Source organism: Macaca fascicularis, chromosome 9 (genome assembly GCF_037993035.2).
Source record: "Macaca fascicularis isolate 582-1 chromosome 9, T2T-MFA8v1.1".
Lineage (NCBI taxonomy): Eukaryota > Metazoa > Chordata > Mammalia > Primates > Cercopithecidae > Macaca > Macaca fascicularis.
In genome coordinates this window covers 96,888,012-96,960,100 of record NC_088383.1, presented here as the reverse complement: position 1 = coordinate 96,960,100, position 72,089 = coordinate 96,888,012, and the positions used below count along the sequence as shown (strand labels likewise).

General features: G+C 41.4%; 1 long non-coding RNA gene across 1 annotated transcript; it reads right to left on the bottom strand.

Annotated features, from left to right (window-relative positions):
- Positions 1-51,497: 51,497 nt before the first annotated feature.
- LOC123566934 (uncharacterized) lies at positions 51,498-55,515 on the bottom strand. Its single transcript, XR_006689654.2, has 4 exons — positions 55,397-55,515; positions 52,989-53,189; positions 51,944-52,147; positions 51,498-51,854 (listed from the first exon to the last, which is right to left on the bottom strand). It is a non-coding gene; the product is annotated as an uncharacterized lncRNA (long non-coding RNA).
- Positions 55,516-72,089: the final 16,574 nt, after the last annotated feature.

Sequence of the window (72,089 nt, the reverse complement as noted above, 5' to 3'; positions counted from 1 at the left end):
TCGTAACCCTTGCAGACTCAATTTAAATTTGAGCTGCAATGTGCAGGGTTTTGTCTGTTCCTTGTGTTTTTGTTTTGTTTTCCTTTGTTATGTCACTCCTTCAGTGCTATCAGGTTGCCTTTGTATTTCTTTTTCAGAGAGTTCTGGGGGCTGTTTCCAGTGAACAGGTAATGAAATGAAAGTGCCATTTGTATTCCACAGCCATTGTCAGCTGGGTTTGAATTTAGGGTGGCAATCACAGGGAAGATCTGCAGCCACATGCCATCTTGTAAAACCTAAAAGGGGACTCTGAATCTGATCAAGTTATTCTTAAAAGTCTTTGGTGATCTCCAGTCTGTTAGGACAAAGACTAAAGTCTTTCTTGAGGCCTTCAATGCCCTTCAGGACGGGGCTTTAACTATCTCCCCATTTTTCTTGGCCCATCACACTCTAGTCACCCTACCTTCTGCCACTTTTGTGAATTTGCCCTATTGTCTTCCTAGACTAGACCCCTCTCCCAGCTCTTCACTGCCCAATCCCTTCAGGCCTCAATGGAAATATCATTTTCTTAAGGAAGACTGACTGAGCCTCCAACTGGATTCCTGGACCATATGGTCTCATGGAGACCTATACTTTTCTTTACCAATATTGTATTGCTATTAATTTGTTATTTGTCTTTTTCCATTTATTGTCTACCACTTCTAGACATTAATTTCATAAGGGCAGTGACCTCTTCATCCTTTCTCATGGCTGAAGCAGCTGCTGAAGTTTAGTGGGGCTGGGCATAGAAACTTGCTTTATAAATATTTGCTGAAAGAATAAGTGGAGTCATGAGTGGGTAGATGCTGTTTTAGGCTAGTGGCACCCAGCTTGGATCTCTGCAAGGTCCCTTTGGAGAATAGAGCCATTCTGAGAGACAGAAGAGCCATAACCAGCAATGCCATAAATAGTAGAAGGCAAATAATGTGCATTGACAGAGGGAAGGCCTTCTCACCACATTGACAGGGTTTGTCTGTTCTGAGGCAATGCCATTGACAAAGGACATACATAAACTACCACTGGTGGAGCAGGAATAGGCCTTCTGCAATCTCATGCCATCAGCAGCCCTCACTGAGGGTCTAGCCTTGCCCTGTCCAAACAGGACAGCCACTAGCCACATGTGAGCCTTTGAAATGTGACCAGTGCCCCCCCACCAAGGAACTGATTTTTAAGTGTTATTTCATTTCATAATTTAAATTTACAACCTGATACTCTATTCAGTTGGAAAAAATGTAAATATGTCTGGAACAACGTGGATATGTGAATCTACTTTTTCAGTTGTAAACTTTGGGAAGTTTAAACCAGGATTAACTATCTGTCTTTCTGTTGTCCAGGCTGGAGTACAGTGGCACAACCTTAGCTCTCTGCAACCTCTGCCTCCTGAGTTCAAGAGATTCCCAAGCCTCAGTCTCCCTAGTAGCTAGGATGATGGGTGTGCACCACCATGCCCGGCTAATATTTTGTATTTTTAATAGAGATAGGGTTTTGTCATTTTGGCCAGGCTGGCCTTGGACTCCTGACCTTGTGATCTGCCCGCCTTGGCCTCCCAAAGTGCTGGGATTGCAGGCGTGAGCCACAGCACCCAGTCAGGACTAACTATTTCTTAAGGAAAATTTAGCATCCCATTTGAAACGTGCTGCGAATGTAAGTATGCCAAATTTCAAAGGCAAGACCGAAAAAAGGCAAAATATCTCAACAATTTTTATATTTATACACATTAAAAATATTTTAGAAATATGAGGTTAAATAAGCACATTCTTAAAAATAATTTTATCTGATTATTTTTATTTTTTTAATGTGGCTGCTAGGAATTTTTAAATTGTTTCTGTTGCCATATTGTATTTCTATTGGACAGAGCTTCTTTAGAGAAAGAGAGATGAGAAAACATTTCTTTCAAACCAGAGCCCCAAAGTTTTAAACAGATATCAGAGTGGCCCATATTTAGAAGGAGGGGACAATTAAACAGAGAATCTTCCTTCATTACATGAAAAAAATTTATTATATTAAAACCTGAAGTGGTTAGACACTGGAGTAATACCAGGAATTGTGAAAAAGAAGCACAGTTTCTCTTCTTCCACAGACAGCTGTTATGTTCCCCTCCATAGTATTTTCAACCATGAGGGAGTTGTAGATTACAGACACAGCTTCCTTTAGACTGACTTGCCTGGCAGATCAACTAAACCGGTAATGAAATGGTGATAGTGACTATAAATTACTGTGTTCTTCTGAAGTACCTTTCCTCTATAGATCTTGCAAGCTTTCACAAATGCTAATTAAATATTTCACAATATCCTACAAGGTCAAAAACTCACCTCCGTTTGAGTGGTGAGAAAGCAGAGACTACGGTGATTTGCCTAAGGCTACAGAGCAAAGCAGTCAAGACTAAGCGGGGAGGGTGCACAGTCACTCAGCTGGGCTGCTAATCCAGATGGCTTCTCTTAAGGTGCCAGCCAGGCAATCACAAAATTATTCTTTCTTTCCAGAGTGCCAGCACCCACTAACCTGTAAATAGCACCTTGTTCCGGGGGAGTGATATTCTTTAGTAAGTGACCATAAACTGATTTTACCAAGTCCTTCAATGGAGAGATGGTGGTTGAAAAGCAAAGCTGAGGCTGGTAAACTTTTACCATTTCTTTGTAGACTGTATGATTTGGGGCCTTGCTGCCCAAAATGTGGTCAGCAGCGTTGACATCACCTGAGATCTCATTACAAATGCAGAATCTCAGGCCTCACTCCAGATGTGCTGGATGAGAATGGCCATTTTCACAAGCTCCCCAGGATATGTGTGCCTGTTAAAGTTTGAGAAGCACTGATCGGAGGACTTGGGTTATAATCCCAACTTCTTCTATAAGTGATTAAAGAAAATTCACTTACACTCTCCTTTGAACATCTGTATGCTGCTCAATTTCTCTCTCTCTCTCTCTCTCTCTCTCTCTCTCACACACACACACACACACACACACACACACACACACTTTATTTTTCAATTTCTGTAGACTTGCTTCTTTGTAAGGCTCTCAATTCTTCCTCCCCAGTGACACAAGCTTGCAAGTGGGTATAGCTCACCATGGTGCCTATTTATCTTCAACTTTATGCAACCTTAGCACTCTTTTACTCAGAAACCTTTTGACTGGGAGGGCAGGGCAAACTCAAATCCCTACAGAGACCAGGAAGGCAACATGGATGAGTGCAGAAAGCTATGTTTGTTTCAGAAAGAGATCAGTGTATATTCTTTCAGCAGACACATTTAGTTTGTTTCTTGTAAGCCACTAGAAGAGTCATTACTTTCACAAAGTAATATGCTTATTCCCATTTTTCATAAAATATGGCCTATCTTCAGTTTTCCCAGTTTGGATAGAGAAAAAGATATGAGAAATATTTTCTATTTCCCTTAACTATAAAAGTCAACTAACAGCACTAGCACAGCCACCACTGGGCTTCACACGGGGAGTGGTAGAAGCTGTGCAGATGGAGAGTGCATGCTGGTGTGAAGGGGGCAATGGATCTCAGCTCCAGTCATTGTCTTCATGAGGGAATTTGGGACCATTTTACCAGATCCTCCCATTTCTTCAAGAGAAGCCGGAAATCTGGATTTCTATGTGAAATCTCCCACTTTTTTATGTTGGCAACTAATTTTCTTTAAACACTGTGCTAAACAAAACATACCTGCAGGCCAAAAATCTACACCCTCTGGGCTGTGATTTCAATGTCTCTTAAAGTCTCAAGAGAGAGCATCTTACTGTTTCAGTTTAGGGTAGATATCTACCCATGGTCCCATCGAATGGGGTCTGGATATGGAATCACCTAGAAGAAGCATAGTCTATGCCCATTCTTTCAGTAGGAACTGTGGGCAGGAACCATTTCCAAAGAAGCAGGCATGAGTTGGTGACTATACCAATATATATGTTATATTGATAAACAAACAGGAGATTGTGGGGGACCACACATTTTTTAAAAAATAGGCTTATTTTAGGACAAATTCACCCTTGTTAGTGTGCAGTTCTATGAGTTTTGATATACATATGCAGTCATGTAACCACTCCCACAATTAAGATACAGAACAATTCCATCACCCCCAAATTTTCCGTATGCCTCTTTATAGCTATCCCCTGACCCTAACCTCTGGCAATCACTAATACATTCTCTTTTTCTATAGGGTTGCTTTTTTCCAGAATGTCATATACATGGAATCACACAGTTTATAGCCTTTTGAGTCTGGCTTATTTTACTCAGCATAATGCCTTTGAGCTTTAACCACGTTATTTCATGTATCAGTAGTTCATTCTTATGTACTGCTAAGTAATTGTATAGATGCACCACAGTTTGTTTATCCATTCACCAATTGAAGCCATAATCAACTTCCAGGTGGAAGTTTGTGTGTGAACACAGTTTTAGTTTATTTGGGTTTACTACCCAGGAGTGAGATTCTGGGTCTTATGGTAAGCATATACTTTACTAAGAAATTGTAAAATTATTTCCCAAAGTGGCTGAACCATTTGACATTTCCAACAGCAACATTTGAAGTTCCCATGGCTCTGTATCCTCTCCAGCACTTACATGCTCAGCATTTTGGTTTGGTTTGGTTTCACTGTTTCTGAGCTCTTCCGATAGATGTGGAGTACACACCCATTTTAGATGAATTGTGCCAAATGTGTAGACCATCCTCTAAATCTAAGGTCTCAGTAAAAACAATTAAACACGATTTCTGATATAATGTCTTATCCTTGCACACCCTGACCCATCCATCTTCAGCACATTCACATGTGTAATAAGGTAAGTGATTTTTAATTCCACCAGGTTTAAAGCCCTCTGACGTGACTTATTGCCATTTTGCTACTGAGCCTTGAGAGATTACGGTAAGTGCCAAGAAAAAAAAAAATGACTTTGAACTGCTCTTTCACCAGTTAAAAATAACACTGAAACCAAATGTAAACATAAAAGAAGTGGTCAGATTCGGGTTCCATACTAACAGTGTTTGGTCAGGCTGGAGCTGAGGCACAGCAGCAGAGAATGCCTTTCACTTATCACTGTTTCCTAACCTCCGTACCTGGACTAGGCTTGACTGGATTTACAAGAGACCTTTTGAAAAGATGCAGAGAAGGCAAGCAGCACACATTTCCTGGTAATACATTTTAAAGGTTGCTAAAACATTCCAGAGATTTTCACTCAACATTCCTCTGGCCAACACATCTGCAATCTGCCAATCCTTAAAAATAGGTGTTCTTGCATTTTAATCTCACAAACATCTTTGAAAATGCATTTCTTCTCTGCCCCTGTGTTGGACAAATCCAGCTTTTTCCATTTTCTAAAACCACAGAAATATAATGCTGCTTAATTCATACAAGACTGAGCTAACTGGAGTTAAAATAAAATTTCTGAGAGTTTGTTTGGCTCACTCTTCCCTACCAGATGATTCCATTCTTGAAACGGTCCTGTGATTATATTCTGTCATTACAGAGGTGTCCAGAAAAAAAAATAAGGAGCTCAGTTCTGAAATTATATAAAAGCAAAATTATTACTCTTATTTTATTACTCTAAAAATAAGAGCTGTGACAGATCGTGTCATTGACCATGGTTCTTTTCCCCTGACACACACGTCCCCACCGCCCACCCACTGTGTCCATATGCCTTTTGCCATATGACTTTGCAGCTCTCCCCTCTGAAGGGGCAGCCATGTGATTTGCTTTGGCCAATGAAATGAGGCGGTAGTGGTGGTATCCTAGTTCTGAGCCTAGGTCTCAAGAAGTCTTATGTGTTTCTGCTTATCCTGTTATACCTCTTCCCTCACATGAGACAAACATCCCCCAAGTAGCCTACTGGTCCCAGGACAAGGAGAGAGACATGGAGCAGAGCTCATCCAGCTGCTGCAGCCCCAGCTGACCCAGAGACCGACACTGAGAAGCCGAGCTGCCCAGTCAAGTCCAACCTGGATGTGTGGAACCCCAGCCAACCTGATGCGTGAGCAGTAAGTGTCTTTTTTAGCCACTGAAATTTGGACTGGTTTGCTTAGAAGCAAAAACTAACTGATATAAGCACATCCCTGAATTGTTGGCTCTATATATACACATATATACACACACACATATATATACGTATGTATATATATATACGTATGTATATATATGTGTGTGTGTATATATGTGTATCTCAGTTACTTAGTATTTTAGAACTTTGCATGCTTTCTATATGGTCACTTCCAAAGGCAAAAGGTGCTTTAAAAAATTGTAAAAGGAGAAACTTAGGAGAGATCCCAGGGTCTGTTGGAAGAAAATCTCTCCTAGTTCCATGCTGCCTCATTCTACAAGCAAGCCAACTCTTCATCCCCATCACCCCGATGGATGGGGCTGGAGCTGAAGCTGCTATCATGCCATAGACTGTTCTATGTACAACTCTTCCTCTTGCATCACTCCTCTTTCTATAGCAGTGGTCCTCAACCAGATCAATTTAGCGTATTGATAATATCAGAAGCATATTGATAATACCCAGAAACATGTTTGGTTGTCACAACTGGGTCAGAGAGAGGATATTACTGGTATCTACTAGGTAGAAGTCAAGGATGCTGCTAAACCCTACAATGCACAAGACAGTACCCAACAACAAAGAAAAAATCTGGCCCAAAATGTCAATATTGCCAAGGTTGAGAGACCCTATCCTTTGATTTAAGTTGAAATTTTTTATTGATTCTTCCCCCTTATAAGAGTGTGTAAGTTTGAGGAATTGGATGACAAGATCTTATTAAATACAGAAAAAAAAGAAATCCTTTTTTAAAAAATCCAGACCAAATTTTCTGTATGTAATGTGCAACATATATGAACATATATCATTCAAAGTATAAATGACTTTTTCACAAATATCTCAAATATGAAAAAGTTGAAGAAAACCTTTGGATATCTCTATATATCTAGAAGCAATTACTGGTACCTCAAATCAGCTGTCAAGAAAATACTTCATTTTAAACATTTTTGAATAAATAAACAAATATGCAGAGGCATCCATTGCTGATGAGCCTCCACTCCACCCAACCCCCACCCCAAGGGCATTAGAGATTTATAATGCAGCAGTTGCAACGATCTGGGGCATGAGGCCGTTTTGAATGAAATTGCTGTGTTATGACAATATCCTTTGGTGTTTCAGTAACTAAACCCTCTTAATGACATCCTAGGGAGATCAGCTTAATATTGAATTCTAGCCTCAATGTTTTGGATTTGTGCCAAGAAAAATAACCTGATCCCCAGAATCGCTGAGAATTGATGGGGGTCCTCAGGCTGGTGAGTCAACTGTGGTTGAAATATAGGTGTGGAATAGTACATATGCGGCTGTTTCTGATGAAAGACTGTATTTGGATAAGCTGTCTAAAATAATGGAACTGGCAAAGCTGGAAGGGACTCCTGAGATTCAGTGAGGGAGGGTTTTTAATGTATGATGGGTTCTGTGAAGGCATTTTTAAAGATACAGAGAATTTTAAAATAGAATTCAACAAAAGAGGGGACCTAGGATGACCTGCTCAAGATTTGAGAGGATGAGGAGAAAAATAAGTCTGCTGGAACAGCATTTCAAATCCTAGACAAAGGATAAGGTTACAGAGGAGAAGCCATAAAGCTAGAATTGGGCTGAAGGGCCCAGAAAGGAAACAAGTGAGATCAGAGAATTACCAAGATCAGGGGCCAGGAGACCTGTGGTTGGTAAAACAGGCCATGGTATGGTCATTCCTCAGACATATTCCGTGGAGAGGACATCAAAACAAGTAGTCAAGATTCCATTGGTTTGAAGAATTAAGGTGATGGAGTAACCTAACTTAAAATTGAGGCTGAGACCTGGGGTAATATTTTTTAAGAGCCTGATCATTATTAACTTGTGCCAGGGTAAAATAAATGCTGTATTGCTAAACTGACTCTACTAAGGAACAAAACTATTTCATCGAGAAACTGGCAACACATTAAATTGATGGTAGCATTATGCTCTGGTGGTAAATTTTAATCTATGTTCCACGAAACCATAAAATTCAGTAGGGACCCACACCAGAAGGAAAGAACAAGAGAGGCCAAATGTGTGGGTATCTGAGCTTGCCGCCCCCACTTCAACCAGGAAAAGCTCTACTTTATCTGCTTTAAACATTGGAGCTCTGCCTAACTTTTCATCTGAAAAAATAGATTCTGCTGCTGAAAAAAGTTTGAAAAACAATGCACTAAAAGGCAGTGGTCCCTGGTTGGGGAGCAATATTGCTAGAGAAATGGAAAAAAAAAAAAAAAAAAAAAAAATCAGTCCATGACCCCAGGGCTGAGTCTTTTAGAGACAATGGAACTTTTTCTGAGCAAAGTGACAGTGTGAAAAGTTGGCCTGTGTGTTGGAGGGCTCCTCCCTGATTTTGTTCATGTTTGGGGACCCATATAATGTATTATTTTAACTGGGAAATTTTTGAGAATAAAGGGAGTTTTATAAATATGTACTCTTTAGAACAAGAGGCATAAATTACGACTGCCCTGGGCAAATTAAAATGTTTGGTTGCCCTAATTAAAGTGGGTACTTGGCCATATTCACATGGGCCTCCGTGGGAAGGATTGATCCATTTCTAGCTTCACCACCAGTGTAGGTTGCTGTTACAGTGACTAAAGATAAGAAAATTAACTTAACAATTGGATTTGTCATATATGACACGGTCTAGTTTGCTCACTAAATGGGAGAAACGAGAGAAACCTCCTTAAGGTTTCTATCGGTGTCATGATTTTACATTATAGGTCCTCTGTGCCCCTGAAGTTGAAAGCAGAGAAAGGGGTTATTGGGAGCATTTAGTCCATGCTCCGTTGCTCATGGGTAGTGACCAGCATAGATTTAGATTTAGTTACACTGTCAACCCTTCTCCAAGTTCATCGAAGACTGCTCGGACTTGTGGATCCATACATTTACACCCTTCCTCTTCCCCACTGTTGGCCACCCCTGCATCCCCAACCCCAGAACAGTCCATATTCTGTTTAGGCGATAGTTAACACGTCTAACCACTTCACCAAAAAACCAACAAGAGGAAACCACCAGTGAAAGAGAAAGTCAGCTTATTACAAGTTCTGGCCAGCACACACCTTGTGTTTGTTCACTGAGTTTGCCAGAAAGTTCCCTTCTGACAGCCTAATTTACAACTTTCCTTGAGCTGCCAAATCATCACCCAGTAGACTTCTCCTATTACTTCTACTCTGTTACCCATCGATGGCCTTCTTGTGGAGCATTAAACAAAACACTCAGACCAAGCGGAAGTGTGACCCACACCAGGTACAAATAACCTACCTGTCACTCACCAGCCACCCTTGGCAATTGACAACAATAATGTGGGCAGCTGAGTGATTATAGCAGGGAAGTTGGAAGAAGGAATTTGTAAGTTTCAATCTAAATGTTTGGCATGCTTTATCACCAGAAACCCTAGCTCCGAAATGTCAGGAACAAACTATAAAAAGAGTGTGGATTAAAGGCTCTGAGTTACATATCAAAGGTCTTCTCATTGTCAAAAAATATTTTCTTTACTGAGCATTCACCGTGCCTTGCCCTGAAATGATTCCTAGACATCTCCCTGAGGGATATACAAAGAGAGGAGGAATAATAAAAACCAACAAGCCACAAGCATCAGAACAGGCTCCAGTGCAAATATCATTGCCAACAACACGAAATATGGTGGCCATCTGCCTGTGGTACATTTAGGATTGGTCTTTACTTCCTGTATTTTCTAAATTTTCTACTATAAACACATATGCCTTTTATAATTAGAAAAATATAAATGTTGATTTTAAAAGATTGTGGAATCAGGATTCAAATGCAAGTCTGTCTGATAGCCAAGTTCATGTTCTTTCTACTCCTCACTGCTTCTTACCCATGTCCATCAATGATAGTCATTTTATTTTTAATAAAATAACAAACAATAAATAGAGCTGAATGTGTGCCAGGTACCTTTCTAAGCATTTGAAGTGTATTAACTTGTTTCAGCCTCACATCATGTGAAGACCGATTATATTCTTATTCTACTGATGAGAAAACCAAGGCACAGAAAGGTTAGGTAACTTGCTGAAGGCGGCAAAGCTGGTCAGCAGCAACACTGGGATTCTTCCCCAGCCAGTCTGGCTCCGGGGTCTGTGCTCTTAGTTGCTCTGTTAAGCTGCCTCAACCCTCTCCTACTTAAGATAGATCTTCTCTGGCCCTCATATCCTTTTGCAACCTGGCCAGGCCCCCGTTGCATGCGTTAGTATAAAAGCAGGACAGGCAAGACCAAGGAGCCTTTTTAATCAGAGATGACACAGCTGGATTACCAGTATAATCGGCTATAGCCTCAAAGCCTCATGATGAAAAGGTCCAGATGAAATCAACTCTAGTCAGTATCCACGATGATGAGGAATTAAAAGATGTGAAGGCTCCTGCTGCCTAAAAAAATAACCATGGCATCATTTTTCTCATTTCATCCAGCACAAATTTAAATTACATTCCTTGAAAATGTTTTTGCCTTCTTGATTTGTCCCTGGTTTTCCGTTTTTGTTCAATTTTACCTTCTCAGTCAACTCTTCCCCATCACACACATGCCATGAACATCCGCCTATGAAGGGACTTGTCCCGCTCCCCACCACACACATGCCAGAGACAGTCCCTTTCCTATGAAAACACTTGTCCCCCTCCCCCATCACACATATGTCATGGGCATCCCCCTCCATAGAGAGACTTGCCCCCCTCCCCATCACACATATGCCATGGACTGCTTCTCAACCCATGAAGGGGACTTGTCCCCCTTCCCCCATCACACAGATGCCATGAACAGTCCCCCACTATGAAAAAACCTGTCCTCCTTCCCCCATCACACACATGTTGTGGACATCCCTCCCTATGAGGTAACTTGTCCCCCTCCCTCATCACAAACATGCTGTTAACATCCCTTCTTATCAATGGGTTTGTTGACACCGAGCCAGAATCTTGACTTCCCTGAACCTCAGGTTTTTATCTGTGAATTCAGGGGTTTTAATTGAGGATTTCCAATAATGATGACATCTGGCATTTATATAGGAATTTGTGGTTTGTAAGCTCCTTCCTGCTCATTATCTCATTTTACCTTTCCAGTGACTCTGGACAATGAACATTGGTGGAAATTGATTATCCCCAATTTCCAGGTGAGAACACCAAGGTTCCTCTCTAACAGACAGGAAAATCCAAATCTACTGATTATAATCCCATATCTTCTTCCTCTTTGCCTCAAAACATCTCTAAGGGCCCTTTCAAGCTCACAGTCTGCGCTTCTGGGCCTGCCTCCCACATCCCTGTCCCCATTTAGGCAGCACTCGTTGTAAAGTTTAAGCTACCTGCTGCAGCATCCTGGTCCCCAGAGACATTCGGGAGGCTCAGTTGGTACCTGAGGACTGCAGTGATGAAAGTTCTCCCTTTAATTTTCATCCTCATGAATTTGAAACATTAGAGCCAGCCATTGAGACCACAAACAGATGTCAAATTTGGCCTGGATTTTCTGGGAGCAGCATCTGGTTGGCCTTTCCCCAGCCAACACTTCCCTCGGCAGCTTGTTGTCACGGTGGCTACAAGGGGAAGGTGGGGGGCACTGTGGGGAGCTGCAGGACTATCTGGATCCTGGACTGGCTCACCCTCTGGCTTTCATTTGTCTCTTTATGTATATATGGTATGTTATTTACCTATAGCCTGTGCCACACATTGTTAACCTTCCTTCCAGAAGTCCCTGCCTAGATAACAAGTGTCATTGGCTAAAGAAGAAAAGAAGAACTGGCATGACTTAAAATACATGAAAGCTGGGTAACTGTAAACTTGCATAACTTGCACAGAGCTTGTGCCAAAGTTGTGCACCCTAAGTAGGGTGAAAATACACTATTAACCTGAGTGTCCTAATTTACATATGTGGTCTAGGTGTGATTTTAATAGCAATCCCTTTCACTCTCAAAAGTTTCCAAGTTTGGACAATAAATTATATGGATACCTTCTGTATGATGTGAGATCAAAGATTACCAAATTATGGAATCTCTAAATGGAGAGGCAGGCTAAAGACCGCTATGTGCAGACTCCTACCCAGTGCTTGGAAACCTCTTGTTTTTTGTTTGTTTGTTTGTTTTTTGAGATGGAGTCTGGCTCTGTCGCCCAGGCTGGAGTGCAGTGGCGTGATCTCAATTCACTGCAAGCTCCGCCTCCCAGGTTCACGCCATTCTCCTGCCTCGGCCTCCCGAGTAGCTGGGACCATAGGCGCCCGCCACCTCGCCCGGCTAATTTTTTGTATTTTTAGGAGAGATGGGGTTTCACCGTGTTCGCCAGGATGGTCTCAATCTCCTGACCTTGTGATCCACCCGCCTCGGCCTCCCAAAGTGCTGGGATTATAAGCGTGAGCCACCGCGCCCGGCCTGGAAACCTCTTGTAAACATCACGACAGAATTTGAGCTCTACTAGAAGTACATTTGGACTCAATTTTATAAAAATTTCAAGTCACTTCATCTGTGTCTGTTTGTCTTTATAGCTCACGGCATTGCAAGACACCGTAAACATTAATGGAGAGCGGGATGCCAGAATAAGCTGATCACAAATAATGCAGGAATATTTAGCAGCAAGGAGAAAGGAACTCACATTTCTCAGTACCCACTATGTGCCATACTTCGTGATAAGATGATTTCCCTCCAATATATCCTCATTGTCAGCAATGTCGGGAAACAGGAATCATTTCCCCTTCTACAGGTGACAAAACTGAAGCAAGAAACATATAGGCTAACATCAGCCGAGCTGAGATTTAAACTCCATTCTTTTTGACCCTGAAACTGATGAATGCTGCTCCTAGAGGTTGAGTATCCCTTATCTGAAATTCTTGGAACCGGAAGATTTTTGGATTTTGGAATATTTGCATATACATAATGAGATATCTTGGAGATGGGACACAAGTCTAAATACAAAATTATGTTATTGTATATACACCTTACACACAAATAGCCTGAAAGTAATTTTATACAATATTTTAAATAATTTTGTGCATAAAACAAAGCTGTGACTATGTCTTGACTGTAAGATATCTTGCCTGCAATCCGTCATATGAGGTCAGGTGCAGAATTTTCCATCTGTGGTGTCATGTTGGTGCTCAAAAATTTTTGGATTTTGGAGCAATTCAGACTTGGGCTTTCGGATGAGGGATGCTCAACCTGTCTTAGAACCTGTGGCCTCCCATCATGCCTCCCTTCCCCATTCCTTTTCTCCACTGGGGTCTGAGGTGGGAAAGCAAAAGGAGTTGCAGGTAGCCCTCACTTTTCATACCAGGCAATCTCTCCCCACAATCTGTCTCATTTCTGAAGAACAGGGAAGCAGAGCACTCCACTGAAGAAATTCTGTTAAAATCTATCTCCAACATATAAGCATCCGTCTTTGTCCCAGTCTGGGTCTAGCATGAAATGATACCGAAGGATGAACCAAGTGCTTAAACAATTTCAGTAGAGGAGAAAGGGAACTTGGAGCAGCTCTGTCGCCCTGGAGTGACACTGCCATGCTGCATTTCCTGTCTGTAATATCTCTTCAGAGCAATTGTTTTCTTCTGTGAGGACACTTCAGAGATTCACAGAAACAGATGCTCTTGTGACTGACCATAGCAAGTATCAAAAGTCCTGGGTAGAATTATGAAGCATTTCTCATGCACTGCATATTGGGAAGTGCTTCACAGCTGTGTGACAGATGTGAGTGGACAGAGCGGCAAGGGAACTGCCCCAAAGGAGGTGGCAGAGGAAGCAACAAGCCAGGGATTGGCTGGCCGGTCCCAGCACAGCAACTGCAGCGGCAGCTTGCTAAGTTTCACAGGTGAAACCAAAGGCTGGGGGGAATGGAAAACAAATATCACTCCATTAAATTAAAGTCTGAGGAAAACATGATGAGGAAAGTCAAGAGTGAATCAAAACCTTGAAGAGCCACTAACTTTGACTTGACATGTGTGTGTGCAAGTTCACGTGTGCATGTGTGTCTGCATGTCCAAGCTTTACACTGATTCAAGAAATAATTATAGACGGCCTGCCATAGGATGGTGAGCAAAACGGTCTTGGCCCCTGTCCTGATGGACCATGCAGTATCACAGACTCTATGTGTTCTATTTCTAGGCCTTGTATCTTGAGGATATTTGCCAGTGGAATGATAATGGCTCTGTGACCTTGTTTAAGTCCCACCAGGGTCTCAGGCAGGGTTTTCCAAAGTGCAGTCCTTGTACTATTATGTGGTGAAGATGCTTAATTGTCTTGTAATTATCACATCAAACCCAGTATTTTCAAGGATTTTATAGCTTAAGACAAAGCTTGGTATAGGCAAGGTGAATCAATTCAAAAAATACATACTAAGAAAATAATAGTGGAGGTGGTACAAAGAAACAGCAAAGGCAGTGAGATGGCTTCACTGGTATTTGTGAATCACCGAGATATTGCATGTAGAAATAAAAATCAATATGGTCCATAGAAACACAAGGGTTCTACTTACCCCTCAGTGAGCACTTGCTCTCTCACTCACCCCAGCAATGACATATGAAGCAAAGCACTGCTCTGACTGCATATGCTCTTGCGGACAACTTGGCCAGCATTCAGAAGGCACTGAGTGTGCTCTGGGAACTTCAGAAGGCACTACCGTTCCATGGAGAACTTCACAAAGAGTGAGACCTAGTCCCTGGCCTAAAGAGAGTATAATTTAGTAGGAAAGAAAAGACAAGCACACAAATAACTGTAAAATGGGATAAGCCCCATAGTGGAGGTACAAAGTCCCATAGAAGAGGTCCAATGGAGAGATAAGGCACGCCTGCCGGGTAAGGTCAAGAAAAACTTCATGGAGATTTGAGATGGCATCTGAGATAAGCCAGGAAAGATGGGTAGAATTTCAACAACCAAAAAAGTGGGGAGAGGGATGGGAGGCATTCCAGAGGAGGAGAAATGCTTGAGCAATGGTACAGAGACCAGGAAGTTATATGAGGGCAGAAAGTCCCTGCTGTCTATTTAGCTGAGATATAGAATGTAAGTCAGTTAGATGATTAGGTGGGGTTATAATATAACTAGCCTTAAACAGTGGACTGAGAATTTTCCACTTAATTTAATGCAAATGGCAGGGGAGGGGGAAGGCCATGGAGAGCTGAAAACAGGACTGGAGATGCGCTAGAGGGAAGCAACCCTGGAAATGGGTGAAGTAAGGGTTACTGTCACCCCAGTTCTGGTTCTTGTTATTCCTTTGGAGAAGCATAATAGAAGTGTGAATTTAGGGGAACCAAATGATGACTTTGCAGAGGAAATCTCTAGGACTTGTGGCTGGATTAAAAGCAGGGAGATGGATAGGGAAGATCCAAGGATAGCTAGATAACTAGAACCCTCCTGTCCCTCTGACTCATGTGTGCTAAAACTGTAGAGTGAAGCAAACACTTGTAAGTGACGTGATGTAAATCCCTTAGGGGCCTATGCCCACCTCAAGAGAAGAATGTGTGGTCAGGAAAAACGACCAGGGGAAGTGAAAACAACACAAGACCAAGAGTATAACCCGTATTTTATTCACACATGCAAATTTAGGCACAGCAAAAAGCAAAACGAAGTATACCAAATGTCAAGGGTTAATTATTAATCATTTCTATATTAAATTATGAGTTTTTCAGTAAGACACTTTTTGATAAGACACTTGAATTACGTTCATAACCATCAAAATAAAGAAAATAGACAGATTTTCTTTGGTCGGGGGAGAATATTAAGTATTGTGGAAGCCTGAAAAATGGTCCCCAAAAACTATCTGGTCCTAATCCCTAGAATGTGTGAGTGTTATCTTACTTGGATAAAGGGTTGTTGCAGGTGTGCTTAAGATAAGGATCTTGAGTTGGGAAGATTGTCCTGAATTATTCAGGTGGGTTGTAAATGCCATAACAGGCAACCTTTTTACATGGATATTTGACACAGAGTGGAGGAGACACCCATAAGAGAAGGCAATGTGTAGACATAGCATTGAGAGACTTGAAGATACTGGCCTTCAAATGGCACAGCCACAAGCAAAGGAATGCCAGCAGCCACGAGGAAAAAAGCAAAGAATGGATTCTCACCTAAAGTCTCCAGAGGGACTGTAGAGTATCCTGCCAACACCTTGATTTTGACTCTGTGAAATTGATATCAGGCTTCTGGCCTTCAGAACTGTGAGAGAAGAAATTTCTGTTGTTTTAAACCATCGAGTTTGTGGTAATGTGTTGTAGCAGCCACAGGAAACTCATATTCTAAACTAGCAAGTATCAAATGAGAATTTCTAGTGTGCAGCTAAGATACCACCGCAGAAGCAGCTGGATAATATCAGATGAGCTGAAAACTTCTCTTACCCCATTTTCTTATCCATAAAACGAGCAAATCATACCTGTCTTGCAGAGTTAATTTTAAGGTTATACACGTAAATAAACTTTGAAAGTGACAAGTATTACAAAAATGCAGGGAATTATCCTACAAGTCTGGATATCCCCACCACCCAAGGCACATGAATGATGCACAATAAAATATATAATTGGTTAGAAACAGAATAAAGATGTTGAAAGTGCTTCAAAGCTCAAAATATAGGGTATGAGGAATGAAGGAAGTTCAGTTCGGTAATAAAATATTTATTCAGCATCAGTAATAAGTCAGGCACTCTGCCAGAACCCAAAGGTATAAAGAGGAACAAATGATAATTCCTGCCCTGTGGATGGCTTATAGTCTAGGGTAGCATTTTTAAAGTGTGTTCACACACCACTAAGCTCTCAAATTTCTATTTAAAGATGCCAAAGGACACAAGATCAAGTGCTGTATTCTATATCTACCCTCTCCATTTCCTACCCCCTCCCACACCCACACTTTCTGTAGACTCACAATGTTAATCTAAGACATTGAGTCCTGTTGTTAATAAGCTGACTTGCCCTTAATTATCCCAGGCTTTTCCAAATTTCCTTGGCATTCACTAACCATTTAACCTTGGGGAAAAGAATGGAATAACATTCTTGCCTGCCTGTTGTAGCTGTCATCATATTTAAATGTAATAAAACATGGAAAGTGTTTAATAATTATGGTGCTCTAGGCAAAATAGCAGTCCTTCAAAAATGCCCATGCCCTAATCTCCAGAACCTGTGAATATGTTACCTGACATTGTAAAGCAACCTTGCAGGTGTGATTAAAGTTACAAGCTCTGAGAAGGGAAAATTACTCTGGATTATCTGGGTGGGCCCAGCTTAATCATAGGAATTCTTAAAAGTGGAGAATGTTTTCCAGCTAAGATCAGAGAAAGAGACTTGACAAAGGAAGAAGGGTCATCGAGATGTGATATTGCTAGCTTTAGAGATGAAAGAAGAGGACCTCAGCCAAGCAATGTGGGCAGCCTCTGAACACAATACAAGGCAAGAACACAGGCTCTCTCCTTTAGCCTCTAGAAGGAGCACAGCCATAAGGCATTCTTAAACTGTGTTGCCTACCTTACCTACCTCATCCACTTACTAGTTGTATGACTAATGGCATGAGGAAGTCACTAAAACTCTCCGAGCCTTCCTGGCCTCCACTTAAATGGGAGTGGTACCCACAGAGGGTCAGAAGACTCAATCAAATCTCAAATTCATTATCTCTTGCTTCTCATGCACAAGCCAGTGTCAGCAGAAGGCATCAGTGCTTCTGCAAAAATAACTAATTCAACATTACTTTATCAGATCACAACCTTTCTTTGCTAAAACCTTCCAGAGGCTCCCTGTCTCACTCACAGAACAACCTCATGGACTTCCTCTGTTCTCAGGGTTCTCATGACACAATCTGACCCCATTTCCTCTGACTGTAGGTCCTTCCTCTCTCCCTCTTGCTGATGGTGCTCCAGCCATACTAGCCACCTTGCTGTTCCTGAGGCACACCAGGCAACTTCCAGCCTCAGGACATTTGCACGTGCTGTTTTCTTTGCTTAGAGCCCTCTTCCCCCATAACCACATAGCTTGCTCCCTCAACTCCTTTCGATCTTCATTCAGCTATTACCTTCTTCCTAAGGCCTTCCCTAACAACCCTATTAAAATTGCAATACCCATCAACCAAACATTCCCCATCCTCCCTTCACTTCAATTTCCTCCATAGTAATTTCATCTTCTCACATGCTGCATATTTAACTTTTTTGTTTCTTTCTTTGCTCCATTGGAATGTAAGCTCCATGAGGGCTTTTCATGAAGGACATACAAGTAGATGCTTGATAAATATTTGTTGGATAAATAAATCAGTGCATATACCAATCTAAAGTCACAAAATCAATATGAGCATCTCCTTCCACTGAAGACATATCCTTTCAGTTATCGATGAAAAATGAAGTTGAAAAAACAATAATCAGCCTGTCATTGAACAATGAAGCTGCAGCTAAGATTAAATTCTTGACTGACTTTGCTGAGCCCAACCAATTCAAAGGAAGAATAGAAACGTGGTCAAGGGACCCAAGACCCAGCTCTTGTCCCCTAGACCGAGAGAACACAGAGAGGACCAGCCTTCTGATGTCTTGTCCTTCCTGGTTTTGACCAGCCTATAAAAACCATAAGAACAGTTTGTCTCAGTATTTCAGTACTTCCGCTTCCAGGCCCAGGAAAGAGCAGGAAGTGCAGGGGCGTGTGAAAATCAAGAAAAAAGAAGAATTAAACCCACTACACATGAAGGGCTCAAAGACTTCCTCTGTAGCCTGTCACAGCACACAGGTTTCAATGTGCTTTCACTGAGAGCCTGAGGAGACTGTGCTGTCCCCAGAACTTTGCACCATGCCCTATACTCTCAATAAGCACGTGTTGCCTAAAAAAAAAAAATTAAATTTTAAGAGTTTCATTTTCTCTATTTGTATAAAGTGATTATAAAACCTACCTCACGGAGCTGTGTGATGATCACATATGAAATCGAATATATTAAGTGCTTATGCAGTGTCTGGCACATGATCGGCATTAATTTCATGTGAACTGCCATTTTGGTGGCAGTGGTGGCGAGCTGATGGTGGAGGAGGCTTAGTTAGCTCTGGGTAGATTGTAACACATCCCTATCCTTAATGATTTGTTCAACCTGCAATTTCGGACTGAGCCTGGGCCCGGTGAGTTGAATCTTAGAGTGATCCATTTCTCTTGGAAAAGTCCTGTTCAGTTTGAGCAAGAAACTCTGGAAAGGGGAAGAATGTATTTTAATCCCAACTACCAGGGTGACAGGCAGCAGAACTGAAACAGCATGACTAAGCACAAATCATCTCCTTTCATTACATGGGAGACTGAGGTCTTTCCTCTCTACTGCCAGGGACTGGAGAAAGGAAAGATGTCCAGTTTAATTGCATCTGATAAACCGATGGTAAAGTCCAAGGGCAGACAACTGGAACATTTCCCCAGCCTTTTTCCTGTTAGGTTCTCAAAGCTAGAAAAAAATGCTGAATGTCTTTTCCCTAACTACATATCGTCATATGAAGCCCAGCTAAGTTTCCCTTGAAGTTCACTAGCCCATTTCCTCTGTAAGTCTACAGGGCCACCTGCCAATGTGCAGGGATTAAATGAAGAAATAAAGACCTAAGGCCTTTCTAGAAGCTAAAAAGCCTAGGACTCTCTAAACACTTCGGAGTTGCAGTTCAGAATCCCTTTGGTTAAGAGGTATGGATCACATAGTTTCAAGCTGAGCCATGCTTTTCGGAATACTCTGCTTTTTCTCATCTTTTTCCACTATAGTAATACTATAAATGAGATCTCTTCCAGAAATAAAGGCAAAAGGCCCCAAGCTCAATGCTAAAGATGTTTGTGAAAGAGTTCTGCAAGAATAGGATATTTGCAGTCTCATCTGCAATAATCATTTCAGAAGTGGCTGCTGATACAGGTAGGTTTGCAGTCAGCAATTGTGGTGGAAATGGGGAATGTCTGTTCAAAGAAACAGAATGTGCAATGACTCAAATGATTTCAAGTAACTGTCACTATTACATGATGTTAGTCATTTATGCTAGTTTTTTCTTATTTATAGATGCCTAGCTTTAAATTAACCTCCCTGATATATGGAAGCAATTTGGTCAGTAATAAGTTCCTTTGTTTTGAGTTTTTTTTTTTTTTTTTCTTTTTTAGGACTATGTGGTGGAGGAGACTCCTGACTTTCACTTCTCTAAATAACCAACAACTCCTCACTGTCCTTGTGTAAAGTTATCATGGCCGTGGGGAAGGAGAGACACTTCAAGGACAGCTCAGAGCAAAGTACCAGTTTAAAATCTTCTCACGAGAAGAGCAGCATCCTTCACTCATTCGTCCTTTCACTGAGGGTGTACTACCTGTACTCACTGTGCTAGATATTGGGAATACAGGGTTGAATGAGACATGGGCAGGCTTCCTGAGAGGTAACACTCGACTGCATCTCAAAGGATAACTAAATACCTGCCAATCACGATGGGCAGCAGGATACATATATAGGCTCAGCATCATTTTGGGTGTTGCTTTATCTTAAAAAGCTGCCTGAACCACTTAAAGGGATCCACTGTCACCTTCAAAAGGGTACACCGATATACATCTTCCTGAGGTCTTTCTAAGCCACTTCTGGAGCTAGATAGATGTTTCTCAGATGTCTCCGAAACAAGGCTTCCAGGCAGCTACATCTGAGGCCATTGGTGCTGCAATATGACTGAAAGGAAAGAGGGTGTGTACTTCAACAGCCTTGCTGTAAGCAAGGTGGCTTCATCCCCTCCCCCACCTGAAATTGAGAAACACAGAAGTGACCACAGTCCTAGGCCACTGTGTGCAAAAATGGGAAATGTCACTCATCAGGTCCTCTCCCATGTTTAACCAGAATCATCACCCTATAGATTCGGGAACTGAGTGACTTGACCATTTTGCACGTAAGCCATATGCAATTGGTCCAAAGGAGACCAGTGAGCAACAATTCAATTTAGAGTTCACTGAACCCTCTGGTTTGGGAAGGAAATTGCTAGTAATCAATTGCAGCAAGCATACAGGCTCAGGGCCAGGAAGAGAAAAATCACTTTAATGGGCAAAGCAGATGTTGCTAAATTCATTGCAAAAGTGAGATGGGCACAGAGCCAGGCCTTGCATGAGAGATGCTGATCTGTTCTCCTGAATGAACAAAACAGAGACACTTCAAAAAGTGGGGTTTCTATGAAAGAAGCCAGAGATCTGTGTCCCTGTTAGAGTGAATAAAAGAAAATGCACCCAGGTGTTCAGGTCCCCCGTACCACCACAGGACTTAAAGTTGTTAACATCTTATAAGGATTTTTATACAAATCCAGAATACTAGCTAAAAACTACCTGGGGAGTCTTCATTCGGTTCTAAGGAGACTATGTGGTAGAGTGGAGAGAACATGGGCTTTGGCATCAGATCAGTTTCTTCCATCAATTAGTTGGTTCCACCACCAAGAAGTTGTAAGACTTGGGCAAAGTTCTTAACCCCTCTCAGTCTCGGTTTCCTCCCCTGTGAAATGGGCCTAATGTCATTTACCATATTAGAGCAGTTGTGAGGACTAGTGATACTGTCTGTAAAGTACGGTAGAGAAATGCACTTAAGCAATAACATGTTTTCAGAACCATGAAAAGACTGGTGACACTAGGATGTGGGGAGAATTGGTTAATGACAGGGCAGGGCGGGGTGGGGTGGGGAGAATTTCTGGCCCAATATTGACTAGCTTTGGCACGTGCTCTTGGTGAAGGATTACTTGACAGGCCACATGTTTCTTTGCATGTTTAGGTTGATAAGACCTCTCTCAAGAATATAAGAGCTCAGCAAGTGCAGGAGCACAGCCCAAGGAAGGTCACCGCGTGTACCTAGAACATTTTCATGAAGTAGCTTCGAACGCAAGCCTCCTAAAAATCAGTTGATTCTGATTCCCCAAATCTGAAATGTTCTTTACTTACCGAATTCCCACTCATCCTTCAAGGTCCAACTGGAGTCCCTCCTCTGAGAATCATCCCAAATTCCTCTAGAGCTCACCATCTCTACCTACTCACATATTGCCCAGTTTATATCAGCTGCCTTCAATCCTTCCTGGAACAAGACATTAAGCCCATTCATTAAAAACTTTAAATGCTACTTGCTCAATTCTTTGGCCTGTCATAATAAATTGTCATACATTGATCATCCCCTGATTCATGTGGCTCTACCCCCAAATACTTAGCAACTTCCTAGAGTTTAGATATTGAACTTGCACTAATTAAAATCTCTAACTCAGAAGGCAGAGAGAGCTGAGGGCTCTGATACTTGACTAGTTGTGTGAGCTTGAGCCAAGTTTCATAGACTTCTTAAGCCTTAGTTCTCTCATCTGTATACTGGAGATAATAATAGCGCCTTCCTCCTAGCATTGTTTGAGACTTTCGTGAGCTCAGTCCTACAAAGTGCTACATTGTTAGCTGAGTACTACATTGTTAGCTGAGTAGTAGCAGTCACTTTCCTGGAAGCTTCTTCACCCAGAGGGGCTAGCCCATGCCTGCGCACAAAGAATGTCAAATTACATTCATACCCCATGCGATTTCCAAGCCACAGACCATTTTCACAGTGGCCATTCTCCAGAAAGCTAAGTCCTGCTGAAAGTATGTTTCCAAGTTGCCATCACCTTTAGAATATTTCTGATAAGCAAGCAAAACTGCCTGTGGACTTTGGCAGTGAATTTCTGGGGGCTGGTAAGAGGAGGATGTTTACCAGAGCACAAAGGCCAGGTCATAAGCAGAGAATATTTTGGCCCAGACAGATCCCAGAGAAGGCATTTTTGCCAAGCACAGACTCCATTCTCAGGTCCTGAAGTCAGCATTAGAAACTAAACAAACCTTCCCGGGTTCACATTTGTTTACTTTTGGCCAAATGCAACTTCCTGTTTGAAAGGAAAAGGGCAGTAAAGCTTTCTATAGCCTTCTTGGACATAAAGGCTCTACTTGAAACAATTGATTTGCTAAGGATAAATGAATCAAACGTACACAATGGGGATCTCCCTTCCCCTCAAAATGTCCACGTTTCACCGGGGAAAGCGCTCAAAAAAACCAAAACAAATATTTTTTCAACTGCTGGCCCATGAGGATTGTTTAGGCCATTTCTTCTCCTGAGAGCAAGAAAAACAGACATCAGGAGAGAGCTGCGTTACATGTGCTGTGTCAGAGAAGTCACTGCGACACACTTGGGGGTTGCGATTTCAGTTACACAGAAAGTCACAAAGTTGAAGTTCCCACAGCCACTCAAACCACATTCCCCAGCACGAACACAGAACAACCAGCTCTTTCATTACGTGACTACGTCCCAAGCCATGTTCTTCAGGGTCCTGAAATTCCCTCGGATGGCCACGCACCCTGCACCTAGGCTTGAAAACTGACTACCAACCCCATATGAATCCACCATAAGCTTTTTACAAGGATTCAAAATAACTTACTCTGTGTGAGGAGATGGGGGATGGGGAGGGGAGGTCTGTAATTTTAGAGCATCTAGCAAAGTTAGCATAAAATATGGACTTTAACTTGGGTTTATATATAAAATGAAGGTGCTGTCTACAACTCTTGAATCCTTTTGTCATAAAATATTAAATATGTAAAGGACCTTAAAAATCTTCTGGTCAACCTCCCCCTATACACAAATACATAAATAATATAGATGAGGAGTAAAGAGGTCTGGAGACATTTCCTCCTTAGACTGTAAACGTCTTGCTTCTTAGGGCAAGAACTATTTTGCTTATGTTCTTATTCTTTAACACAGTAGCACGAACACAATAAAGACTCAGGAAGAAAGTGACGAATGAAGAAGTTAATGAGCTGCCCTGGTCTGCAAAGTCAGGTTCAGCACACAGGACTCTCTCAGTGCTGTGTGCTCTGCCCAGTCCTATCCGTTGTGTAGCCACTAGATTGTAATCTACTTGAGGACTGAAGATGTCATTTATTTGTTTTTTTGGCCATCATACCCTGTGCATTGAACTTTGCAAGTATTCAATAAAAGCATGTTGAATGAGTAAAGAAATTAATGAATAATTGAGTAGATGAAAACATATGAAAACATACAGTGAAGATAACTAAATATCTTTCTTGAATAATTTCAATATTACTTTGTCCCAAAGGGGAAATTCTTCCAGTTTCTAGGATGCTGGATTTAAGGAGAAGTAGATTTTTTAATATTCCATATATTCCTTTGACCCTTCCCTATTGGTGTCCCACTGGACAATTATAAAACGAGAAAGGGGCCGGGCATGGTGGCTCACACCTGTAATCCCAGTACTTTGGGAGGTCAAGATGGGCAGCTCACCTGAGGCCAGGAGTTCGAGATCAGCCTGGCCAACATGGTGAAACCCCGTTTCTACTGAAAATAAAAAAAATTAGTCTGGCGTGGTGGCACACACCTGTAGTCCCAGCTACTCAGGAGGCTGAGGCAGGAGAATAGCTTGAACCCGGGAGGCAGAGGTTACAGTGAGCTGAGATCTCGCCATTGCACTCCAGCCTGGACAACCGAGTGAGACTCCATCTTAAAAATAAATAAAACGAGAAAAGTAATTATAACAGGAAACATCGCCTCCTCCCTCACAGTGCAGCCAGTTCTCTTCAAGCTCATTACCTACTTCAACTTTAATGAAAATGAATTCATCTTGGCCCACGAGGCCTTGACATCTTGTTCCAACCTAACTGTCCATCTGTGGCCACCCGACCATGTGAACATTTCCCAGTTTCTAGACTTAAAGAGATCTTTCATGACTTTACGTTCATGGGCATGTTTCGACCTCCATCTAGAATACACTTCACCATCACCATGATTACCATGACTGCTACCATCACCACAGCCATCTGACCACTGATGCCATCCCCCTTTTCACCACTCCCACCCACCTCCGCCATCACTGTCATCACCACCACCACCACCACCATCTCCCATCATCGCCACCCACATCATTCAAAGCCAGCATCACCACCACCACCATCACTGCCCTCCATCACCTTCACCACCAATTACTGCCACCTTGCCACCACTCCCTTAAACTTAAAAACTCCTTCTTCCTCTCTTAAGAGCCAGCATTTTCAAATGGAACTTCCTAAATCCCTCCAGAATTTGGTGCCCAGCCCTTCTCTGAGCTCCAACAGTTACTTGTTCTCCACTACCTGATTGCATCCAGCATATTGCATTGTAGCTTATTCAATGGCGTGTCCTTTCTAGCAGTCCATATGCTCTGCTGGACCCCGAACCCTTGCTTGAAAGGAAATATTTGCAGAGAGTCTGACCACAGATCTCAGAGCAATGAGGGTCAAAAGAAAGGGAGTGGACGAGGACTCCACAGAGAACAGGCTGTGGTGCTTCTCCCCAGGATATGGCTACAAGGTTTCAAGAGTTACTGACATTGCCCCTAAACAAAGCTGTGGTATGAACTACTTTTGTAGCCTGCCTCTTCTATCTTTCTAGATTTCTCACTTTCATTTGAATTGTCATTAAACAAAATTACATACCACCTATTCAGTACGAAGATTACAGGCATGCTGGGGAGGAAAACAGCCAGACCGCTCTCATGCAGGACTAGAATTGGGTGGGTGGGGCTGTACAGGAAGGGTGTTTGAGGGTTGGGGAAGGTTCCCAGAGGAAGTGAGGTCTAGGCTGAGGTCTGACAGCTGGGTGAGGACTAACCAGGTAAGGAGAGAGGAGAAGAGGTGCTCCATGACGAAGACACAGGTCTTTCTGTTTTGCAAACAAGCCAAGCTTGTTCTCATCCAGCCCCTTACAGTTTCCATTCCCTCTGCCTGGAGCCTTCTGCTCCCAGATCTTTTTTTTTTTTTTTTTTTTTTTGAGACAGAGTCACGCTCTGTTGCCCAGGCTGGGGTACAGTGGCCGGATCTCAGCTCACTGCAAGCTCCGCCTCCCGGGTTTACGCCATTCTCCTGCCTCAGCCTCCCAAGTAGCTGGGACTACAAGCGCCCGCCACCTCGCCCGGCTAGTTTTTTGTATTTTTTTTTTTTTTTTAGTAGAGACGGGGTTTCACCGTGTTAGCCAGGATGGTCTCGATCTCCTGACCTCGTGATCCGCCCTTCTCGGCCTCCCAAAGTGCTGGGATTACAGGCTTGAGCCACCGCGCCGGGCCTGCTCCCAGATCTTTACATGGACAACTTTTCTTCACTCAAGTCTCAGCTCAGATGTCGCCTAGGCAGAGAAACCTTTCATTTCCCACTGTCTAGCCCTGTGCTTCTCAAACATTAGCATGCAAAGAAATGACAAGGGGATCCTGTTACAATGCTGATTCTGAGCCAGCAGGTCTGGGCCGTCTTCTGAGATTCTGTATTTTTAACAAACTCATTGCTCATATGATGTTGTTGACTCAAAGATCATGCTTTGGGTAGCTCTAGCTGAAAATCGTCATGTCTGATTTTCTTCATAGTTCTTATCACTACATGAAATTACCTTGTTCATTATTTTTTTCTAGTTATTGTTCTCATATATACACAAACCACCCCTAGAATATGAGTTCCATGAAATCAGGTATATGTTTTGCCTTTTACACCATCGTATCCTCAGGACTTGCTTATAGTAATTGCATACCAAATATGAATGAATGTGTGAATAAGTGAATGATTTGGAGTTTGGCCTTCTAGCCCAGGGCTTCACTTCCCTCCCACAACCTAGGCCTCCATCATAGGACATCAGCACTTTGTGCCAAAGACCACTGCAGGAAATCTCGAGAATAAGCCTATGCCATAACTGTGGGTCAGCATGTATTCTTGGTTTTATTGTTCCTTCCTCTTTATTTCACCTCAGCAGCCATCATGAGCTCATCCCAGCCCTGGGAACATGCCATCCTTTCCTGCTCAACGTCTAATATAAGCCCTTAGTGTTTCTGGTGAAAGCTACTCTCTGCACCTGAACCCTGACACCATGAAATTTTTGGATTCTGCACCATCTCTTCTTTCATCTTCCTGATTTTTCCTAGGCCCTATTACCTATAGCCAACTTAAGCTCTCAAAATTCTTAAAAACCCTTCTCTCTAGTCAGATAATGTATCTCATTCTACTGCTCAAGGAGCCTTTCAACCTAGGATTGAGCATACTTTCCAATTTTTTCATTTTCCAAACTAGCTTTCTGTTTCTAAACACCCTCTTTTTTCTCCCTGCCCCCAGCAGGCACAGATTACCACTGCCAAGCATTAGTGAGCATCGCCTCAAGGTGAAGTACTGTGCCTGGTTTGGGGAACTACAAAGGACAGACATGACCCCAGTCCCTGGAGACCTGAAATCTCAACAAGAGGGAAAGCAGCCTACACACAAGAAGAGAAGTAATATCCAGTGCAGGATGTAAAAAGTGTCCAATGGGTGCTGCACAACGTGAGTGTGCCATGCAAAAACGAGGTGGGTCCAGGAAACCCACTGTCTTGACATCACTTTCCCCTCCTGGTAATCCCCACAGGCTATTCCTTCTTCTTTTACAGCGACTCTTCCTCTCCTCACCTCTAAATGCTGACATGTTCAGGGTTTAGCCATGGAGCTTTTGCTCTTCCATCTATGCACTCTCCTGCTCTGGGAAATCTCAGCCATTTATATGACTTTAAATACCATCTCTATGCTGACAACTGCCAGATTTCCATCTTTATTCCAGACTCTTCTCTGAAAGACAAGGTCACAAAACCAACTGTTTGGTTAACATTACAATGTGGATGTCTAACAGACATCTCAAGCTTAAACTATCCAAAATGGAAGTCTTGGGTTTCATCTTCTCTCTCTCTCTCTCTCTCTCTCTCTCTCTCTCTCTCTCTCTCTCACACACACACACACACACACACACAGAGAGACACAAACATATACATACTGACACACACAACCTCCATTTAAAATCTGTTCCTCACCCAGTCTTCTATTTGAACAGTTGTTTGAAGAAAGGGGGAAAAAATAGAATTATCCTATCTTGCTGCTCCCACATCCAATCTGAATCAGTTGGAAATAAGTGTGGTGATATATAAACTAAATTTAACTTGCAATGATTTAACCAAATAAGAGTTTTTTTTTTTTTTTTCCACAAGGGAATTCCAAAAGAAGGCAGTCCAGGGTGAGATGGGGGCTCTGGATCAAAGATCATGCTCACTCTTTAATCTTTCTGTTTCCTTCATGGTGACTTTCTCCTCAGGCTTTTTGTCTCTTGTCCTCAAAGTAGCTACTCCAAACGGCATCTGCAATTCAAGCAAGAAGAAGAGGAAGAGCAAAGGGAAAAAATTTGTTTGGCAGTTAAATCCACTTCCTTTTAAAGAGCTTTTCCAGAATCCCCTATGCAGCAATTCCCTCTTACATCTCATTGGTCAGAACTACATCACATGATTACCCTTAGTTGCAAGGGAAGCTGGAAAATACAGAATTTTCTTTTCAGTTAGGCACACTCTTACCCCAAACAACACTTACATTATAAATGTTACATCATTTATATTCTATAACATTATATTAATAAGGAAGAAGGGGAGAATGGACATTAGGAAATCAATCTGCAATGTCAACCGCAAAATCCATCAGCAAATCCTGCTATTGTCCTCCAAAAACTATCACGAATTCATCTCTTCCTCTCCATCCACACTGCCAACAGTACCATGATGCCTCCTGCCAAGTTACTGCAATAGACTTTTAACTTGCTTCTTCAACTGCCAACCTCCAACCCTTTTCCACCTGAAAGTCAGGTGGAGACTGATATTTAAAGGCTATCTTAGATCATGTAATTCTTCTGTTAAAATTTCTATTACTTGCCACTTCATGAAAATAAAATCCAAGCATTTATCATAACCCGTAGGCCCTGTATGATGTCATCCCTGCCTACTTCTCTAGTTTTCTTTCATCACACTCTTATTCATTCATTCATGCATTCATTCACTCAAACATATTTACTGAGTGCCACTACATTCAAAGCACTGTTTTAGACACTGAGGATAAAGTAGTAAATAAATTAGACAAAAATACCTTCCTTCCTGAAGTTTGCACTCTAGCAGAGGGAGACAAATAATATACAAAATGTATCAGTGAAACATTTAGCACATTGGGTGGTCATTAGTCATCCACTCTGCTCCAGCCTCGCTGAGCTTCCTTCAGTTCCTCCAACTCTTCTAGCTGAGGACCTCCTCTGCCTAAAAAACTCTTCCCTCATCATTCCCACAGTCCTCCCCTTATATACTTCAAGTGTCAGCTCAAAGGGCACTTCTCCTGAGAGGCCTTCTCTGACCACCCATCCTGAAATAGGGCCTCTTTCATCACACTTACCACATTTTGCAATTGGATGGATAGATGGATGTGTGAACTCATATGTTTACTTGCTTACTATCAGGCTCTCACTGAAGATTCACCTGCATAATTGAAGAGATCATGACTATTCTATTCACCATTCTTATCCAAGGGTATAGAACAGTCAGTGCCTAGCAGATGGAGGCCCTTAATAAATATTTGTTGATGGATTAATAAATCAGTGAATGAGTGAAATGGGTGGCAATGGGCCTCTGAAAGGCAATATCAGTACTTCAAGAGCAGAGATTGTGGGGAAAGGCTTTCTTAGACAGATGGAACTATATGGGAAAAGCTGAAAGGCAGGAATTAGCACCAGTTGGCTTGGTGTGGTTGACAGTCAATTAGCCATTTTTGACTAGAGTCTTAAGAGATGATATTAGAAGGGTAGACTAGGGACAGATGAGGGGAGGTCTCTAATGCTGGGCCTTACTTTGGGCAGTATCAAAAATAAACAAATAAAGAGCAAACATGCCATCACAGAACAACATCATAACTCTTTGGAGCAGCCTCCAGACCCAACCCAAAGTCATCACAACAAGCACTCAGAGAAATCACTTTGGGAGGCTGAGGCTGGATGAGCATTTGAGGCCAGGAGTAAGAGATCAGCCTGGGCAACATAGGGTGACCCCATCCCTAAAACATATAATAAAATAAAATATTAGCTGGGTGAGGTGGTGTGCACCTGTAGTCCTAGCTACTCGGTAGACTAAGGTGGGAGGATTGCTGGAGCCCAGGAGTTGGAGGATGCCGTGAGCTCTGATTACACCACTACTCTCCAACCTGGAGGACAGAGCAAGACTCTATCTCTTAAAAAAAATTAATTAATTAAAAATTAAAAGTTATCTCTTCTGATTATAGAAGCAATACATATTTATCATAGAAAATTTTAAAAGCACAAAAAAATAATTAAAAAATTAAGTATTAGTACTATGAACATGAATACAGGCTTTTGTCCAAAAGGGAGCATCCTTCTTCAGGACTCAGCATAGCACATGGAAGGGGTGGCAACACCAGTGACTGCAGAGCTGGGGCAACCAAAACAGATGAATTGCTAACCCTCACTCCAATGAGTCCCTGGTGTGTGACATTGGAAAGTCACTTTATTCCTCTACCCTCAGTTTCCTCATCAGTCAAACATGGATTTTTCTGATCTGTGATTTTTAAAGTGTTCCTTGGGGCTTTGTGATGCCCTTTCAGAACAGGTAAGGGAAAGGGCTCGAACTGTCCTGCCTGTCCTCCCGCCAGCATAGATCCACATTACCTGTTTTCCATGTTGGGTTTTGGCAGAAGTTTGGTAGTATATTGGACTTTTGTTGTTGTTGTTGTTGTTGCTTTCATTTGTTTTGTTTTAAACTACACACCAGGAGACATGAGGTTGCAATTCATTTTTCCAAATATTCAATAAAGTTACTTCCAACTCTAACTTTTGATGATCATTCTAATTCCCTTCTGATAGAAATTAATATAGTCGTGAACTAGGTGGAACTATAAACTCCTTTTCCTATGGGCCTACAGGAACTTTCCTAAAGATTCTAAAAGTATCAAGTCATTCTAAATGGAACAACTTACACCAGCTCATCTATGGCTGTGGACCTTGAACAAGTTGCTTAACCTCCCCTTGCTTCAATCTCCTCATCTGTAAAATGGGGATCATATAACCTACTCTATTGGATGCAGGGAAAATGAAATTGTATGTCACACAAAAAAGTGCCTAGCACACAACAAGGAATAGAGCCGTAGCTTACATTTCCCGACTTCTTACTGTGAGCCAGGATCTGAGCTTCATGTTTGATGTGCATTCCTTCATCCTATCTACACACAAGCCTCTGCAAGAGGCCCTTTTTTTTTAATCACTGTCTATTATTTCCCCATTTTACAGATGAGAAACTGAGGCTTAATGACATTAGATAACTTTTTTCCGTTTCACCCAGAGCTTGGGTTTGAACCCAGGTAATCAGATTCATGAGGCTGTGCTATAAAATGAATGACAGTAAAAACCATAATACTAACTGTAACTCACCTATTTTGAGGGTTTGCTCTACAGGAGAAACTGTTATAAAAGCTTTGTTTCATTTAGTCCTCACATGGATCCAATGGAGCGAGCCCTGATTTTACTGATTAGAAAACTGAGACCCAGAGACACTAAATGCTATAATATCTCCACTGCCTTTTAAGTTGACTGCTTAGAACTGACTCCAACTCCTCAGGTAGCTTCTCTACTGAACATTAGGAGCCTATGCAACTAATTGTCTAACTGATCCTTCTGAAAAGATAGAATAAAAAGCATCCTCTAAAATGAAAACTCCCAGGGAAGGGGTGCATTAACTCAGAATTTACAACAGCAAAAGGTAATCATCAAAGACTCCTTTCCTTCCCACTCCCACAAATCCAATCAATTATGGGTCCTGCAGTCTCACCTCCTAAATATTTCTCCACTCATTCTTTTCACTCATTCCTACCTTGGCTGCTCTGGTTTGTGCCATTCTTTCTGTCAAAAGCCTCTTGCCTGCTCTCGCTGCTCCAATCTTGACCTCCAACCACCTTGCACCCTCACTCTATACTGTAATTTCCCCACTAAAATCCTTTTAGTGGCCCCCCAATGTCCTGCAGAATAAAGCCCAAGCTCCACATGCCCACATTTGTCTCCAGCCTCATTTCCTAGTGTAAAATGCATATTCCAACATCAGGAAACCATTCATAGGTCCTCTCACCACATGGTCGCTTCCCACCTTTATATATTTAGTATATGTTCTCTTTGCATAGAAATCCTTTCCCACCTTTCCACATGTAGCTAACTCTTTGCTCTTCCTTCCTCGAATAGCCAGGTTAATCCATGTACCCTCCTCCAGGCTCCTAATGAGCCCTGCACTCTCAGCACATTGAGTTAAATGTATCTCCTAACAGGACTGTCTACCCCACGGCACAGCACATTTCCTGAGAGCAGGGACAACCGGGGTTTTATTCTTCTCTGTATCCATGAAGTCTGTATGTACGGTATGCAGCATGTAGTAAGCACTCAATAAGTATTTGTTAAAGAATCAAATCAGGCCAGGCATGGTGGCTCATGCCTTTAATCCCAGCACTTTGGGAGGCCAAGGTAGGAGGATCCCTTGAGCCCAGGAGTTTGGGACTAGCCTGGGCAGCATAGGGAGACCCCATCTCTAGAAAAAATTTCAAAAATTAGCCAAGTGTGGTGGCATGCACCTGTAATCCTAGCTGCTTGGGAGGCTGAGGTGAGAGGATCTCTTGAGTCTGAGAGGTCAGGGTTGCAGTGAGCCGTGATCACACCACTGCACTCCAGCCTGGGCAACAGAGTGAGACCCTGTCTCAAAAAATAAAAATTAAAAAAGAATCACACCAAAGTCAAGGAATTGAAGATTGTAGTGGACAGTACGTAAATTCTTAGCATGTTTTTAGCTATAGTTGACATTCAGTGAACTCTCCCAAGTTTGAATAATTGGATTAAGCAGCTACCATAAACCATTTGCTATTCTGAGCCTTTACCTCATATCTTCACAGTAGTCCCACGAATTACATGCTGCTACTATTTCCATTTTACAGTTGTGAAAATTGAGAGAGATTAAACAACTTTTTCAGGGCCACAGATCTAGCAAGTAGAAGGGCTGTAGTTTGAATCTGACTCCAGGGTCAAGTTCTTAGCTAATTACCAGAAGACTGAAATGTCAGCCAACAAGTGTATATCATAAGCTCAAGGCAAGAGCTGCCAGTAGTACACACCTGGGGGCAAAAGTATGGAGATAACATCTGTTAGGAAGAAAGCCGAGAGAGACGTGTACTCTATGTCAAATGGCAGGGCGTGGCTGGTGTCAAGAAGAGACAATCCTAAGCCATACACATTGATATGTAGCTCTGATCCTCCAAAATGAGGGATTGCTGCTATGCCCAGGTCCACTTACCCACTGTTTAGCAGTTAAAGACTAAAGCCTGAGTCAAACAGATCTAGGTTTAAATTCCAATTCCATTCATTGCAAATTATTGATCTTCTCCAAAACTCAATATCCTCATCTGTAAACTGGAGATACTTAACCAGTTTTGAGGATTAAATGAAATAATCCAATATATCTAGTGATATATTATTTCATTATATTAAATCTAGTGATATATCATTATATTATATCTAGTGATACAAGTGCCTGACACATAGAAGGCACTGAAGACAGCTACTTTATTACTATGATGTTGACTGTTATCATATAAGCACCGAATCAGAAATCATTCCAGGAAGGGGGAAGTCACACAGTATACATAGGTGCTGGGAATCCATCCCTCCATTTGGGGAATAGGGACACGGTCTGAGAAGACATTCTGAGAGCTGTGTATAGTCAGAGCCTGCTGATGGTGCGTGCTTTATAAGTGGGGTGGGAGTAGCCCAGCAGTATGAGTGGTGTGGACTGAGAAAGAGGCCCTGGAAGCTTCTGGTTTCATACTTTTTTATTTCATTTTAATAACTAAGGAATCAGAAATAAAAGGATGGATCAGAAAAACAGAAGTGTTTCCAAAATATCCATCTTTGCCAGTCTTTGCTCAGAGCAACACTGAAGAATAATTTTCTGCTTGGTCCTAGTGAAACGTGATATTTGCATCTTCTGAAGTCTTATCACTGGTCCTTGCAAAGACTAGATAAACCTGATCTTTGCAAAGACTGTTCCTGCCATCAAAGCATGACGAGTGGTGGACTGGGGTGCTATTTAAAAGCCTTATTCATAAAGACTACTCAAGAGCCTCTAAAAATAATCTTGTGATTTAACAAGGCCAGGATTCAAATAAGTTAAATGGGTTGGAATAAGTTAAACAACCGACAGGAAAAGGCTAAAGATTTCCCAGTTGTCAACCTCTAGTGGTGTTGAGAGGAGTCTCGTGACCTACCTCTTCCATATCTAATCACCTAACACAGGGGGTCTCTCCCTCTCCCATAGCAATCCCTCCCTTCTTTTTACCCACCCACCCCCATGCTGTTCACATCCAAGAACACCACGTTGTGCAAATACAGGCATGGATGATAGACAATTTAGTCCCCAAGGATGACTAAACTTGCCTCATTCCCTTCTTTACCAGATTTTTATGAGAAAATCACTTTCGATGTTCCAAAGGATGCCACATTAAAGCATGCTGAGGAGTATTGGTACACCTCCTTGACTCAACTGTAATAATAAAAATAGTTCATTTTTTTTTTAGTGTTCGCTGTGTTCTAGGATCTCTGTTGAAAGCTTTTTTCCTTCCAAGTTTTTTATTGTGGTAAAATACATATAACATAAAATTTACCATTTTAGCCATTTTTAAGTGAACAGTTCAATGGTGTTAAGTGTATTCACAATGTTATATAACCATCACCACCACCCGTCTTCATAACTCTTTATACCTTCTAAAACTGAAACTCTTAATCTTTTAAGAGCTTTTTACATAGATTATTCTATTGAACCCTCAAGATATCTTTGTGATTGGTACAATTATTAATCTCATTTTTTAAACCAAGGAAACAGAACCTGAGAGATAATAACTAACTCATCTGAAATCGCACAGCCAGTAGGAGAAGAAAGTAGTTTTAAACCTACGTGTAATAAAGTTTGCACTTGTACTCTTAATTTAAACCTTTCTACAGTAAACCAATGCAATCTCTTTACTGGCTGCCCGAGAACCAGAGCAGCCAAGGGACTCTGACTTCAGGTTATGTGACTGTAACTGAAATGTCCTCCATCTCTTTGAGATAGATTCTGAAGACAAACTCTTCTCAACTCTTTCTTTTACAAAACCTGCACTTACAGCTGAAAATGTGGAGAGGAACAAGAGTAGAACACCTCAAAGGCTGCCCTGGCATAGGGGAGGCCACACTGCCCTGCCGCTGGTCTCAAGGCTGTCTCGCCATTCATCTATTCAGTCTATTCCGTCTATGCGTTCCTGACAACGCTTAAATCCAAAGCTGCCTCTAGTAGTCCTGTGATGTGTCAAGATGAGAAGTCACCAAACATACGGTCCTTTCCTGGCACCATTGTTTGTATTTGGTTTGAGGGCTTCAGCCTGAGCATGGCAACACCCTTTTAGAAATGTATGGTGCCAGGTCAGATGGCCAGGCTCTGCATGCCATGTAGCTGTGAGTACTACCAGTAACATTTAGAGCTCTGAATAATGAAAAAAAGCGCTGGTCAGATGCACTCTCCGTAATCTCATGTGTCATTTTCTAGAATAAAACAGCAGGTTCTTCTTAGTACATCGTTATCACGTGCCTTGGCACATGACCTCATTTAATCCCCACACCTACTCTACGAGGGCCATACAGACAAGAAAACTGAGGTCTAGAGAAGTTAAGCCACTTGCTCAGTGTCTCACAACTAGTGTCAGGAATTTAATTCAGGTTATCTGATACTCTTACTGTTGACAGTTATTCTGTTCTCCATAATAAAATGAGGTAACCAACACGGCCCAATGCAGTCATTTTCATCAAAGACCCAGAGGGCTCTCAGATTAATACTTTCTTCTAAACCATTCCAGGTATGAATTTTCCCTGCTTGCTGTGATCCAGCTTTCACTTTTTTTTTTTTTCTTTGAGACAGAGTCTCGCCCTGTCACCCAGGCTGGAGTGCAGTGGCTCAGTCTCGGCTCACTGCAACCTCCACCTCTTGGGTTCAAGCGATTCTCCTGCCTCAGCCTCCTGAGTAGCTGGGATTATAAGTGCACGCCAGCACACCTGGCTAATTTTTGTATTTTTAGTAGAGACAGGTTTTCACCATGTTGGTCAAGCAGGTCTCAAACTCCTGACCTCGTGATCTACCCACTTTGGCTTCCCAAAGTGCTGGGATTACAGGAGTGAGCCATTGTGCCTGGCCGCTTTTACATTTTTAAAGTAGCTCTTTGCTGGAGGAAGACCTCGCAAACACTATCAAATAATGGCAGTGGTAGATGTCCATGATCAGCTGGTGGAAACTTTCTTTAGTGAGTCCTCTCATTTTGAACAGTGGTGTCCTGAGTTACTCCCAGAAAGAGTGATCCTATCCAAAACTGGATATGTAATATTGAAATGGACAGAATATAGAAGCTAACTTAAATACTTTAATGTTTCCATGAGAGAATTCTTCCCCAGTATGTATCTGGAAACGTATCTTTTTCAGAATCAAAACTCCCAAGAAAAGTCAATTAAGAAATCAGGAAAACAGGAAAAAGTATTATAATTCTACTACAAGAATTAAAGCTTCACAGTCAACACAAAGACATGTATTTGAAGGAATCCACTAACATTGGAGCAAGATGAAAGCCTGTAGCTGAAGGCTAAGGTTGACATTTCCAGGAACTGGTACAGCACACACGGGAGGAAAGTCACCCTAACCTAACCAACCTCGCCTGCAGCTGTGGCCATGTTGTAAGGATGTCTTTGTGATTGTGTTTGTTGACAATGGTGAGTCATTTTGGGGAAAAAGTATGATATTAATAAATTTATATGCATATATACTTTTAAAAAATCCTATGAGTGGTGTTCCAAAGAATAAAAATTTTTGCCAACAAAATAAGCCCTTAAACTGGTGATTTCAATTTCAAGTGCTACCGAATAATGTTTGCTGGCATTTTCAAGCATTTGAATATTTACTATAGGCTAAAGTTCTTTGTAACTACACGATGAGCATCTCAAATCCGAAAATCCAAATTCTGAAATGCTCCAAAATCTGAAACTACTTAAGCATCTATGTGACACTCAAAGAAAATGCTCACTGGAGCATTTTGGCTTTCAGATTTTTGGATTTGAGATGCTCAGCCAGTAAGCATAATGCAAACATTCCAAAATCTGAAAAAAATCAAAATCCAAAACACTTCTGGTCCCAAGCATTTCAAATAAGGGATACTCAACATGTAGTACTAAAATTAATGTTTCTAACTTATTAAATACATTTTTCTTAGATGTCCATCATAATAAGAAATGAATACAAAGAATGTTGAAATATTTTAAGAATAACTTAGGATTTGAGGAATTCCTAAGAATTCCCAGAAGTTTTGATTTCTCATACCCTCAAAGATTAATACCTGTTGAAAATCTGGAAACACCAGAATTCTTAAATAAGATGGTAATAATGAAATGCATCCATTTGCACACTCAAGAGACCATTCCTTTTAGCTTTCCCAAGCAACAGCAGTAGTCCCTACCCAAGTCATCCCTCTAGCTGATTGCTAACATGTCATTGCTGATGTAATCTCTCAAGCAAGAAACATAGGATCAGTTATGAATTCCAGAGGGCTTACTGCAGTGCATGGAAGGCTGCTTTTGATGAAGTGATGTCATACTATCAATATCATCTATCTATAGGTTATTAGAAGTTCAAGGACCAATAAAAGCAAGATAAAACCAAATTTAAAGCCAAAAGGAAAAAGGAACCAAGCTCTGTTTTCCAGAGATAACATGTAGACTTTAGACAAACTTTTCCACCCAAATTTGTGCATCAAAGGTCAGGAGAAAAGCCTCTCCCAGTAAATTAGACAAAGAAAAAACCAGAACCTACCACACTATGTAAAATCAGAGGAGACAGGGACCTCAAAGAACATCCCCCACACAGTGAACACAGAAGGCTTCCTGAGAAATATGCAAAACTCCAGTAAGTACAGGACAAAAGAGAAGCTGCCAAAATAAGAACCTCCCTCATTTTTGTACCTCCTGCCCCTGGTTTATGGCAGACATTGAGCTGGAGAACACCTCGTCATAGCCCTCTCTTTTATATGGGAAGTGTTACTCCTTTAAGAAAGGATGACTCCCTTTATGTTTTCTATATAAACTTTACTTATGCATCTTTTATACCTTTTCCCTCACTGAACTTGAGCAACCCATTCACTTGCTTTGTAACTGTCTATAGAGGAGGAAAAAAAAGAAAAGAACAGAAAAAGGAAAAGGAAAAGGAAAGGGGAAGAGAAAGGGAAAGGGAAAGAGAAAGAAAAGAGAGGAGAGGAGAGGAAACGAGAGGAGAGGAGAGAGAAAGAAGGAAGGAATTGGGGGGAAAAAAAGTTGTTTGAGATCAACAGTTTACCAAGAAAACTTCACTAATTGTGGGAGAAAATTGTCTATGCATGGACATTTTATGAATTTCTCCATTTACAAATGCACCCTACTCACAAAGCTAACTACTTTAAAGTTCTTCATGCAGCTACTACCAAAGATAGACCTTTAAAAACAGTCAATTACCTTTGTAGAAGGACCCATGCCAACCTTTTCTCAGCCCATTCAGCATGAGTGTGTGTGCTGCCAAAATGTGGTCTTGTGTAGTTTTCTTTTCATTTCATTAACAAACCCAAGCTTTTCTTCAGAAAAGATGTGCTGATGGCACTTTTTAAAGAAACAAACAGTAGCCTTCACAAGACACTCCCCAATTGCAGTAGCAAGCAAGGACTCAATTAGGCCCCACACTCATGTCCCACCAGAGTGGCCAGGACGCATGGTCCAGGCAGAAGAATTTCATGTTTATTTTGTGGAAAATGGGAAATCCTTGGAAGATTGGCATAACATTCCCAAGGAAGTATTTTTGGAAAATAGATTTGTCTTGAATGGAATAATATAGTCATCCATCAGCCAGTCGTTGGCCCATTACCAAAAGTACCTGCCTACATCCACTTCTATAAAAACATAATTTCAACTTTTACTTTAGATTCATTCAGAAGGTACATGGACAGGTTTGTTACATGGGTACACTGCATGATGTTGAGGTTTGGGGTACAGATGATCCTGTCACCCAGTTAGTGAGCATAGTGTACAATAGTTTTGAATCCTTGTCCTCCTTCCTCTAGTAGTCCCCAGTGCCTATTGCTGCCATCTTTATGTTCATGAGTACCCAATGTTCAGCTCCTATGTATAAGTGAGAACATGTGGTATTATTACTAACTACTTTTATGTTTTTAGTCAATTTTTGCGTATGAGGGTAGAGGCTGCAATATACTATTGTATACATTGTGGAGAAGTAGGAAACTCAATGGAAGCCAAATATATAATGGACAGAAGGATGCATGGACAAGTCACTGGCACTCTCTGAACCTCAGTTTCCACACCTGTAAAATGGGGGTAATATACCTACCACATGAGAATGAGTATAAAATGCTCAGCACAGTGCCTATCATATAAACAATAACCTCAAATGTTAACTAACATTATTGTCATCATTATCGTCACTACCTACTACCACCACCATGTCGTGGCCATCGTCAGCATCCTAGCAGCAGCAGCAACATAGCGCTACCAGAGCAAGCCTTCCCGTCGTCTCTTGAAATCCCGCTCCCCAGGCAGATCCTTACTGTTCATCACAGAATTTCTCAACATGTTCTTCTCCAGTATAGAGGAGATCTAACCAAGGGAAGGGGCTAAGAAACGGTGTGTCGAAAAAGTCTTAAATATTGAAGAAGGCTGAGGGTATTGAGGAGGGAAACAAATTACTTCAAACACAATGACAATTCCCAGGAAATGTAAATTGGTTGGACACCCTTTATGTTATTCAAGCATTCCTTATAGATATTAATTCACCTCATCTCATTTGGACCCCTTTGCAAATGGCGGCTGCCAACAAATATCCCTGGTTAAATACAACTTAAGAGAATTGCTCAGAAATGGGCATGTTCCGTGCTCCTGCCAGGACAAAGTTAAGATCATTTGTTCCCCACTCAATTCATCTTTGACCCCCAAACACATTCTTCAAGAGCAATCTTCCTCTTTAGAAGTTCCTCTCTTGGGTTTTAGAGAACTTTTTGGCTTGAACTCTTTCTAAAATTAAAGCCAACTGCTGTTAGCTCTCAGATGCAGTGATATTTCACTCTGGCCAGGGCTGACTATCACAGACGCATCCCAAACCACATAAGTTCTTATTGTTTAAACTGTCTTAAGCAGCTGTTAAAACATACCCTAAGATATCAAAGCCACTCTAATTAACTTCCTGCTTCTTTGGGACTTCAAAGTCTTTCAAAAAGTTTTAAATAGGGTTTTTATAGAGAATTTGACCTAATATTTGAAGAAAATTTTGCAAGCTTGCCCAAGAGACTCCAACTTCTCCTTCCTTCTTCCACTCCCATTCCCTCCTCACCCCCCAGAATCTTAGCGTTCTAAGACTAGCTGTGAGAATTGAGGAGAAATTGTAAAATCCGCCATACCAAAAAGGTAAATCTCTTTACTCACATCCATGCTACTTCTCAGGGTGGTCACTGACATCCCTTGTAAACGGCCCTCCCTGTGACACCCCTTCTCAACTTGGCAACCCTTTGCCCATCCCTCAAACCAAATATTCTCTGTGAAGTGCCCCTAGCTCGCTCAGCGTGAGGGCAGTGCTCTCTTTTCCAGCGCCCACACAATCCCCACATCTCTGCTTGGCTTTTATCACAATGAATTGGAATGTGTCCATTTACGTGTCTGTCTCCCTGTCTAGACTATGAGGTCCATAGGGCAGGAACTGTTTTGTATTAAGCTTTGTGCTCCCACAGCCTAGCACAGGGCTCTGCAAACCCATGAACAGGACTCAATAGATGTCTGATAAATGACTGAGTCCCAACTCATTCTGGGGGAGTTTGGGTTGTATTTTAACGTATCCATTCCTTATTAGTCTTTGACCTCAGTCCCCAGGTTTTCCATAAACATCATCTTAAAGGCATTATACCAAGGGAATCGCTGCTCTGAGAAACAGTGTCATAAAAATTAGCTAAAACTTGGAAATAAGGCAAAAGTGGTGAGTGACACACCTTTCCAAGTCCTCCAAAGAATTTTCTAGGAGAATATACTTAGTTCATATCATTGCTTCCCAGTGACTAAAGGTCTCTGACTTAGTGAAGTTATCTATTATCTTGTACATTTTTGTCCAGTAGAAACACTGACCATTTCTGTCTGCTGCAACATATAACCTCAAAGATTTGTGGCTTGTTGGGCATTAACCAGTTTATATCTAACCCAGCAATCTTATCCTAACAATTTTTTTTATTAAATTGCCTATAAATATCCTTACTTCTTAGTATTTGAACAGGGTACACCATCTTACTGGTTCCCTCATTAATTAATGAATTAAATAAAATTTTTGGTGGCACAGGCTTGTAGTCCTAGCTACTTGGGAGGCTGAGATGGGAGGATCACTGGAGCCCAGGAAGTCAAGGCTGCAGTGAGCCATGATCACACCATTGCACTCCAGTCCAGGTGACAGAAAGAGGCTCTGGATCAAAAAAAAAATTTTTTTAAGTGCTTCTTTTGCATTTACCTAAATCAGATTTTACCTTTTTAATAATTTTTTTAATAAAAGTCATAATCCACAGTGACAGTACAAAACCAAAAGGTCAACAGGGTAGGTCCCATGGAGTAGCAGAGAGGCCTGGGCTGGGTGTGCAGGAAGCTGGCTCTGCTAGGAACTCTCTATAACCTCAAGGACCTCCCTTGTGCTTATCTGTCACAGAAGGACAATATCACTGTATCCCTCACAGGGTTACTGAGATAATCAAATGGATCAATTTACTTAAAGAGCTTTGGAAGAGACTAAAGTACCAGTCCTGGTGGGGCATGGTGGCTCATGTCTTCAATCCCAGCACCTTGGGAGGCCGAGGTGGGTGGATCACTTGAGACCAGGAGTTCAAGACCAGCCTGGCCAACACGGCGAAACCCTGTCTCTACTAAAAATACAAAAATTAGCCTGGCATAGTGGTGCGTACTTGTAATTCCAGCTACTCGAGAGGCTGGGGCACAAGAATTGCTGGAACCTGGAAGGCAGAGGTGGCCATGAGCCGAGATTACACCACTACACTCCAGCCTGGGTGACAGAGCAAGACTCTGTTTCAAAATAAATAAATAAATAAAGTACCAGCCCACCGTGAAGCTCTTATAAAGGAAGGCCAGCTTTTCCCCTAGAAAACAATGGTGAGAAGGACAATACATGGAAGGAGACCAGAATGAACACAGATAGGAAGGAGCCGCTGCCATCCCACCCCACCCCTCGAGCCCCAGGTTGAACCACTGTCAGCTCCTGCCTGGACATCGGCAAGAGCCTTCTAAAGCATCCATTCTTGCCTCCATCCCTATCCAGTCTCCAAACAGCAGCAAGTGTTCTTTCCAAACTGTAGGAAGATCATGTCAAGCCTCTGCTTCAAGCCCTCCAGAGGCCCTCCAACATTCTTAGGATAACGTTCACACATCCCTCTTGGTCCACAGGGCACTGTGCAATCCAGCCCCATGGCTACTTCTCCAAACTCATCTCAGGGATTTCTCATCTTCACTCTGTGCTCCGGCTTCACCCGTGCTGTTAGACTCCTCAGGCAGGCGTAGCTCTCTCACCTCAGGGCCTTTGCACTTGTTGTTTCTTCTGTCGTCCCCATCCCGCTTTCTTCATATTACTGGCTTCTTTTGATGTTACCTTAAATTTCACACACACACCCCAGAAAGAACATTCTTGCCCACCCTTGCCAGAAGTATATCTACCACGATTCTCTCTCTGGCTCTGTTCTTGGTACTCTCCAGCATGGGAAGATATTTATATATGGTCTGTCTTCCCCATCAGCAAGACTGCCTTGTAGTTGCCCTAGTGCCTGGCACATAGGAGGCGCCTGATACATATTTGTTGAATGCATGAGGATAAAGGCACAAGATATCCAGCTGCCTCCAAGTAGCGGAGGTCATGCAGGATGGACACATTTCTGAACCCCTGCAGTGCAAGTTCCTGAATCCCAAGTACATATTTCAAAAGACTGTAACCAAGAAGAAAACTCTCAGGCTCGCAAGGCGTCAGTTCAGTGCTGCTTTCAAGAACAGGGCTCCTCAGAAACGCTCTGCCTAAGGAACAGCAAGTAACAACAGGTCTCACCAGCACTTCATTTCGTAACTCCAAAGATATCGAATCACTTCATGAGAAGGGAACAGCCCTTCCTACCAAGAATGAAACATTACCCAGAAACACGACAGCATCTGTACCCAAGGGCTAGGCTTGAAGCAGATGAAAACAACAACCAACTGGAATTCACGGATGTTTCAACAGCACACTGGGGAGAGAAAATCCCAGGCTGCCTCACAGGATTCTGCTCGAGGTTTGCTTCAGGGCATCCAATTACACAGCTCCCTCTCCACAAGCCTTAATCACAAGCCTTAATCAGCTCCCTTTCCAGGGGCTTAGGGCTTTACAGTGTCTGTGATCACTCTTGCCAGCCACTCCAGTGGCTGCAGCATGAGGCCCGTACCTTCAGGATGCTCCCATAATGCCCTGGGCGGTGCCGGCTCACCTCCGTGAAAAGATACCTTCAACAAGCAATGCTGCCTAAGAGGTGCTGGTTAATAGGGTGCTTGTCTCCATTCACATTTTTCATATCAAGGATATCAAACAGCAGCAAAAGAGGTCATGGTAGCAAAAAGCTATTTCTGGGAAAAGCGTCTGATGGGGGAAGGGCCCAAAAAGATTTCATTCACTATGTGACTGGCCCCGTTGAGTTATCTGGAAATCAGAGGCTGCTGGAAACCTGCCCCTGGAAGTCCTTCCCCACAAAGGCTTGTGGCCAACGGGAATGCTAAGGCAGGGATGCCAACAGGGCTTTCTTGCTTTGGGGGAAATATTAGGTTGTAGCCCAAGATAAGTTCATTCTCAGCAGCTGGGCAGAGAATACTTATCTTCAAGTGTTTACCTTTTTCAGATGCAATAGAGTTTTTTTTCTGCACCCTTCAACCTGCCACCCGCAATCAAAGGCCAGGCTGTGGCCTTCACAGCCAGGACCTCCCCACCTGTGCAACCTCTGCCCAGACACCCAAGTCCTATCTCAGGATTCCAAGTTGAAGAGTTTCTCCTATCACTTCCAACCCCTTGCCTCCGTGAAGAAGTTCTTCCCCGAAACGCAGCAAACTCTTCTTGAAACTCAGACAACGACACGAACGAGCTTGTCGCCATGCTTTGTTTAACTTTTTTTTTCTCAGAAATATTCTTGTGGCCAAAAATAGAACATTTTCCGTTCCGGGGAACAAACAGCATCCATGGGAATTAAAGTAGTGCCTCATGCCTCTCCAGAAAATTCCTGCACGCACACTCATGCACACATAAGCTGCTTGCAAGTTCCAAAAAGTCGCTTTCTGTAGGTACAGCGCTGAACAGGAGCCAAAAGTCCTCTGTTTATTTTCTATCCAAGAAAATTGCCAGATAAAAAACACAAGGGCACCTCAGGGAGGCTTTATAGGAAAAATCTAACTTAATCTGGTGTAATGATTTTGAAAATGGCCCCATTGTCCACCCCTCCTCCTCTCACCACTATCCTAGAATTTGTCTCAATACTCACTCCTCTAAAATTCCAAAACGTCATGGCCTTTATTCTGGCAAGCTACTGTTGGATGGTTAGCCGTGAGGTTTCTCTAAACTTACGCCTTCGATGGAATCAGAAATGACACATTTAGGAAAAAATTCTCAATCTTAAATACTGAACTAGGTAAAATGAAGCCTTGTGTAAAATGTCAGAAAAATAGTAATCCAGAAATTAGGCTACTAGCACAAGATGCGGCAGTATTTTATACACTCTTACGTGTCCTACAAATTTATTATTGTCAGCATTTCCATAATCCTCTTTAATGAGACTTACATGGCTACGATGACATTTCTTATTTTTACGTTGGACTATGCAGCCCATTGACTATCCGCCACCTCTCCAAAACAGGGATTGTATTAGCTATGAGGTCTGCAGGGGCTATGTGGTTTTTGTTTTGTTTTGTTTCTTTGTTGTTGTTGTTGTTGTTGTTTTGGAAAAGGAGTCTTGCGCTGTCATCCAGGCTGGAGTGCAGTGGCACAACCTTGGCTCACTATAACCTCCGCCTCTAGGATTCAAGCAATTCTTTTGCCTCAGCCTCCCAAGTAGCTAGGATTACAGGCGCATGTCACCATACCCAGCTAATTTTTTGTATTTTTAGTAGAGACGGGGTTTCACCATGCTGGCCAGGCTGGTCCTGAACTCCTGACCTTGTGATCCGCCTGCCTCAGCCTCCCAAAGTGCTGGGATTACAGGCGTGAGCCACTGTGCCAAGCTGGGGCTATGTTTTTATATGCAGTTGGTAAGAATTTAGAAATGAGGATAAGCAAAAGGAAAGGTCCTTTAAAATAACTGGATCTATTGCTGACACCAGAAGTAGGAAGAACTAATAAGCCAATGTAGGGACAGTGAAGGAAAGACCAAGAAATGGGACAAAGCATAAGAATAGGGGAGGAAAACAGGAAGTAAGAGACAGCTAAGAATCTGAACATCAAACACTAATTGATGGGTGAGTGGAGGTGAACCAAAGTAAACTGACTGACCCAAGAGGGGCTGTGGGAAAACAAGTATGGCAAGAGAGTGGGGACAGGAAGGCCAAAGGGAGAAGGAGGCATATAGTCTAGTAGTTAGAGAACAGTTATTTACCAGTTGGGTTACGTTGGCCAGTTCACCATTCTGAAGCTCAATTACTTGGTATATTAAGTGGAGATACTAGAATCTCATGCAGGAGCATGTGGATTAAATGAGTTAATACAGAAGATGCTTAGAACAGTGGATGGTTTAGAGTAAACATTCAGCAAAGGTTAGCTATTATTACCAAAAGACAAACATATTCCATATTTCCATCAGAGAACATTTGCTTATGAGCTAGACCTTCAGTTATACTGTCCTTGAATTCTTCTAACACATATGGAAGCACAAAAATTATGAGGGAGCTGCGAACCCAACTGCAGGTGAAAGAGATTACAGGATAGTGGTCCAGATGCTGACAAGTACTTGCAACAATTAGCCCCCAGAGATTGAACGAAAGGGAATTCGTAGCCGAGAATTTATCACAACCACTGTTCCCATTTTCAACTTTGATACTTCATTAGTCAACAAACATCATGCAAGCAACTCTTGAAGCCTGCACACATTTGGTCTCGCCCCAGCTTATCTTTCTGGAATCAGCTTGAGCCCCTTCCACCAACCTCACCATTTTGTAGCTGCACCAGGGTAATTATTCAACAGACATTTCTTGTTCTTATGATCCTGCCCTCCTGCATTTGCTCAAGTTGTTTGCTCAAACTGGAATTTCCTTTCCTATTTCTGTAGTCTAGCAAGATATTAGTCATCCATGCAGGCCAAATGTTATGTTGGTTTTTGTGCCCTCCCTTTTCTTCTCCCCCATTGTTCAGCAGGATGAATCCTCCTCACCTCAGTTCTCTTGGCGTACAAGTGGTAAATATTAATACATACACCTCATTGTGGATTGAACTGTGTTGCTCAAAGATGATATTGTGAAGTCCTGACCCTTTGTGTGTTACCTTATTTGGAAACAGAATCTTACAGATTACAGAAGTAATCAAGTTAAAATGAAGTCATTAGGGTGGTCCCTAATCTGACTAGTGTCCTGATAAAATAATAAAACTTGGAGGCCAGGTGCAGTGGCTCGGGCTCACACCTGTAACTCCAGCACTTTGGGAGGCCGAGGAGGGTGAATCACTTGAAGTCAGGAGTTCAAGACCACCCTGGCCAACATGGCAAAACCCCGTCTCTACTAAAAATAAAAAATTAGTCAGATGTGGTGGCACACACCTGTAATCCCAGCACTTTGGGAGGCCCCGTGGCTGGCAGATCACTTGAGGTCAGGAGTTTGAGACCAGCCTGACCAGCATGGTGAAACCCTATTCTACTAAAGATACAAAAATTAGCTGGGCATGGTGGCACACGCCTGTAGCTGCTCTAGAGGCTGAGGCAGGAGAATCGTTTGAACCAGGGGAGCAGAGGCTGCAGTGAGCCAAGATTGTGCCACTGCACTCCAGCCTGGGCGACAGAGCAAGACTCCATCTCAAAAAAAAAAAAAAGAAAGAAAGAAAGAAAAAGAAAATTTGGACACAGAGACACATGTACAAAGGAACGACACATGGAGAACTCCAGGGGTAGGTAGAGGATTAGAGTGATGCATCTACAAAGTCAAGGAGCCACCAGAAGCTGGAAGAGAGGCATGGGCCCGACTCACCCTCACAGCACCCAGAAGGACCCAACTCTGACATCGCCTCGATTTCGGACATCTAGCCTCCAGAGCTGTGAGAGAATACATTTCTATTATTTAGAGCCGCCCAGTTGTGACACTTTGTTAGGACAGCCCTAGGAGACTAATCTGCACCTCAACCACAGCACATGCTTGGTCTCCATGGGAGATCCCTGAGGTCAGGAACCGAAGAGCATTTGTCTCCAGATTCTCAGACCTCTGACATCATCTGGCAGGTAAAAGGCTCTCTAAACTCTAAATTCTTATTAAGTAACTCTCTAGGAGTCCACAGTCTAGACCAGGGGTCAGTAAACTCCTGGCTTGTGGGCCAGATCTAGCCCACTGCCTGTTTCAGTAAATAAAGTTTTATTGGAATACAGCCACGCTCATTCGTTTGTTTTGTCTATGGCTGATTTCACACTAAAACAGCAGAGTTGAGTAGTTGCAACAGAGACCATATGGCCTGTAAAACTTAAAATATTTACTCTCTGGCCCTTTACCAAAAAATTTTACTGACCCCTGGTCTAGAAGGAAAGAAACATAAATGAAGCATAGCAATAGACTAAAATCAGTTCTATAATATAACACAGATAGGTGCAGAGAAAAGAATTATGGGTTGAATCAGTATTTATAGAGAAGATGACATTTTTAAAGTGAGAGTCTAGTTGGAAAAGTCAAAATACATCATTTATTCCCTCTATTGTGTCCTCTGAACTAACAACCTTTACACTAATGGTTGCAGAGTGGTTGAGGGCTGGAGTTATAGAGCTGGTTTGGGGGAAAACAATGATGGGTTCATTCTCTACCTATTGAGTTGGACTGGCCAGTGGCATACCCAAGACGAGATGTCCACTCACTAAACATTGCTGAGAAGTCTAGGTCAGAGGCACAGATTTGGGGCTTAACACAATACAGATGAAGCCCTCACAGGAAGAGAGAAACTTACCCAGCAAGAGTAGGAGGTGAGAAGACAGTTGCACAGGAAATTCAGGGAACTTCAGAACTTAGCAGCAGCAAAGGAAGAGGAAAAGCCCCTGAGGGGCCTTTTTACAGAGAGGAGAGACAGGAAAAAAGAGGGAACGCTGTCCCTCGGGCCCAGGAAAAGAAGGTCCAGTAATGTCCAGAGACCAGGAGAATGAATCCAATATATTTAACAACCAAGAGGCCAATGGCCTGATGTCAGTCATTTCAGCTGCTCATCACTGGCACAAGTTACTCCTCAAACTGAACCATAGGAAAAGGGAACTTCAGTTATCATGAATAGTAAACAATAGAGACTAAGAGAAAGAAAAACAAAAATCAAGAAAGGAGATGGAGAAAAGCACAGAAATTGAAGATTACAGGGCTGAAATTAACACCTCATCCATGAAATCTATGTTATGCTTGTTCTCTATCCATTTCCTACTTTATCTAAACTCAACAGAGCTAACTGAAAAAACAAAGAAAATTCTTCCATTTGAGACAGCGTGGATGAATCCAGAGGACATGATGCTGAGTAAAGTAAGCCAGACACAGAAAGACAAACACTGCATGATCTCACGTACATATGATTCTAAACAAATCAAACTCATAGAAACGGAGTGTAGAAAGGTGGTCAGGGGATGCAGGATACAATACAGGGAGGAGATTTTGGTCAAGGAGTACAACATTTCAGTCATAAAAGAAGTTCTGTAGATCTAATATACAACCTGGTAACTACAGTTCATAATACTACACTGTATGCTTGAAACTTGCCAAGAGAGCAGGTCTTAGGTGTTCTAATCACAAAAAAAAAACAAAAACAAAAACAAACAAAAAAAAAAACTGTATGAGGTGAAAGATGGGTTAATTGTGAAATCACTCCAAATGTACACATATAATTGTCCCCCCTTATCCAAGGGAAATATGTTCCAAGATCCCCAGTGGGTGTCTGCAACCACAGATAATGCTTAGCCCTACATGTACTATGCTTTGTCCTGTACATACAGATCTATGATAAAGTTTCATTTATAAACTAGGCACAATAGGATAGTAACAATGATAACTAGCAAAAAATAAAACAGTTATAACAATATACTATAATGAAAGTTATACAAAGGTGGCCTCTCTCGCTCCTTCTCAAAATATCTTATTATACTATATTCATTGATTTGCAGACCTCAGTTAACTGTGGGTAACTGAAACCATGCAAAGAAAAACCATGAATTAGGGGGAACTACTGTATATCAAAACATCACATAGTACCCCTTGAATATGCACAATTTTAATTTGTCAGTTGCACCTCAGGAAAGCTGAGCAGAAAAGAAATAAATTCAACAGGGCTGAAAATTAATCAAGTGCATATGATTCATTCTTTTAGACAGCCCAGAAAATTCGATAACTGACTTAAAGCACATTAACAGGTTTTAAAGTAATCCCAGCTACAAATTATTGACTGCCCGCTCTGCGCCAGGTGCTGCGCAAGTCGCTTTAGATGGATTACCTCATTTGATCCCCACTAAAACCCTGTGTGGCGAATATATAGTAAAGTATAATTTATGACTTTTAGATGAGGAAGTTGAGGTTCAGAAATATCTCACAGCTATACACCATTCTGGGAAGGAGGAAAATGGGGAGCAGAGAAGAAGGAAGGGAACCAAAGTCAATATTTATAAATTGTTTACTCTTTGTAAGTATTACTGTAAGAATTTTAAATACTTTGGCTCATTTCAGCCTCACAATAACCTATATGGAAGAGGGAATGGCAAGTAAATGAACTTAAAGAGGTTGCCAAAGGTTAGAAGTGAGTGAAAAACTGGGTTTCCAGAGACATCTCTCAGAATTCAGAAATGAACTAACTATGGAGCTATGTGAAAGTAAGATCAGTCTAAAGTCAATGCTAAAATAATACAAAATAACTCTGGCTGCCTTCTAAGACGTTTCTGAAGAGTTCCTCTGACCTTGAATGGAGGAAAACAGAACCATCCTCCCCTCCCCCCAGCTCCTGCAGTCCACCCACAGGAGAGGGAAAGGCCCCAACGAGGTGACACTGGCTTGAAGCTCCCCCTCTGTGTCATAAGGGATGGGACCACATGACCCTGAATTCCTTCCAGAATTAAGCATCAATGTTTCCAACCACATGATAGAATCTGGCAGGTAAAGGGACTGCAGTGAGTGTTTATTACATAAGGAATTCAACTGAGATTTTTAAAGACCCCAATAAAGAGTGTGTGAAAAATGGTCCAATTGTCAAAAATCACTTCCCTGTCTTGGGGGGGCTTTGTTCTGCAAAGTCTCCACCTCCTTGCTTTACACAACTCCTGATATTCCAGTACAAGGTTGTGATCCAGGCCCCTCCCCGTCCTCATTCATGCATTCGTTCCACAAACAAAAAATTCTTCTTTGAAATGTAGGTCATCCATTTTAGTGAACACTTAGAAGATGATCTTGAAATAATTGGGCATGCTAACAAACAAGGGAAAGGCCTGCTTAAGAACAATCAATGTTCATAGTGCCTGATGCAAGACAAGAAAATAGATTACTTGTTCTTTATCATGGTTCTAATTAAGAATTTGGGTTCTGTGTTGTTGACTATGGAAAAATAAAACCTTCATACTCTACTGGTGGAAGTTCTCACTGCTTCTGGAAAATAATCTGGCAATCCTTATCATGAGCTTTAAAGTAAGTCAAGCCCTTTGACTATGGAATTCTAAGTATATAAACTTAGGAAAAGCATCAGAAAAGCAGGATGAGGGAAATAGTATCATGTTTTGCTCAGACTCTGGATTTATAGTGCCTGTACTATTCAAATGCTCACTTAGATGATCTTAACCTCTGTGCCTCAGTTTCCTCATCTGAAAAATGGAGATGACAATAGTCTCTGCATCACAAAGTTAATATCAAATGAGTTTAAAAGTGTAACATAATTTACATTTATTTTCTCTCTTTTTCTTTTCTTTTCTTTTCTTTTCTTTTCTTTTTTTTTTTTTTGAGACAGAGTCTTGCTCTTTCAACCAGTCTGGAGTGCACTGGTGCGATCTTGGCTCACTACAACCTCCACCCCCACAGGTTCAAGCAGTTCTCATGCCTCAGCCTCCTGAGTAGCTAGGATTACAGGCACACACCACCCTGCCCTGCTCATAATTGTGTTTTAGTAGAGACCATGTTTCACCATGTTGGCCAGGCTGGTCTCGAACTCCTGACCTCAAGTAATCTGCCTGCCTTGGCCTCCCAAAGGGCTGGGATTATGGGCGTGACCCACCACACCCAGCCTCTTATTTATTTCTCATAGAAATGCCATAACGAAGGCAAGAAAGATATTGACCTGACATAGTCAATAGTAAGCACTCTCAATGAAATACAGTTTATTTTTTTAGTATCATGTATATTACAAAGATATAAAGATGTTCATTATATTATTATAGTGAAAATGTGTCAAAAATTGTTCAATAATAAGAGAACAGTTAAATAAATGATACTTTCATATGATAAAATAAGCAGATATTTAAAATGTTGATTTCAAAGAGAAGTTAACAAAATGGGAAAAATTCATCAAATAATGTTAAGTGAAAAAGTAGGTTGAGAAATTGCATGGACTGTGTGATCACAATTTTGACATGACATTACAGTGGATACTGAATGCAGTCTTTGCCCAGCTTCCCTTTGTGAAGTATACACGTCTCTCTCCAGCTGCTGGGAATATCACTGCTGATAGCACACAGCTGCATCCCCTATTGGGAATCGTCCATGGCCCTAAAAAATAGAATCATCCAGAATTAGCCCCTCTAGGGGGCCAGTGACTCACTGATGCAAGGATACAAAAGTCGGGCCTGTTACCTTACTTTGGGTCAATTCTAAAGGGCCATCCCAGCTCCACAGCTCCCTCCATGATTGGATGAGTCTCAGTTGCAACTGCATCTGGAGCCAGATTCTTTTCTGCACAGCACAGTCCTTCCTTACTTTCTTACAAGGAGCATCTCCTGAAAGCATGCTCCCAGTAAGCATTCAGCAGGCAGTTCTCAGAGTCTGTTTCCAGGGAACCCAATCTAAGATATATTTAGATCAAAATATAATGAAGAGATGGAACATGGTAGATTAGGGGGGCAATGAAACTATTCTATATCATACTTTAGTGGATACATGTCATTATACATTTGTCCAAACCCATGGTATATACAAGAATGAACCCCACTGTAAACTATGGACTTTGGATGATAACGTTGTCTTGATGCAGGTTCATCAGTTGTAACAAATGTCTTCTCTGGCAGGAAATGTTGATAATGGGGGAGGATCTGCACGTGTTGGGAAAGTGGGTATATGGGAACTCTCTGACCTGCTCAATTTTGCTGTGAACCTAAAACCGCTCTAAAAAATTAAGTCTATTAAAAACATATATATTATGAGGGAATAGCTCTGAGTAAAGAAATTTCTGGGCTTTCCGATTTCTGTATAAAAAGTATGTATTACTTATTTTAAATGAATAAAATGACATTGTTTTAAAAGAGGCAGAGTCCTCCCTGGGCTGTTATAATTAATTAAGCCCATGAATGTCAATACATAGATTTTGTTTTATTTCTTTATCTCAAGCTGAGTTTTCTTTAAAAATATGCAAATGTTTTCATTTAAGTGGCATCACTCGTAAGTAATGAGCCTAGATTACATATGCACACATACACTTCGGAGTATAAGTGTCTCAACCTGGCCATCAGGTTCATTAATCTGCATATCCTAATGATCTACTGCAGCTTAAAATCTAACTGTTTATTCTGGGAGAATTGTTCTCATATTCTGTGCTATTTACTAGTCACACAAGAAAATCAGCCTCGTGGTTTTGTAATAGTACCGTGGTAATTTATTTTTTTAAATCTTGCCCATTTTCCCACTCACCTCATTGTCCACTCAGTTAGATTCTGAAAACCACTGGAAGTTTCAAAAGATCCAATTCCTCCTCAAAAGATTAAGATTTTTCTTCATTGAGGACATTCAAAAAACGTGCCAGAGATTTTGACAGTAGTTTCAGAAGAGGAGGCCTAAGACATCTGGAGCGATGACATATTGTTGGAGAACGAGCTCAGCCACCTCCAGTAGCTGCTTGGAGAACACAGTGCTTTGAATGGATTGGCTTTGGGTGTTTGTTGAAAGTAAAATCCACCATGGAACTTTGAGCTTAGATTTTAAAATAACACAACCTTAGAAGTAACTATTTGAGTCAGACTTTCTACTTGTAGGTACAGAACATCTCCTCCTATAAATGCCAAGTTATTGTTATGAGATCAGAAAAAGCCGTCAAGATCGAAGGAAACTGGAGGTGAAAAAAAAGAAGCCTGTGGAAATCTTCCACTCAAATAGTATATACTGCTTTCAGAGAAGCTATTATAACTATCGATAAAGGGGGAAATAACAGACAAAGCTTTTGGCTTTATGTTTTCTGTATCGTCAGTCTTGCCTTTGTGAGGATATACAATGTTCTTGCATCAGCAGCAGTTAGATTTTTTCCCACTGGAAACATCGAGTACAGCCTGATGTGATATAAGGTATTCAGATAAAAGATTTTCATATTTGGAGAGGAAATACTGCATGAAGTCCAGGGAAATAGCTTGTTTTTAAAATGGTAGTCTTTCTAGTAATCCAATTCTGGGAGACTAACTCAAGATAATAAGAAGAAATGTAGGAAAAACTTCATGCATAAGGATATCAATCATAATGCTATTATTTATGTATAAATATTCTCACAACAGTGAGAATAAGCTAAATGCTCCACACTAGGCAAATGGTTTGAGTAAACTCTGCTGCGTCAACTCACTAATGTTTCTGAAGATTTTATAATAATAAGGAAAAAGAGTTATAGTGTTGAATGAACAATGCCGGATATACAGTTCTACGTCTGATGTAACATGAATCTCACACACACACACACACACACACACACATATACATACACACACACCAAGAAAGCATTAAAAAATAACTAGAAGGAAAAACTACAGAATGCCACCAACCAGGGGATGTCTTAGTGAAGTTTTATGTATTTTTTTCCCTTTCTTCTACTTGTCCGTATGTTACTCATTTCTTTTAATGAAATAGAAATTATAAACCTTATATTATAAAAATAAAAAGAGGCGGAGGGGCCGGGCACAGTGGTTCACTCCTGTAATCCCAGTACTTTGGGAGGCCGAGGCAGGCGGATCACCTGAGGTCGGGAGCTCGAGACCAGTCTGACCAACATGGAGAAAACCTGTCTCCACTAAAAGTGCAAAATTAGCCAGGCATGGTGGCACATGCCTTGTAATCCTAACTACTTGGGGGCTGAGGCAGGCGAATTGCTTGAACCTGGGAGGCAGAGGTTGCATGCGGTGAGCCGAGGTCACGCCATTGCACTCCAGCCTGGGCAACAAGAGTGAAACTCTGTCTCAAAAAAAAAAAAAAAAAAAAAAAAAAAGGTAAGAAAAGAGGAGGAGGAAGAGAATGGCTATACCTTCACCCTGGTTACTGAGGTGATCAGCGAAAATAAATGGAAGAAGCCTTGATGGATCATTGAAATCAGCCACCAGGCTGCTAATATGGAAAACGAGCAACGTAAGAAACTGACCTAAAAGAACACGTTAAAATACGAGTGAAAGAGTAGGCACTGTAAGAATTTGCATTAGGAAAGTATTTTGAAATGCTCGTCAGTGTGGTTTTATCATGTTTCTTTTCACTCAGACCTTTCTTCCATTCTGTGAGCTGCGTATTCGGAACCACTTGTTCAAAAAGAAAGGAAAACCTAAGACCCTATCTCAAAATGAGACCCTGACTTAGAAAGAAAAACCACAAATCTGTTCTCGGCCTAGGTTTTAGAGCCCAAGGCCAGTGAGGAGTCGAAGAATTTGGGACACGAAATAAGAGAAAGTCTAACTGACCCTCCATATTAGAAAACATTGCCCAGACTAGGATGAAAGAGAGACGTGGAAAGCAAGCTAAGAGAGTTGGACACTGGTGGATCCCAAACGGTGGGTCCTGCAGCCTGGCCCAGCCCAGTGACCTTGTGGGAATGAGAAGGCAAACGCCTCAAACCCCATGCAGGCTTGATGATACGGGTGCCCCTTTCCCAGGTAAAGTCATGGAGGCTGCAAGATGTCAGAGGAGAAAATGTGGCCATGTGAGATCTAAGCAGCCCAAATCAACTGAGTTTCCCCATGCAAAAATGATGCAGAAGAGAGGTTGGATTCCTATATGCCTAAGAGCACTCAGGAGGTGTGAATTCTACCAGTAACCAGCTACCCAGCCACCCAGCAGGACATGGAGGGACAGAATACCTTTTAGGCTCCCAAGGGCCCACTGATACGCCCAGGGCCTTATCAGCCTTAGTAAGTTCCTGTGTCCAAGGAGTTGCATCCAAGAGAGACACACTTGCTGGAGAAGCCCTTTAAGACTCGTTGGGGCCGGGCGCGGTGGCTCACGCCTGTAATCCCAGCACTTTGGGAGGCCGAGGCGGGCGGATCACAAGGTCAGGAGATCGAGACCACGGTGAAACCCCGTCTCTACTAAAAATACAAAAAATTAGCCGGGCGCGGTGGCGGGCGCCTGTAGTCCCAGCTACTCAGGAGGCTGAGGCAGGAGAATGGCGTAAACCCAGGAGGCGGAGCGTGCAGTGAGCCGAGATCGCGCCACTGCACTCCAGCCTGGGCGACAGAGCGAGACTCCATCTCAAAAAAAAAAAAAAAAAAAAAGACTCGTTGGGATGTAGATTTTTATTACATGCCACTCCTGTACACATAAAAAAGAAAATAAATGTATTAAGAAATTCCTAAACATATCTCTTCATTCAGAGTCTAACTCTTCCGCATCACTGTTTGTATTTTTCTCCTCACTATTTTTCTCTGTTGGTGATGAAACATTTCATACTAGTATCCCCACTCTTGACTCCAGGTTTTCTTCCAAGATGTTGTCACCCATTCTGAAAGGTTTGATGTGAGTGCATTCTTGCTTGGCATGTACTAACACGCAGTGCTTTTTTTTACATAACTCTGTATCACAGTTTCATGTACTTATAGTAATTTAATTCTCTTACTCTGTATGACACTGTAGCTTTGAAGTGATTCTTATAATTTTTATTTTGCTTTTCTAAAATATTTATACTCCACTACTGTTTCTGAGCCTTTCTGTTCATTATAAGTTTTCATTTCATTACTGAAACTCAGGATAATCTTTTTGAAAATATTTCAAACAGCAACTAAACTCTGTCTGGGTAATACCAACAGTGCACATTATTCAACTAAAGAGGTAACAATATCTAAACACCTGTGACCATGTTCACACACATACAGACAATGGCAACTATATCAGCACTGCCACCCAGCAAATAGCAATTCAAACATGCCATCAATGATTAGATCCAGATTTCAGAGATGTTAGCATATAAAAAGGCATATATTGGAATTAATAAAATAAGGTATTTTGAATTAAAGGAAAATGTAAAGTACATTTTTTACACACCTAAACTTACAGAACAAAGTTATACCCATTACACTGGTATAAGGCCAACCCCATACAGCAAAGAGGGACTATCACTTGCATTTTAAACGCATCCAGTTAGGAGTTTCATTAGCAGGCTGGCCACAGGATAAGGTCCAAAGTCCTTAGTCTAACGTGATCTCATGATCTCTGGCGGGATTAGGTTAAGTAGGAACAGGATCCCTGAGCTGCCGACACAAAGAGAAAGGTTATATGGCTTCACACAGGAAGTGTCACAGCATGCATCTTTCTGTCTCTTCAAAGAAGACATTTTCAGCCTGGCCCTTAATCAAGTACTGAGTCTTCCTGACAAAGAGCAGACTATAAACTTCCCTTCATGATGTGGCTGCAGCACAGTCTTTAAAAATGTATCTTTATATATAAAAAACGTTTTTATATTAAAAAGTGTGCATATACAGGGAAAGAGAGGATAGACATGTGGCTAACAGCTTAGGCTTCTAGTCCAACCAATATGTATTTGAGTCCCAGATCTGCATTTATTTATTGTATGACAACTTGTTTAATTTCTGTGTGGCAGAGACTGGCTAGATATTCACCAAAATTGCTTCCTCTTCTCCTAGGTGTATAAGAAGATTATATTTCCCAGCCCCCTTGCATTTCAACAGAGACGTGTAATTGATTCCTGGCCAATGAAATTTGAGCAGAAGGAGTATACCACTTCTAGGCCTGGGTTCTAAACCCTTCTGTATGATCTCCACTTCCTCTCTTTTCAGCTGCCACCAGATTCAGAGGACCTAAGGGAGGATTCCGAGACCCATATGAAAGGAGCCTGAATCCGTGATAATTATGTGGAGTAGACACCCTTGACCACTAAAGTACATGGACATGAGCAATAAAATAAGGCTTTGTGTGTTACAGTAGTTATCACACCCTATTTAATACAAGCTGTATACCTCAGCTTCTTCACCAGTGGCAAAGATTAAGTTAATTACTCAAAGGAGTAGCACAATGCCTGCCACACAGTAAGTACTAAATAGTAGAAGCTATGTTACTGTTGTTGTAGATACCATCACTGTTATTACTGAGGCAAAGAACTCAGGTATAGATGTTGAACAAGCAGTCAGTTTTTTTGTGTATATATTAGAGGGAAGTAAAACTTTTCTAAATATCAACTGGTGCAGACTTATGTAAAGTGAAATTTGAGCAATCACATTTCAGACACCAAGAATCATCCGCAAATAGTAAGTAATAAAGACCCTGAAAGAAGGAAGTGACTGATTCCTGAGCAGGCAGCGTAGGTTAAGGACAAGTGTCGGTTAAGGACCGGCGTCAGAGTTAGAAGGAGGTTAGCAGAAGCTGAGAGAAGAGGAATCCAGATCAGGCCAGAACAGAAACTGCTCCCCAGGGCCACACTGGGCAATGTTTCTCAGCAGTGCCCCAGGGAAGAGGAAGTAGTTGTCATCATCAAAATTCTACTCCCTGAATATAGAATGGTTAAATTAAAATAGAATTAAATACATGTAGTTCTTATTGTTTCCATAAAGTTATCAGAGACCATCCTGGCAACTGCTCTAGAGACATCCCCCACCTGCCATTCGGATTTGATTCTCGTAAATTAAATGAATCCTTCTTGTCAAACATTGCTTTAACAGCTTTATTTCTTTTGTTTTTGTTTGTTTGTTTGTTTGTTTTTGTTTTTTGGATGAAGTCTTGCTCTTGTCCCCAAGGCTGGAGTGCAATGGCACGATCTCGGCTCACTGCAAACTCCACCTCCTGGGTTCAAGTGATTCTCCTGCCTCAGCCTCCTGAGTAGTTGGGATTACAGACGCCTGCCACCACGCCTAGCTAATTTTTGTGTTTTTAGTAGAGATGGAGTTTAACCATGTTGGCCAGACTGGTCTCAAACTCCTGACCTCGGGTGATCCACCCGCCTTGGCCTCCCAAAGTGCTGGGATTGCAGGCATGAGCCAACGTGCCCGGCCACAAGCTTTATTTCTAACTGTGTGTGTAACACATTCTACCGGCATTTGATACTTTCCCAAGTCAATCTCGTCAGTTGTTTATTCATTCAATCAGTCATTTATTCATTCACTCAGTCATTCATTCAAACATTTATTGAGCACCTACTCTGTGCCAAGCACTGTGTTACCAGACATACAGCAGCAGCAAAACAAATACAGCTTCTGCCCTCATTGTTCTTAGCAGGGGGCAGGGAAGATAGACCAGAAAAAGCTAAACAAATAAATGTATAATTACATATGTAGGAAAGTAATTTGAATGTGAAAAAAATAAAATTATTAAGTTTCTGGTAGAGAAGAACAAGGGGGACTGGATTTAGAGAGAGCACATGGGGAACCCTGCCTGAGGAGATGATGTTTAAGCATAAATATGAAGAAACAAGAGTTGACCAGGGGTAAAGTGCTCCAAAGCATAAAGAAGGATCTTGGGCAGGGGAAGAAGCATTTCAACAACTGCAAAGAAGCTACTGTAATTGGAGTCCAAGAGTGAGCAAAGGTGAACGCGGAGCAAGATAGGTTGGAAAGGTAAGGAAGTAGTAGACTGTGCAGGGTCACAAACAAAGCTGGGGTCTAAGCCAAAGACATAGTTGGGGTCCTTTCCAAGTGCAACAAAAACCACAGGAGGGTTTTAAGTGGATGCTGTCATGTGATCTGGCTTACAATGTTTAAAGTTCATTGAAGATTGCCAAGTGGAGAACTGGCTAAAGGAGACAAGAGAAGAAGCAAGAAGACCCCTTAGGAGGAGACTGTTTCCATTCTCAAGCACACGCTGGTGGCAAGCTGGATGAGCAAGGGGCAGAGACGGTGACAGAAAGGACGTATGCGAGAGGTATTTTGGAGGTAAATACTTCAGGACTTGCAGATGTGAGAGTGAGGACAACGGAGGGATAAATGTCAACCCTCAGATTTTCTGCTTAACCAGCTGGGCATATAAATGTGCATTTTACTGAGATGGGAAAAGATGGAGAATAAAATGGATTCGGGAACAGAGAAATCAGAAATTCCATTTTGGACTTGTTACTTGGGAGCTATCACGGAAGCCTGGTGTCTCAGCACTTCTTTCTGAGCTTTCCTCCCATTCTCTCCTAACAATAACTCTCTGATAATCAATTTGGACATTTTCCTGTCCCCCAAAGGCCTCCAACAGTAGGGAAAATCTTTCTCTCTGAATGATTCTACTCCCTATTTTCTACCTACCAAAATCGTATTGATCTACTCTCACCCTGCATTTACCATCAAGTTATTTATATCATTCATTTGAAGTGCCACATGACAGTAATGAATGGGAATTAAGAGTAAAAACTTTGGATTCACTCACATCTGGGTTTTAACCCTGGCTCTGCTATTTGCCGGTTGTACGATAAATTGAGCAAACCATTTAACTTCTTTGAGCCTCAGTTTCTTATCTGTAAGATGGCATAGTCAACCCACCGTGGCAGACACTGCTGTTTATATACCCAATGTAAGTTCTCCCCTCATTTTTCCTTCTTCTAGAGCCCCAGTTTTGTTCAGGGTAACAATGTGCTCAGCTAAAATGCTCAAGCAACTGGCTTCCTTAAAGCTGGTGGCAGCCTACTGACGTTGTTCTGCGTAATAGTATATAAGAGGAAGCACGCTTGAATTTCTGGGAAAGCATTGCTTTTCTTCTATAAGTGCCCCACGCCCATTACTCCATCCTTCAGCCTGCTTTACACACAGATGTGATGCTTGAAAGGGCAGCAACTATGACTGTGGAGCTAAGGACTGTAGAGCAGAAATATAGAGGAGGCTGTGTCCCTGGTGGCCTTAACCAGGGTAACAAACTCTAGGTTTTTTGTAGCATGATATAAATAACCTCCTTACTTGTTTAAGCCAGTATGTGTGTGTGTGTGTGTGTGTGTGTGTGTGTGTAGGCTTTTCTGTTGCCAGTCAGCAAATACATTTTAACAAACCCATCTACTTCATGGGCTGATTTGGTAAGTATTAAATAAGCAATGTCTATATAATGCTCAGTGGCTGCTGATAGTTATTATGTTACTCTTACTTTGCTATTTAAGTCATTTTGGTATATATGCCTTGTTCCCTCAATAGACTATACATGACCTCAAGACAGAGATTTCTGTAGCTTTTAATCATCCATTCCCACACATAATGGGTGCTCAACAAATCCATTGACAAGGTGACCACCCTTTCCTTTTCTGGAGAACATCAGCCCAAATTGTCTTTATTCCTCCTCTTTTCTCCATCCATTGCTTTAGTTTTCATCAGTAGTGCCAGCTTCAAAGAGATGTTTTCCTGTGATCGTTTTTAAAAAATAAATGTTATTATGTATATTTAAGGATTATAACATGTTCAGGGATATACAGAGATAGCAAAAACGTTATTATAGTGAAGCAAATTAACATAGTCATCATTTCACATAGTTACCCATGGCAAGAGCGCTAAAATCTACTCATTGACAGTGAATTCTATACACAGCACGGTTTAATTATCTAAGATCTTCATGTTGTAGCTTAGATTTCTAGACTTGTTAATCCTACATATCTACCACTTTCTATCCTCTGACCCACATGACTCCATTTCCTCTTCACTCTCTACCCCTGCCTCAGTAACCACTGTTTTGTTCTCTATCTCTATATATTTTCAATGTATTTATTTATTTTTTTAATTTTATTTATTGAGACAGAGTCTCACTTTGTCACCCAGGCTGGAATGTAGTGACATGATCATGACTCACAGCAGCCTCGACCTCCTGGACTCAAGCTATCCCCCCACCTCAGCCTCCTGAGTAGTTGGGACTACAGGTGGGTGCCATCATGCCTGACTATCTTTTAAATTTGTTTTGTAGAGATAGGATCACACTATGTTGCCCAGGCCGGTCTCAGGTGATTCTCCCACCTCAGCCACCCAAAGTGCTGAGATTACAGGCATGAGTCACAGGGCCCAACAGTGAATTTATTTTTAGATTCCACATGTGAGAGCATATTCTACATGTGAGGTCATATTCCACATGTGAGATCATGCAGTATTTATATTTCTGTGTCTGGCTTATTTCACTTAGCATAATATCCTCCAGGCTCATCCATGTTGTGGCAAATGGCAAGATCTTGCTCTTTTTTAGGGCTGAATAATATTCCATTGTATGTTCACACGACAGTTTCTTTATCCATTTGTCCACTGATCGACACTTAGGTTGTCTCCATATCTTGGCTATTGTAAATAATTCTGCAGTGAACATGGGGGTGAAGATATCTTAAAAAGGTGGTGATTTCATTACCTCTGGGTTTATGCCCAAAAGAGGGACAGCTAGATCAAATGGTAGTTCTATTTTTTCCTACAGTCTTATTGTTTTGTACGATTTACCCCAGTGGCCTCTCAGGCAGGCCTGATCTTTCAAAAAACAAAAACTAGAGAATGGTTTGGGAAGAATCTCAGTAACTGTCATTTCTCACACCCTAGTTTTGATGGTGGTTCAGACATTGTGGAATGGTCTTTAGGATTTTCACCTCTTTAGTAGAGCTGCCTATGGCTTCTTTCTTTCTTCACCCACTCTCTTAAAGTAAAAAAAACCATGAGTCAGAGTCATCAGTAAAGAGAAAAGTCAAACAGTATTAATGCTCTAGAGACATCAAAAGCATTATGAAAAGGAAGTGTTTAAGTGGAAAATATCCACCTATGGAAATAAAACTGCTGGCATAATGGACGGGAGAAATGGTGAGAAGCTCTTTTACCATGGAGTCAATTCTCTGGCAAATGATCTTTGATGAATCCAATTTGCATTGGGATTTGAAACTTTCCATGCTCTTGTATTTCATCAGCTGCTTTGAGTTACTTTTAAAGAAACACATTTTTAATGAGAAATTTTTGACAGAGAGTAAGTGCAGATGTAATTCTTTGGAACAATTGTTTCCTTTGTTGATGGATTTTTTTCCACAGTGCCCACTCACAATTAAATAAACCAATAATTAAAACCCTAAATCCACTCAAAATTATTGTTTCGTCAGTCACCTCCAGAGATCCTTCTAATGTCTTTGTGGAAAGAAAGTCTTAATCAGACATGCAATGTGCTAAGACAGAAAGCCTTAGATTTTTCAAATTTGGAGTAATAAATTCAAAACATGCAAGAACTTTTTAAGTGACTAGAAAGTTATTACAATGAAATAAAAACCCAAGGCTATATGCCATAGAACAGCTTAATCCCCTTCGGGGGGGGGGGGGAAAGACTAGGGTTTTTTTGAGATTTTTATACAAATTACAAACACATTGAAAAATTTAGTGATATATATGTTACAGACATAGACCAACACACTTCTCTTCGTGCAGACATGAAACTCAGCCTAATTTAGCCATGACATAGTACATCTTTCTGGGTCCCTGCCTAATGGAGACAGGGTGTATTTAAATCCAATGTTCACTCATCAATTGAGTCTTTGAAGCTTCTTAAAGTAATTCAAGAATGAGTTCTCCTCCCCTATTTCTTCCTCCTCCTCACTTTCTTCTCCTTCTCTGGCATTCTCCACTTTCCTAAAAGCACTATTATCCTGCCAACAACACAAGCAGGCAACTTCCAAGGGTAACACAGACTGCTTCTTTTCACGGCCTACTTGAGCTATTTCTCTGTAATTTAATTTCTTTTTCATCTGCTCTCTTCCTGTTCTCCTTTTATTAACACTACATTATTATTATTATTATTATTGATTGATTGATTGAAATGAGGTTTCCCTTGTCACCCAGGCTGGAATGCAGTGGTGAGAACATAGCTCACTGCAGCCTCAACTTCCTGGACTGAAGCCATTCTCCCGCCTCAGCCTCCCAAGTAGCTGGGACTTTAGGCACATGCCATCACTCTCAACTAATTAAAAAATATATATATATTTGTAGAGATGGGGGGTCTCACAACATTGACCAAGCTGGCCTCAAACCCCTGGACTCAAGGGAACCTCCCGCCTTAGCCTTCTAAAGTGTTGGGATTACAGTCATGAGCCACCACACCCAGCCTATTTTCTTATCTTGCACCAGATCTCCCAATGTCCACTCCTTCCTCACTCTAATCCTCACAACACAGTGTTTCCAAGTTAATATTCCTAAAGGCAGCTAATGAATCACTCCCTTCCTCACTCATGAAACTCTGCTATTCACTTTGCCTGCCTAGGGGCCATTACAGAGGTTAAGCCGCAATTTACCTTTTTGGTTCAACATGCATCTTCCTCCATTTGTGTACCCTTAGCACCCCAGCTAATCTGAATTGTCCTTAGTTTTCCATATATACTGGCTTCGACCCTCTCCAGATCTTCGATCGTGTTATTTTCTCCACAAGGGATGCTACTGTTCTTAAGTCAGCATATCTCAATCCTATCCACCCTTCAATTCCCAATTCAAGAAAAGAATACCCCACGAATTGGGCCTTGAAGGATGGCTGCAGGTTCGTAAGAATCCTAGAATGTTCAGAAAATTTCTAGAGCTGATGTCTATCACATTCAAGCTTTCTCTTTCTGCACTCAGCTGATTTTAGACATTTCTCTAAAATGCTCATTTCCTGCTATTAATTCTCACCTTTTTTTCCCTTTGATCTTTTGTTTACTGAACAAATGAACTGAGAAGTGAGTATCGCTCATATAAAGAGTTCTGGAGGTGCAAGTAGACATGTCGGAGACAGTCTACCCAGCATCATTTGTAAATTACCAATCACTCACATCTTGAAAGCATTAGTTAAAACCTTTGTGAGGTGATGGAAGATAGTCACGCCTCTTGAGTAGGAGTGTGAAGAGATCTCAGCCCTACTAGTAAACCCTAAATCCTCAAGCTCTGGGCATTGCCATCCTGCACCAAGAAATTCACACTCCAATTTTATAAGGTTTCCTATGATGAAGAAAACAAATTAAAAGTAACTGGCTGGCACTAAAGACAGAGTTTTAAAGTTTCCACTGCCTGCCTAAATGTGGATTTCCCGCATTGTCCATATCTTAGGCCAGGTCTTTTGATTGCAAGAACACTCAAGTTGACACATACAAAGGATTAATATTATGAGAATACATAGGAATCTCATAGATTCCCAAGGACAATAAACTATAACACATTCTGGTGCCTCATGAGAACTGGAGCTTGGGAACCAACAGGAACTATGGCCACTTAATGTCTTGGGACTTCTCTGCTTTTCTCAGCACATCTGTTCTCCTCTTTCTTACCATCCATTGTCCTCTGCTTTCTCAGAGTCTTTTCTACCTCAAAACTTTAACTTGCACTTGGTCTCTTAAGATCCCTCCTGCCCCAACTTCACCTGTGATCCCTAACTGGCTTAGTCTCTCGGTGTTCCAATTCTTCCTTTATGAGAGAGCAATGTGATTCGTTTAAAAGCATCTGGGGGGCCAGGTACAGTGGCTGTAATCCCAACACTGTGGGAGGCTGAGGTGGGCAGATCACTTGAGGTCAGGAGTTCAAGACTAGCCTGGCCAGCATGGCACAACACTGCCCCTACTAAAAATACAAAAATTACCCCAGCATGGTGGCGCATGCCTGTAATCCCAGCTACTCAGGAGGCTGAGGCACAAGAATTGCTTGAACCAGGGAGGTGGAGATTGCAGTGAGCTATGATCGTGCCACTACACTCCAGCCTGGGTGACAGAGCAAGACTCTGCCTCTAAAATAAAAATAATAAAATAAATAAAAGCATTTGGAGGAAGGTCACTAACCTATGGTTGGGTCATCCTTAAGTTAGCTTGTTATGTATATGTGTGATGGGGCAGTGGGAATGGGGACAAATACCATAACTATGACCACTCACTGTGAGCAGCTTTTCCTCTCAGAAGGGAGCTGTGGTTAGAGCAGGCTGTGAGGCTCTTCACTGGTCCAAGTGGCAAAGGGGCTGGAGGTCTTGAGTATGGCAGCCTGGAAGTCATATCGGAGTTTCCTAGATTTATCTCCACGGAATATACTGTTGGGTAGCAAGAACATCCTGAATACTCTCTCACAGTTGGGGAACCTAGCCTACTAGGCTCATCTCTAGGGCCTAGGTTTTAGGCCATTTTCTTATCCTATAGTTAAATACTAAGAAAGACATTTGCAATCATGCATTCATGGAAAGATGGCTCAACTTCCATGACTGCTACATACTTAAAAAAAGAGAGAGAGAGGTAGAGAGAGCTTCCCACACATAATTCATTAGCCTTGTGTTTAGTTAGAAAAGTTCAGGATGTTCCTTCTGGAAATTGTGAGCATAAGCGTCAATTGGGCACATTCATCAAACAGTATCCACAAAAAAAAAAAAAAAAAAAAAAAAAAACATTTGCCCATGGCCATCGAAAATCCTGAGACTTAGTTCTAAGAGTTTAAGCTTTAAAGAAAATTGCCAAGTATGGTGTATTTCAGAATCAAATCCCATACTCAAAAAGCAAACACACAGTACGGGCAGGGAGTATAGAAGCTACATCAGAGAGAATCTTAATTAATTCTTCCCCTGCATCCCTTTTTGGCATTTTGAACTGGCAAAGAGAAAACCTGTGATGTCTGTGCCTGGTTATTTCATTGATAAAGAGCCAGGGTCATGGTTTCTATTCTGTTACCCAGTTGGCTTCATTTTGTCCAATGGCTACAGCATGTACCTTGCACTCTAGCCAGGAAGCTGACTCTCTGCAGGCCCTTGTTTTATTTGGGGATGGATTGGGATTTTTGGAGAGAGATGAAAATTTTTTTAACATGATGGGAAAGACAAAAAAAAAAGAAAAAACAACTAGAAAAGCACACTTCTGTCTATCCATCTTACCATCTTCATTGGCTGAAGACACCCTATTGCTTGTCAGGGTCTTGCTGTTCATCCTGCACTACAAAGACAATAGGGTGATGATGAAAGAAAACTATGGAGAAAAGGACGATGGTGACCTCCCTCGATCAGGAAATCTATTTATTTCGATAAGTCAAGGGAAGTGAAGGATGACCTTCTGAATTAAGGTCAAAAAGGAATTTGATAATAATTCAACAGTGATACCTAGTTTTTTAGAAAATCGCTTAGTAACCTAGAAATAAAAGGAACAAAGATATAACTCAAATGAGATAAAAATTGTCTACAAAACCAGCAGCCAATATTCTATACATGTACAAAATTGAGCCCTATCTACTTTAGGAATAAGGATACCCTCTGTTCCCATACACATTTAACATGGTCTGAAATCTCTAGCCAATAAAATAGGACCGTGGAAAGGAAAAAAAAAAAAAAGATACCATTTTTGGAAAGGAGATACAAATTTTTGTTGTTGTTTTGTTTTGAGACAATGTCTCACTCTGTCACCCATGTTGGATATAGTGGTGCCATCTCGGCTCACTGCAGCCTTGACCTCCCAGGCTCAAGCCATCCTCCCATCTCAGCCTCCCAAGTAGCTGGGACTACAGGCTCATGCCACCACACTCAGCTAATTTTGTTCATTTTTTTGTAGAGACAGGATCTCACTGTGTTGCCTAGGCTCAAAGTCTTGGGCCCAAAGGATACCCCTGCCTCGGCCTCTCAAAGTGCTGGGATTACAGGTGTGAGCCACTGCACCGAACCTACAGTTGCTTTTATATAATATCATTGCCTTTCTAAAACACTCAAAACAATTAATAAAAAACTATTTGGCCAAGAAAAAAGATAATTTAATGGGGCAGAAAATTATAAAACAGGCATAAAATTTGTCTTCAATACAGCAGCAACTATATTGGAATTGGATCAAGATGATAGACTGAACACAGATGGCTGCTGACCCTCCCATCCAAATATTTTTAATATTACAAGGATAAGCCCAACAAGCCCTGGAAAATGGGAGAAAGTCTCATCAGTGACCAGAAATCATGAGTAATTGTCTGAAAATAGAAGCATGTGCAAGAGAAAAGTACTATAAAGACTAGAAGAGCACACAACAACCTCAACTGAGATTGAATAAACACAAAGACTGGAAGGTGCCCTGGGTCAATCAATTTGTGATTAACACTTCATAAGCAAATTTCACTAATGAGCGCATACAAATAGAGTATTTGAAAAACTGAATCCAGCAGAATATTAAGAGAATAAAATGTTATGACAAAGTAGAATTTGCTCTGTGTATTCTAAGTAAAATATGTAGAATTTATCTTACTTATTCTATGTAGAATACAGGTATACTTACATAATTCATAACAGTAACAGATCAAAGCAAATTACATACAAATTTTAATAGCACTTAAAAGCATTTTTAAGTTTCAATTAAAATACACATTTCAATTTTAAAAGGAAAAAAACTTAGAAAAGGAATAAAAGGACATTTCTTTAACGTAACAAAAGTTACAAGGGGATACAGCAGAAACCTATAGAAAGCACCATTTTAATGCCAAAACATTTTAAAATTCCCGTTAAAGTAAAAAATATGGGCCAGGCACAGTGGTTCACACCAGTAACCTCAGCACTTTGGGAGACTAAGGTGGGAAGATTGATTGAGGCCAGGAGTTGGAGATCAGCCTGGGCAACATAGCGAGACCCTGACTCTACAAAAATCAAAAACTTACCAGGCATAGTGGTGCACACCTGTAGTCCAGGCTACTTGGAGGGCTGAGGTGGGAGGATCCCTTGAGCCCAGGATGTTGAGGCTGCAGTGAGCTGTGATCATGGCACTGTACTCCAGCCTGGGTAATAGAATGAGACCCTGTCTCAAAAATAAACAAATAAATAAATAATACAAAGTATCAGAAAACCTGCCATCCCTGCAATCAATAAATATTTTACTAGCCATACTAACAAGTTAAATAAGATAGGAAAAAATTTTTAATGAAATATGTATATGAGAAAGGAAAAGACATAGGATGATTCTTTGTAGATAATATAATTGTCTACATAAAGTAACAAATTAGGGGAATAAGCAAAGACATTTCTGAAACTCATCTGAGAGTAAATATGGCTAGTAGAAGACCACAAAATTTAACAGAATATCTAATTGTCTATAATAATCAGTTAGAAAGTTAAAAAAGATACCGTACTATTTCTGAAGCAACAAACTTGGAATAAACCCAAGAAGAAACATTCAAGAATGATATGAATGACATAAAAGAAAATCTAAATAAATGAAATATACCATTGTTTTAAATAGAAATTGTGGCGGGTGAAGCAACTTCACCTTGGATGCTATTCCACCATGTTGGCTTCTGATTAACCCCAGTTTCAAGAGAGCTCTGAGATTTCTGGTTTCTCTATACTGTCCCTTGTGTAAAAGCAGGCACTTACTGCTATAAATCCTGCCTATAAGTCAAGCAATCTTGATGTTCTCGTACTTCAATTGTGCTACACATCTCTTCCAAACCACCCCTCTCCTATGGTATATAAGCCCTGGGCCTGGGGTTAATGGCACAAAGAACCCACCATCTCATCCTGCCCTGCCTGTGACCCAGACATGGCTTCTGTTCCTAAATCCCTATTAAATGTTTCTTTCTGAGAAACTGGATTCGTCAGCCTCTTTCTTCAGCCTCTCAGTTTCCTTGAACTTTAGGATAGGTTTGCATAGATCTGAACACTGCAAAATAGAAATATACATTTTTTTAAATTAATCAAATTCCAACACAAACTTTTCTGGAAGTTGACAAACTGCTTCTAAATGTTATATAAAAGAAAATGAGGGTTGGGCATAGTGACTCACATCCATAATCCCAGCACTTTGGGAGGCCAAGGCAGGAGGATCACTTGGGACTTGGGGCCAGTAGTTTGAGACCATCCAGGGTAATACAGTGAGACCTCATCTCTACCTCTACCAAAAAAAAAAAAAAAAAAAATTTGCTTGGCATGGTGGAGCATGGCTGTAGTCCTAGACACTCGGGAGGCTAGGGCAGGAGGACTGCTTGAACCCAGTAGTTGGAGGCTACAATGAGCTATGATTGTGCACAACACTCCAGCCTGGGAGACAAAGCAAAATCCTGTTTCTAAAAATGAATGAATGAATGAATGAATGAATTTTAATTTTTAAATAGAAGATGAAGAGATAAGCCTGAGCCAATAATTTTTTAAATAACAGTAAGGGAAAAGTTTTTTTTGTCGGTTTGTTTTGGTGTTTGTTTGTTTGTTTGTTTGTTTGTTTGTTTTGAGATGGAGTTTTGCTCTGTCCCCCAGACTGGAGTCCAGTGGCACAATCTCAGCTCACTGCAACTTCCAACAAAAAGCTAAGGTTAAAATATGTAGTATTAGCTAATGAATAAAGAGCCCACTAATACAAAATATTCAAAAATGATACATGTATATGGGAACTTAAAATATTTTAAAAGTAAGCTGAGCATGGTGGCTCATGCCTGCAATCCCAGCACTTTGGGAGGCCAAGGCAGGTGGATCATGAGGTCAGGAGTTTGAGACCAGCCTGGCCAACATAGTGAAACTGCATCTCTACTAAAAATACAAAAAATTAGCCAGGAATGGTGGCTGGTGCCTGTAATCCCAGCTACTCAGGAGGCTGAGGCAGGAGAATCACTTCAACCTGGGAGGCGGAGGTTGCAGTGAGCCAAGATCGCGCCATTGCACTCCAGCTTGGGCGACAGTGTGAGACTCTGTCTCAAAAAATAAAAAAGATAAAAATTATAAAAGTAGCATGTCATGGAGAAAGTATAGTCATGATATTATAAAAAGTGGATATTCATTAGATCACTACCTCGTGCCATACTAAAAATAAATTCCAGATTGATTAAAGAACAAAATATTTTAAAATAAAGTTTAAGTGTAAAATACAAAAATATTTTTTTAATCTTATAAATCTTTCATATGGGTCAGAAAACCCAGAAGCCAAAACCAAAAATAATGGCATCGATTGTATAAAAATGTAAATGTGTATACTGATAAGCACCATACTCATAAGCACCACAAAAATAAAAGACAATCAACGGACTGAGAAAACATAGAACCAACGATGCATAACTACTCACGATTCAGAAAAACTAATAACAAGTAAGTAGGGAAAAGACAGACAACTCCATTGAAAATAAGCAAAAAATTAGAGCAAGCAAGTCACACAAGAGATACAAATAGATGATTTGCTTTAAATATAAGATTTGCTTAACCTGACTACAGTCAAAGAAATGCAACTTAAAACAATAAAACTAACTTTTCCCTAAAATATAAAGAATAAAAAGATTAATAGCATCCAATATCAACAAAGTTATAAAGAAACTTTATTACTAGAAGTAAAATTTAAAATTCCTGGCAAAATCCTTTTGCAAAGCAATTTGAAAGCATATGACTAGCATTTCCACAATTTCTGAAAATACAAAGAAGCTTGTATAAAGATATTAATTGTAATCGAAGTATTTTATTTAATTGTAGTACATCTCTTTTATAAACTCAAGTCTGCTGACTTCATAGGCACTTCTGTTTACCCTTCCTCACTGCTAAGACAGTGGGTTGATTTTTCAGCTTCTGTTGCTAAGAGTTCAGTGTTCTAAGAGGCACAGAAAATTGCCTCTTAGATGGAGTCTCTCACTCCATCTTAAATGGAGTCTCTCACTCTGTCTCCAAGGCTGGAGTGCAGTGGTACAACCTCCTGGGTTCAAGTGATTTCCCTGCCTCAGTCTCCCGAGTAGCTAGGATTACAGAGCTCACCACGCCCGTAATTCATCACCCACTTCATCGCCCAGTCTCAGCAGCAGTTTGACTCTTCCAAGGGTCAGCTCAGAGTGCCTGTGCTGACCGTGATGGCTTCAACATGAACACTACTATGACCCGGTTGATAACAAGAAGTTAGAAAGTGAAGATCCCCACTGTTTACTGAAATTTCTGCCTATGGATGCAACTCAATTCAAAAAGCATTTATGTAGACACGGCATGGGGGTTAGGTTGCTGGGGATGCATGGATAAGCAAGACACAATTTGTGACCTCAAGGAATTTATGTCTTTGTTTTTGCTTTCTACTTAGATGCTTAGTGATAATTGTGATTCCCTTGACAAAAGCTAGTTATTCTAAACTAGTGGTTCTCAAAGTAAAGTGTCAAGACCAGCAGCATCAGCATCTCCTGGGAATGTGTTAGAAATGCTGATGCTCGGCCAGGCGCAGTGGCTCATGCCTGTAATCCCAACACTTTGGGAGGCCGAGACGGGCAGATCAGTTCAGGTCAGGAGCTCAAGACCAGCCTGGCCAACATGGCGAAACCCTGTCTATACTAAAAATACAAAAATTAGCCGGGTATGGTGCGCTCTGTATTCCTAACTACTCGGGAGACTGAGGCAGAGAAATCACTTGAACCCAGAAGGTGAAGGTCGCAGTGAGCCGAGATTGTACCACTGCACTCCAGCCTTGGAGACAGAGTGAGAGACTCCATCTTAAAAAAAAAAACAAAAAACAGCTGATGCTCTGGCCCAAACCCAAACCCAGAATCTCTGAGGGGCGGTGGGGGATGATCCAGGTGATTCTGATACACAATTAAGTTTGAGAACCACTACTCACTACTCTATTGGAAGCACTACTCTATTGGAAGCATTTAAACAATGCCTAGATTTTTTTCCTTGCAAAAAATTTGCTTAAGATTACTTGTGAAAACAAAAGACACCACTGTATAATTTGTAGATGCTATT